This window comes from Vulpes lagopus, chromosome 4 (genome assembly GCF_018345385.1).
Source record: "Vulpes lagopus strain Blue_001 chromosome 4, ASM1834538v1, whole genome shotgun sequence".
Taxonomy (NCBI): domain Eukaryota; kingdom Metazoa; phylum Chordata; class Mammalia; order Carnivora; family Canidae; genus Vulpes; species Vulpes lagopus.
In genome coordinates, this window is record NC_054827.1 from 42,550,637 (window position 1) to 42,622,725 (window position 72,089).

General features: G+C 44.5%; 1 long non-coding RNA gene across 2 annotated transcripts; it reads right to left on the minus strand.

Annotated features, from left to right (window-relative positions):
* Nucleotides 1-10,374: 10,374 nt before the first annotated feature.
* LOC121489018 lies at nt 10,375-53,079 on the minus strand. Of its 2 annotated transcripts, XR_005987239.1 has the most exons (6): nt 52,846-53,079; nt 40,566-40,663; nt 39,231-39,338; nt 20,153-20,230; nt 11,535-11,690; nt 10,375-10,601 (listed from the first exon to the last, which is right to left on the minus strand). It is a non-coding gene; the product is annotated as an uncharacterized LOC121489018 (long non-coding RNA). The 2 variants fall into 2 exon arrangements; XR_005987240.1 differs by lacking the exon at nt 39,231-39,338.
* Between the last annotated feature and the right edge of the window lie 19,010 nt (nt 53,080-72,089).

Here is a 72,089-nt window from a genome sequence, read left to right on the forward strand (position 1 = left end):
CTTCTTCTTTTTTTTTTTTTTTAACGTTTTATTTATGTATTTGAGAGAGGCAGAGACATAGGCAGAGGGAGAAGCAGGCTTCCATGTGGGACTCGATCCCAGGACCCCAGGACCCCAGGACCCCAGGATCACAACCTGAGCCAAAGGCAGATGCTCAACCACTGAGCCACCCAAGTGCCTCAGGAAGTGTTTTTTCTAAAACTGAAACTAACTACTTATTACAGAGATATGAAATGTTTCAGGATATCATAAAATGTTATAGCTCAATCGGGGTGCCTGGGTGGCTCAGTCAGTTAGGCACCAGACTCTTGATTTTGGCTCAGATCATGACCTCATGGTCAAGAGGTGGAGCCCCATGTCAAGACTCCATGCCAAGCGTAGATCCTGCTTAAGATTCTTTCTCTGTCCCTCCCTCTGCTCCTCTCCACCCTCTATCTCCCTCTCTAAAAAAAATTAAAAAGAAGAAAGAAAAAGAAAAAAGTTATAGCTCAAATCAAAATAGTGCTTGAATCTGTTTGCATTTTATTTGTTGCTATACCATGAGGAATGAGTTCTCTAACTTCTGTATCCACTGCCTAAAGAAGTTTTTTCCCCTCATTATTCATCCTAAATCTAATATTTCAACTATCCAATAGGGTCTCTTGTTCTACTATTTTTAGATTTTGAAATGTTCATGTTCAGCATTTCCACTTACTTCATGACTTTGTAGACTTTGATAGGCTTTATTTTTCAGCCTTCTTCTTCTAGCTTGAAGAATTTTGTTCTTTTTAGTTTATTCTCATAAGACAGCTTCCTTATCCTCTTGATCACTTAAAATGTTCTTCTTTGGATCATCTTCAGCACCATTATGTCTTTCTTAAGAAGCCCTGACTGTCAGCTTAGAAACAGAGGATGGGAAGGAGGCAAAACAGAGGAGTCAATGAGATGTGAAGTTGATGTTCTGAAAATATGAATACCGTGTTAATTGCCAATTAAGTGGTAGAAACACTGATGTACCCCCACCAACACTGGATATTCTGATAGAATATTAGAATGGGTAGCTTCCATAGAGGTCATCTAGTCTACTGTTTGCCACATGTGCTCATTCATGAGAATCACCTGGACAACTTGTTAAATTACAGATTCCAAGGCTCTGTGAGCCCCTGTGCTGTCCAATATCGTGGCCACTGGCCACAGGCGTTATTCAGCTCTGGCAACATGGGTACTCCCAATGACTTGTGTTGTCTCTGTAAAATGTACACTAGACTTTGAAGACTTAGTACAAAGAAAGAATGCAAAATATCTATTTTTATATCGATTATATTTTTAAATTATATAATTTTAAATATATTGGTTTAAAGAAAAGATACTAGAATTAATTTCACTTATTTATTTATACCTTTTCTTGTGGTATGCTAGAAAATTTGAAAGTACCTATGTGGCTCATATTACTTTTTTTTTTTAAAGATTTTATTTATTTATTCATGAGAGAGAGAGGCAGAGACACAGGCAGAGGGAGAAGCAGGCTCCATGCAGGGAGCCCGAAGTGGGACTCGATCCCGAGTCTCCAGGATCAGCCCCACGCTGAAGGTGGAGCTAAACCACTGGGCCACCCAGGCTGCCCACATACTACATTTCTTTTTTTTTTTTTTAATTTTTTTTTATTTATTTATGATAGGCACACAGTGAGAGAGAGAGAGAGAGAGAGGCAGAGACACAGGCAGAGGGAGAAGCAGGCTCCATGCACCAGGAGCCCGACGTGGGATTCGATCCCGGATCTCCAGGATCGCGCCCTGGGCCAAAGGCAGGCGCCAAACTGCTGCGCCACCCAGGCTGCCCACATACTACATTTCTATTGGGCAAAGCTGGTCCAGACATACTGACTCAGAGTCTCCATGGGTGGTGTTAGGTTTTTTCCAAAAATGAACAGTGGAGAAATTAAAAAACAAAACAGCGGAGCCAGGCAGTAGGTTCCATCCAGAGTGCTTTAATGGGGAGCGCTCCCGGGCCAGGTTCCGTGACTCGGAGAGGTGGCCCGAGTCAGGGAAGTCCCCGGGGGTTGCGGAGTGTGGGGGTTTTTAAGCCTTATTGGATCCGGGTCCGGATCCGGGTGGGTCCCTTGCCAAATGGGGCAAGGGAACACTGTGTCCCCAGGTGATTGGCTGGACCAGGGTGGTCCCTGGCTGGAAAGTCCTGGATGGAAAGTTTTGGTTTCCTGTCTAGGCTTCAATTTACTGGAGATGATGTGGTCATGGCTGCTTTGGCGGGAAGATCAGACATTTTGACCCAATTTGAGACGTCTGCCATTTTGGGTGCCCGTCTCTCAGCCAGCCCAACAGGTGGGTGGAGTTTATGCCTATTAAGCGTTTCTAGTGACTCTTACTGATGAAGTTCTGGAATATAGGTGAGGTCCAGAGCCGACAACCAAGGAGGAATTCTTGAGATGTCTTTGGTGCAAAATGGTGGTTTTATTAAAGCCCGAGGCCAGGCCCTGTGGGCAGGAAGAGCGGCTGCCCAGGGCCCCTGAGGGGTGGCTCACTATATACCTGGGAGTCTGGAGGGGTTTGGGGACAGCGTGCTCTCTAAGGAATTTTGGAAGCAGGGTTTCCAGGGCTGTGAGGGGGTAGCTATTGTTGGGGAAAGGTCACTGATTCCTGTCTAATTAGGCCTGAGTCATGAGACCCGTCAGATGTGTAGGGGTGGGCCATGTGCTTGGGGGGTGATCATGTGCCTTGGGGGGTTTAGAGACAAAGGAGATTTCTAAAGGAGTTTTTATACCTTAAAGTACACCTACAGGCTCCTGGGGGTCGGGCTAAGATGGCCTTTCATCCTCAGCACAGTATGAACATGGAGGCAGTTGAGTCCCTAGAGGAATGTCCCTCTGCCTGTCTCAAGGGCTTGTCAATGTGCTGCCCCAGCTAGTCATGTGTTCCCCATCATCATGACCAAGAACATTGGAGAAGCATTAATAGCACAGTAAGGTCATTGCCCAGATGCAGAAATTCAGATTCAGAGAGTTTCATCAGCTTTTCCAGAGTCAGATTGAAACCAGTTTAGTAAGGGCCCAGGAGTCAGAGTGAAATTCCATCAGAATGTAAGCTGCTCAAGGGTAGACATGTGGGCTGTTTTGTTCAGGGATGTGTCACCAGTGCTCAAACTGATATGTGGCATAGAGGTCCCTGTAAGAATACATCGAGTAAATGAATGGATGAACATGAACAGGGCCACAATGCTCATGAAGCTAGACGCATCATTTCAACTTCCCAGCAGGCAGGGCAGCTTCCTTGTGTTCTCGAGGCCATAGTAACAAGAGCACTGACCTACAAGGGAAAGCAAAACACACATCACAGGACATGTAGCAACTCTCCATTGCTTAGAAGAACACAACACAAAGCTCATTAGCATCCTTGTGCACAAATTCGGCGTTAGGGTCATCCTTTTCAGTAAGTGTCCTAAGATTAATTTGTACCTCTAAGAAACATAATCACCATCACAGGCTCCCCCCCCCCCCCCAAATTCCACCTGTTGGAAATACTGCCTCCTCTCCCTGAAATGAAGAGTTAGAATGGATTTTTTGTTTTTCTAAACTACCTAAGCGGCTCAGCAAGCAGGGGATCCACTCACAGCTCTTCTGGGGCTAATGGTTTCTATTTTTAATCACTCCTGTGTGCACAAAGGAAAAGCTTTGAAGTAAGTTGTTTCGCAGAACTGTAAACATCCTCTGGTTCCTGCATATGAATGTGACAGGGCAGGGTACTTTTCAGAAATCAGGAATGACAAGGAAACAATTGCATTTGAATCACCCAGCAATAACAAAAAAAAAAAAGAGAGAGAGAGAGAGAAACCTAATTACTTTCCTGATCCTATAAATTACCCAGTAGGCAGTTCCAAGTACAAAGCACCGCTTCATAGCATCATTACCAAGTGATGGAGGGACTCTTCCGTGTGGGCAAACATTTAGCAAGATGGGAGGGTGACTCATAGGCCATTCTGCCCATCGTTAGAATCAGTCCCCCTGCCTCTGTGCAAGCCAAATAATCCGATGTCACACCACTGCAGAAAAACCTAATTGCAACCTTGTTCCCCCAGCCCCTCTGGAATTGCTCACCTGCAGACTCAGCTTTAATTATACAACACTTGGAGAGACAAACAGAACCGACAAAGCCTGCGTTCAGCTTTTAGCAAAATGGAAATTTGTCACTTTGGCCACATGCCCCTATTATAGGTCTGGGGACCGCATATTCCCAGGGCTCACCCCAGAGTGTCCAATTACACTGAATGGGGGGCCCGAGAATCTGTATAGGTTAGTCAGCTCCCACAAGTGATGCCTCTGCCCACGAAGCTTTGAAAAAGCTTTGAAAACCTTTGAAAAGCTTCTAGACCGGTCGGTCTAGAATCATGTCAGCAACACTGAATTCTGTGAGGGCAAAGCTCAACTATATGCATGTACAAAGAAAAGTGTCCTGTTCTTTACCTGTTCCAATACGGGGCTTTTTCCTCTGCTTCTGAAGTAGCAGGGATAGTTCTGGTACCAGGAGTCTCTGAAAGCAGGGCTCCAGCGGACACTAACTGAGGAGACCTTCCCCAGATTCGCAGATGGGGGGACCAAAGCTCTGCAACTTTCCCTTGGGCATTCTGCTCTTAAACACTGTATGAATCAAGTAGAGCTGGTCATGCCACTTGGACTCTATGCCCTACTCACCCTGTAGAGCCTCCACTGATAACCATTTGGTGTTCTGGTCTACCACAGGCAAGCTTCCCCATTCTGTTGCCCCATGCGCTATGGGGCCTCTGTGGCTTGTGTCCCATTCCTAGACCAGTTGATCAGTGGTCACCACAGGTGAGGAATCTCAGCCATGGGAATTGTCCAAGAGAGGCTGGGGTTGACCAGGGTGGGGAAAGGAGGGGGCACTCAGGTGTAAGCTATAAAACAGTGACACAAGAGCCAAGGGGTCCTTGCTGCAGTGTCACCAGGCAAAATGAGGCCAAGAGAAAACACAGTTAGTGCTTGTGTTTTCTTCACGCCATCCCAACCCCAGCCTCCTATTTCTCACCCTTCCAAGACTGGGTGCAGGGGGAAGAGCATCAGAAGCAAATGCACATTTCACATTTGCAGGGCAGGTACAGTTGGGGGTTTGGCATCAATCCCCCGGGCTGTATAAACAACCAAATAATTCATCAGTATCCTGTTCCTCATATATAATTATAATTCAAGGTGATATTTATTCTCATGGAAACGTATTTATTGCAATAGAATTATCAGGTAATCTAGGAGCAGTCATAGGAGGGAGTGTCTCACCTTGTCTGGGACAATTAAGGGAATCTTCGCAGAAGGAGTGATATCTGAGCTGAGTCTGAAGGTTGAACAGGAGAACCTCAGGCTCCGGAGGGGGGGGGGTGTAGACAGGGTACTATTTTAGGTCTGACACAGCCAAATCCGTCCCTGCCGGTGACAGCTCATGTGTTTGAGAGGAATTCAAAAATGATTTCTAGAGCCTGCCACACACTGGCTGTCAGGTCACATGCAGGGAGAGGAGAAGGGGAATGGGGCTCATCAGGAATGGGTTTCAACAGATCAGATAGAGAGAAGCAACCCCTCAGCATACAAACATGCATCCCTGACATGTGAGATGTAGGACTTTAAGCCAACAAAAATCCTCGCATGTTGGCGTGTGTACCTGTACACATGTGTATGTATATAGTGCCGTGGGTTTAGAGTCTGGTGCTTTGTTTTTTGTTGTTGTTGTTTGTTTTTTTTTTTTTTTTGGCCTCTCTATCCAAAACCAAATCGCTTCAGAAGTATAGATCATCTTAGAAGAAGGAAGAGAACGTCAATACAAATCCCAGTAATTTCCATATAACTGAAGGCGAAAGCTTCCAGAAGGTGCCAAAGGGGAGAAAAATGTTTGTTTAATTCTAGAGAGAGAAGCACACTGCCCATGAGACATTCTGTGGAGTCAAGCTGCCTACGGGCCCCGAGGAGGCGAACATCTCCCCCATCCAGCCCTCTCCAGGGACACAGGTACAGAGTGTGGGCTCCAGGAGCCAGGGGCTGATCCAGTTCTGGGGTCCTGAGCGTTGGTGGCTTCTGTGAGTTTCACTGAAACCCAAATAATAGCACTTTGAAGCTGGATGGGGGCACCTAGAGACAAATTCTCATTTTACAGACAAGGAAACTGAGCCTCAGAGGCATCCTGGGGTTGGGGTCCTGCCCAAACTCATCGTTCATTCCCAGTAACACAGAAGTAGAGCTCAGGTCCTGCTCCCCTTATGCTTCAGGAAGCAGGCACAAGGCCCAGTTCCCAGCTGAGTGCGGTGCCCATGGGAGCCCCGCTCCAGAGAGGTCTACTGCATGCGATACATTCCAAGTCTACAAGGACAAAGAGAACCACTGAGGGGATGATGCCAGATGCGAGATGTCCACGGACTTGTAGAAGAGGCCAAGCAGACGCATAGGTGGTAAATAATAGATCAGGGTGGAAAGGGCTAAGCCTAATCTCCTGCCTAGAAGGAAAGCAATAAAAAGCAAGGCGATTCGCACCACTGAGCTGTGAAAAAGCCTCAGGCATAGAACACTCTGGGCTGCATTGCAATCGGGACGGTGGGGGAGGGGGGGCGGCTGCATAGCCTAGGTGAAGTTTGCACAAGGAATGCTTAGAAGCCCCGGTCCCTCTGTCCCATCAGAAACATGGACCTCTTCACACATGCACTTCCTAAGGCCCAGAGGACACAAGGGCTCCCTTAGTGACAGGAACCCAAGGGGCTGGTATTTAGAGAAAGCAGAAGGGGCCTGGGAAGGAGGAAGGAGGGAGAGCCTCAGGCAGGAGGCATGCTGACCAGTGCTATGGCCACTGGCTGCTCCCTGCCCTCGGGCTTCCTGTGGAGGTTAGTCCCTGACCCTGGGGACCCTCTGCCCTGGGAGGGCCAGGAGGGACCAACCTTCTGTCCCTTCACCTGCCCCTCCAGGTCGCTGGTGGGCAGGTTCCTGCGGAGTTTCCATTCCGAGGCACCTGAGAAGCGTGCAGTCAGAGCCAAGCGTTGCTGGCCAGGTGCTGTCAGCAGTGTACCTGCATGACACCTGGTCGGTCACCCCTGCATGGAAACTGTCCCCACAACAGTGACGGGAAGAAAGGTGAATGGAGAGGATTTAAATCTCTGTAAAATCTCTAACACAATTACTGAGCTGGAGGCTCTGGGCCTGGGAGTTCCAGATGCAGTAGAGGGTTTCAGCAAGCGGCTGAAAAGGAGCTTTAAATTGAAAACCCAATCACTAAAGACATTTCCGCAGCCCACTTCCCTTGATTGGGTCTCTGGAAACCCAGGCCCATATTTATGCCCTTAGGCAGGAGACAGGAGGATCTTCCCAAGAGCTTCAGTCTAGCATTAGATAAAAGGCCTGCAAATACTGGTATTTCCAGGTCCCTGAAACCAAATGACCAGATCCCGGCCCAATAACCCTAAAAGGAAATCCCACCACTGAACAAGCTTCAACCATGCACATGGAGCTTCCAGTTTTCTCTGCCCGTCGCTCTCCAGGAAATTGAAGCAAGCCCGTAAAAAAGAGACAGCCTTTGTTTTTACATTTTTCTCTTACATCCATTGACTCTCATGTGCATTTTAATGTTTGGCTGTGGCTGACCACAACAGCCTCAGGACAAAAGCATCTAGGGATTCAAGGGGCAGCATTAAGATTATGAGTGTGCAGATGCCAGAGTCAGATTATTGATAGTACCATGAAATTGGGAAGTCACTGGATGTAGCTGTTGCTGTTTCCTCACTGGTGACATGGGAAATCATGATGAACCCCACACTTCCTGGTGCCATAGATCTCTGAAGAAAGAGCTTGCGCTGGTACAGGGCACCATTCACATCAAATGTGCAACAGGCATAACTACACGAGGATGTCTGATTTGGCCAAGAGACCCGAGAACATCACGGAGCTCTGCATGCCACCGTCACAGTGACAGGACCAGAGAAACACCAGCCATGCTTGCTTCTGGAGAAACCTTCTCCTCCCGGCTCCTGGTTTATGCATAGCCTCACCACCCAAGTCTGCAAAATACTCCCCCCACACCCTTCACCCTTCTGCAGTGACGCCACTGATGTAACAAGTTGTCCCTTATCAGCCAGAAATGCACCCCACTGAGCTTTGTGCATCTCTGAGCCCTCATACCTCCACATAGCCTGGATCCTTCCATGGTGCCTTCTAGAGCTCAAGGTCATCCACATAATCTTCTAGACCTCAACATCCTATATGGACATCTCTGTTCTCCTCCTGTTGAATCCCGGCTCCCTATGGAAGACTCTGCATTGTCTTCTTCAGCTGATTCTTTCAGACCTTGAGCCAGCAGGCTGAGATCCAGAGCAGGTGTATCTACCTCCTCATTGTAGCTTCTAGACCATCATACCTCCTTACTTGTGAAATAAATCTCTTTCTTTGAAGCCCTTGCCAGTAGTTACTAGTCATCGTGACCATCATCTATGGACCACTGGGCCAATCCCCTCTTTCCTGAAGACCCCTGTCTGTCTGCTCATATCAACAGAGCCTCCCTCCACTTGTTCCCTGATTCAGTCCCCTCTACTTTACTGAAACATCACTGTGGCAATCTTTCCCTTTCTATGGATTACTTCCAAGATCATACAAAGAGGCTCCCATCTTCAAAAACAGGAATAAAAGTATAGAAACTCCCTTGACTCTAGCTGCTTCTTCACATGTTCACTTCCCTTTACATCAAGACTCAGCCAAAGAGGATCTGTAATCCCTGAATCCACATCTTGCTCCACCATCATCTTCTGAAGCTACTCAGGTTAGACTGTTATCTCCACAATAGCACCAAAACCACCTTCAGCAAAGTCAATTCCATGTCATTAAATTGAATGGTCATTTCACCAAGATTCTCCATGTAGCCTTTGACACCAAAGGCCCTCTTTTTCAGGAAGCACTTGCCTTCATCTGGTCTCTGGGAAGCCACACTCTCAGCCCTCCTCCCATCACACTGGTTGCTCCTCCTCTGTCTCTCCACATTCACTTCCCCACCAATAATTTGGGGTTGCATGATGACTAAGTCCTCAAATCTCTCCGCTCTTCATTTATGCCAACTTGCTAGGTCATCTCATCCATTCTGGCTTTAAATTGCATCCATATGCAGAGCTGGCGAAACATATATGTTCTCTCCCTGAGTTCTACGTAAACATCTTCTCCCAGGAAGATGGCGTCTCAAACATAACAATCTCAAAATGTAAATCTTGACTTTCCCTCCCAAATCTGCCTCTCCCACCCAAATCTGCCTCTCCCACAGTGTTCTACAAATTAATTAATGGTTAAGTCCATTCTCTCATTTAATCAGGCCAAAAACAACTCAATTCTTCTCTCTCTTTAAGAGTAACTCCAATATGCCATATCTATTTATCATGTTTCATCTATCATGTATCTATCATCTATCCAGATCTAAGAAGATCCTCAGGGAAAGTAGAAAACTTTTTTATGTTTTTACTCAGCAAATGTCTCTGAAACTCCTCTATGAATCCAAAATTAGCTCTTGGTATTATTTCTTTCAGCACAAACTTCTCACTGGTTTCTACAGAGATACTTGTGTCTCTATAAGTGAGATGAGGGGAAATGATCTAATCAAACAGGCCTCGAGCTACCATCTGATCTAGCAATCCCACATCTGGGTATTTCCAAAGGAATTGATATCAGGATCTCAAAGAGCATTTGCACTCCCGTGAGCATTGCAGCATTATTCACAATAGCCAAGACATGGAAGCAACCTAAATGTCCATTGATGGATGAATAGATAAAGAAAATGTGATAGATATAAAATGGAATATTATCTAGCCTTAAAAAGAAGGAATTCCTGCCAGTTGTGACAGGACACAAACCTAGAGGACATTATGTTAAATCACAGAGAAAGACAAACACCATATGATCTCACTTATACGTAAAATCTAAAATAGTCACACATGAAGAAGCAGAGTAGAATGGTGACTGCCAGGGGCTGGGGTGGGGGGCAGGTGGGACAAGGAGGTGTTGGCCAAAGGATGCAAAGTTGCAGTTATGCAAGATGAACATGTTCTGGAGATCCACTATATAGCATAGATCCTATAGCTAACAATAATGTATACTTAAAATTTGCTATGAAGGTAAATCTTATGTAAAATGTTCTTATAATAATAATAGTAATAATGGCAGGAGGAAACTTTAAGGGGTGAGAGACATGTTTATGACCTTCATGGTGGTGATGGTTTCACAGGTGAATACTCATCCCCAAACACATTGAGTTGTATTCATTAAATATATACAACTTTTTACATGTCAGTTATACCTCAATACTTAACAACAACGACAACAATAAAAAAGAATCTGAGTACCCAAACAAAGGACTTGAATCAACATGTGCTTTATTAGACAGGCAGAAGAGGGCAAGTGACCAAGTCAAGCTTCTCCCCTCCTTTCATCCACTGCCAGCTTCAGAAGCCAGCAGTTTCCGAAGTTGGGTTGTCCAGTTGATGAAGACCACAGCATTCCCCTGGCTGGGATTTCTTCCAGGACATTCTGAAGTTCCAGAGTCTTTAGAGGAGCCATGGAAAGAGCCAGCACAAGAATCCACTTGTCTTGGTTTCTGTCATTTGGGATCAATTTTAGGATTAAAATAGGCAAAGTATATGTTGGGGCCTCTTCTACATCCTACATTCAATAGCTATTTCCTAAACACACCACTGTGCTGTGCTGATAACTATGTGGATGCAGGGATGAAGACTGTCACCTTGCCTTTTCGGGGCTCACGATCCAGAATGGAGGCATTCTCACTTGTTGAGAAAAAACAAAAACAAAAATCAGAGATGCCTGGGTGGCTCAGCGGTTGAGCATCTGCCCTTGGCTCAGGGTGTGATCCCAGGGTCCTGGGATCGAGTTCTGCATTGAGCTCCTTGCGGGGGACCTGCTTCTCCCTCTGCCTGTGTCTCTGCCCCTCTCTCTGTGTCTCTCATGAATGTATAAATAAAACCTTAAACAAACAAAACCTCATATTATTCTATTCTCTTAACCCCTCCTGCCTAAACCTATTTCTGCTGACTAGCCTCTGACCACCCAGTGTGTCTGTTACCAATATCCAAAGCCCTGTCTCCTCTGCCTACATCAAGCAGAGCTCAGCTGCAATGAGGAATTAAAATTGCAGATCAAATGCCCTCATTCTTAGGCAAAATGATTGGGAGTCCACTTTAAACTACAGTTTTTGAATACAATAATGCTTTTTATATTAAAATAAGAATCAGTATTTTACAGCTTAAGGAACTTTATATACGTATAAGATGTATTCATTGAGATGGTATTAAAGCAAATAATAGGCTTTTCATTATAAATTAGTTTTTCTTCGAAGACTTAAATTCTTTCTCGTTGCAGTCACTTGCAACAGACAGCATGACCCAACACTTGCAGGGAGTTTCACGAGCGGTTTTATGTTTCCCTTGCATTTCTTTTTTCCACATTAGAGCACCCCACACTGTTTCTGTAAATTGTATTTGCTAAGTGTACAAGGTATCAACAGTTTTCTAACCGAGAAATAGTTCAGAAGCAGGAACCACTGTGTTGGAGAAACAACTGATTACATTCTGGGCCTTTCAATGCTGTCATTTCCAGAATCTGAATTCCGAGAAGCCACGGGAAATGTATCTATGCAGCGAATGTGTATCAGTAACTGCTGGAGTTTCATCTGAAAAAAATACCACAAACAAACAAAATTCCCTTAAAGCTTCACAAAAGATCAAAACTGTTTTTGAAAACACTAATAGGGCCCAGAATTCTTATTTTCTAAGACATTTTTTGCATATAAAAGCATGGACACATCAATCACTGTCTAACGTTCTCATTCTCAGGGCACCTGAGTGTAAGCCTTCGACTCTTGGTTTCAGCTCAGGTCATGATCTCAGGGTCGTGAGATCGAACCCCTTGTCCAGCTCTTGAACTTCTCTCTCTCCCTCTCTCTGCCCCTCTCCCTGCACACTCTCTCTCTCTCTAAAATAAATAATCTTTCAAATACCAAGTTCTTCTCATTTTCCTTAGCTCCCACGTATTCATCACTCGATCTAACATGTTTATCTTAAAAAGGCGATTGCCAGCAGATCCCATTTCAGGTTTAGGGTCCAGTTAAAGTGGGCGAATTCCTTGGGCTTGCAGTCGCACCAGGTGGACCTGTTCCTCCTCCAGGCTCTGTCAACTCTACAGACATGCAAGCCCAGACCTGGGACTCCTCTCTGTCTTACACTGTTATTCACGGTCTCACCCACCATCGCCGGGTCTCATCACCTCTGCACCCACACAGGTGCATCTGGATCCAGCCAGCTTATCTCCTTCCCTTTCCTTCCTTATCTCCTTCTCCTTCCCTATCAGCTCCCTACTGGCATAGCCACAGCCCTTCACCTGAATGGAAAAGACAGGCTCCTGGCTGGTATCTGCGGCAGCCAAAGTGCTCATCTTAAAGTATTTGTGTATCACTCTCTGTTCAAAACGTACAAGGACTTATGTTCACAAACAGGGTATCACACAGAATCTTCTTGGAGGGCCAGAGACCCTGTGTGACCTGGTCCCCAAGCTCCCCCTTCTCTCGGTTCGCTATGCCCTGGTGACACCAGCCTTCTTTTAGTTCCAGCAAAGATCATCTCCAAGCCAGGCCCTTTGCACGTGCTACTGCCTCCGCCAGATATGAAGCTAGAGGAGCCTCTGCAAATTACGATGTAGACTGTAGAGTCAGAGAAGTACTTCTTGAGACCTAAGGAGGGAATAGACCAACCTGTTCTACTGCCTCATAATATGTGCCCTTGAATATATTAAAGTCACACGAATTGTATAATTACAACTATTTTTAGACTGCCTCCCTGATCCATTATAAGCTCCATTATAAACAGACATATGCCTGTTTCCCCATTAAGGATATCTCCTTTGCTTGGAACCCCCACAAGATAAATAGATACCTACTCAATAAAGATTTGTCAAAAAAATAATGTTTTCTCCTTCTAAAAGCCAACCTGCCCCAGAATATGTCACTTTTTTTGTAATAACGATTTTTTTAATAGAAAAGACTGTTTCGGAAGAACAGAGAGCTCACTCTCTCCCTCTCTCTCAACATCCTTTGTTGCAAAATAAATCTTTGTGTTTGAGCTGTTTCGTGTTTTAGGTTTATTCCTCACTCACATAAAACTCAATGTTAGCATTCTGGACCGGGGGGGGGGGGGGCTTCCTTTCTCTAGAAGAAAACCCAAGCTGCTTTCACCTGGGAAGCAACCATGTTCAGGTCAGAGCTGGGAAGACCTGCTGTGGGCTTGTGTCAGGACAGAGGAGGGGGAAGAGCCACGGAGGATGATGGGGTGTATAGGTGAGCACCTGACTTCCACTCGCCTACACCCCATCAGGACTCTGGGGCTTGGCTATGCCCAGCTGCAGGAGAGACCAGCAGCTAGGTTCTGGACCGAAAACAAGAGGAAATGTCTTCCTGGTCAGCTCAAGGGCAATTCCAGACTCAAGGAAGAATTGTGTTTCAAGTGTTCCTCTCCTTTAAGTAGGCTTGTTGTGGTGATCATTTTGCAAGAATACATCAAATCATGATGCTGTACACCTGAAACTAATATAATGGCAGACATAAATAAATAGATGATGGATAGATGATAGATAGATGATATATAGATTGATAGATGATAGATAGATAGAGGCAGTGTGAAATGTACAAGAATAAAATTAGGGTCCAAGTCCCAAGGGGAACGGAGGTGGCACTGGGTGAGGAGGAAACATCACAGGAGGCTTCCTTCCTCAGAGGGTCAGGGGGCAAAGACACAGTGGACGGGTTCACAAACAGTTTGTTTACGGGGTAACTGGGACTGTGATTGGCAGCACGTGCACTTAATTTCTGAACTGCCCCAACAGACCCATTTCTCTGCCTTCCAGGTGAATATATAAGAACGCCATTACCTGTGTTACAACAATGGCAGGAAAAAAAACTTTTTTTTTTCTTTCTTACTGAAATATACTCGATAGGTAACCCAGTGTAGTCATGAGGTTTAAAATACGCTGCTCCGACATACACGTTGTACTACGACTGCCCTCATAGGGACAGGGAGCCCCCCTAGCAGGTCACCCAAGTGCCATTTCTCTTCTACGGCGGGAGTAAGTGGCTCTGCTCTGAGCAGCTGTGATAATTGTCGTATCACCCCAGCCAGGTCCACCACACTGTGCGTCAGCTCTCTGGGACTCTGCCACGGGTTGCAGGTTGGTGCCTTTCAACATCTCTGCTCCACCCTTCTACTCTCGATGTTTCGACCTTGGCTTTTTTAGATGCACATTTGGGCACGACCACATAGTGTCCCAGTGCCCGGCACTCACTCTGCCCTTGTCTCTACCTTGTCTCTCTACTATTCTAGCTCTTTTAGCCTCTTTTTTTTTTTCCCATTTCATTTTTGCCATGTCCCATCTCTCATTTCTGGATCCTTCCATCCCCCTATCTCCTCTCATGGCGTCGGATGCGGGGCCTCGATCATCTCGGAGGAGTGCGTCCAGCTAATTTCCTTCTCACGCTGGGCTGCAGATGCTACACTTCCACCCTCATTTCACTTGTGATGAATCAATCCAAAAATAAGTACTGAGAGCAGGGTATGTGCCAAGCACACGTGGGAACCATGGGGCAGAGGATTTTGTTCCCAGGATGTCAGAGACATGACCAAGTTAGCAAAATTCTTGGGTCAATGTAGGCTGTGGTGTGACCCTGGAGCTATCATTTATTAGCTCCGTGACTTAAAGTGTTGAGCATCTACCTTCAGCTCAGGTCATGATCTTAGGGTCCTGGGATCAAGTCCCACTTCTGGCTCTCTGCTCAGCAAGGAGCCTGCTTCTCCCTCTCCCTCTGCTCCTCACCCAGCTTGTGCACTCTCAAATGAATAAATAAAATATTTTTTAAAAGGTGTTTACTTTCTCCACACCTGTGCTTTCCTATCCATAAAATGGGCCATAAAGAGGGCCTGCACTGGAAGGTGCTAGCAGAGGCTACACGAGATAATTTACAGGAAACGTTCGCTCCACAGCGAGTCGCATCACACTAAGGTGTACTGAGATTTTATCACCTCCTCAATTCACGCTCCATTAGTGAAACGACCATACCGATCATCCTGACATCTGTGGGACACGTCATGGTTCTTCAACACATCTGTCATTTAAACCTACTACTCGCCGTGCTCGGTCCCTCCTCTCCCGCTGGCATCTGAGAAATGCAGGGCTTGTACATACCAAGGAGCAGCAGGATGGTCTAGGGGCCCCAAGTCCCAAGTGGGTCTGCCTGGCTGAGAACCATGGGGCCAAGGAGGCCACTGGTTCCCTCAGCCACAATTTGGGGCTGGAAGCCTAAGCACAGTGGGGGCTTGATCCTCCCTGGTGTGGATGTTTACTGTGGCTGGTGGGGTCCTGAGGATAATGCTCATGCACCACCTATGGTTATGCCTCAGTTGCAACCTGGATGAGAATTGTGTCTTCTGGAGGCAAGCTCTTCGGGAGAGGTTGCTCATTTTCATTGTTTTGCCTGGAAATAGGAAATTCCCTTCCCGGAGTGATGCAAAGCAGCCTTTTGATCGTCCTCCAGAAGCGCCCATATGCCAGCGCCGCGGCCCCCTCCAGATCCCCGGCACTGGGCCCTGCTTACAAAATTCAGGAGTTGTGGGATTCCGGGGGTGCAAGGATGTATTCGTGGTGATGCTGCTTTGAATGATTGCTAACTTTTTAAAATGTTTTCTTCTCGGTGCTTATTTCATTCTCCAGCAAACGTGAGAAGCCAGACCTGAGGTTACCGGGCCTTATGTCACCTGTGATGACACGGTGGCCCACAGAGCCCATGGTGGGAGACACCCCAACCCAGCCCGCTGGTCCCCCCCACTCCTGGGCTGGTTTCCTCTCTGTCCTCTCACCCCATCGCCCCCCACCCCTGCCTCATTACTGAATTGCCATTCCTCTCTCTATAGTCAGTGAGAAGCCACCTTCTCCGAGCTTTCTGGTTGTCTGTACACAATTGACAGTGGATACTTTGGGTTTATTGAGCTAAAGGAGGGTTCTAGAGCACGTAGGAGAGGACAGGCAAAGGGATACAAAAACACAGCACAGAATTTGCAGGGTGGACCCCCCCTCAATATCCACAGCAGCAGCACAGAGAAGGCTCCCATCATGGATGTAAATAATTTAGTCTCCCAACAAGTGAGTTTTTGACACGAGTAAAGAAAAAGCCGTGGAGCACCCTGAAACATCAGGATAATAGAATAAAGTTCCCTGAGGCCCCTTCAAGGACAGTTTTCAAAGGCACTCGGTGTGGCTACCAGCTGGAGAGAAAGCCAGGGGTGTTTATGTCAAGAATTATGGGGTTTTTAAAAGGATTTTATTTGTTTATTCATGAGGGACACACAGAGAGAGGCAGAGACACAGGCAGAGGGAGCAGCAGGCTTCCTGCGGGGAGCCGGATGGGGGACTCTGTCCCAGGACCCCGGGATCACACCCTGAGCTGAAGGCAGACGCCCAACCACTGAGCCACCCAGGAGTCCCAAAATGACACCCATTTTACAGATGAACAAACACATCATCTCTCCTTCTCCCACACTTGCTCCTAAATGCCCACACTCCACATTTCTCTACTACACTGCCCCTTTCAAAAGGATTTCATTCTGCCACAGAAGACATGTTAATAAGGCACTGCTTTAGTGGTGGGGAATTTGGAGTTTGAGAGGGTCTTCACCACCTAGAATCCAAATATTCTTAAAGAATGAAGCAGCATCTGAATTCTAAACCTGACTCAGCCATCAATCAAGGCCATCTGGGGATGTCCTCTAGTGCATGGGTAAAAGGCGAGTGTGGCCGTCACTGATGAAGACACTTACATCCTGTAGGCCCAGCGTATTCTAGCTCCAGACATGGTATCGTGGAGAATCCAAAGTAGCACTGCACATCAGCCCTGCTCCCAAGAAGCTTAGAACACAGACACGGAGGCAAAATTCACAGGTGGAATGATCACAGAAAGATTACGTGAGAATGACCAGGAACTCAGAGCTCCTGCAGTGCTTGGAGAGGCTCGAGTTGGAGCAGAACTGTGGGGACTTGGAGGGGAGGCCAGGGTGGTGGGAACAAGAGAAGGATGCACCTTCCCAGCAGGACAAGGGGCGGGGAGGATGAGGGACACAGCATTTGAGGGGTGATGGAGACACAGTGTCACAGCCCTGTACCATCATAGGAGAGGAGGGGCAGGCTGTGGGCACCATGGGAGGGGGCTCTGACCTCCCAGGCTTCCTGACCGTTCCTTCCCTGGTGCCTCAAACCTCTCCAAGCAAGGACTAGGGTTCCTTCTGTGTGACTCATTACACTGATTAGTCCTCAGTCACAGCTGTGACCATCAAAAGCACCAGCCCAGGACCCCCTGGATCCCCTCGGCATCCCAGGCCCCCAGCATTAAAGGAAGGCGAGGAGTCTGCCCTGCTGTGTTCTCAGCTTTGTCTCCGAGGTCTTTACCACGTTCACTCCCTGCCCCTCATTTCATGACTTGTCCTTTCTGTCCTCTGACTCCTACTCACCGACACGTTTTTTTCTATTGTCAGGAAAAGAGAAGACCTATGACTCTTCCACCCATCAGCATATATTCCACGTCCCTCCTCTCATGTTCCCTGGCTCCCCCACCAGGACCCTTCCCATCTCTGAAACTCAAAGCACCTGAGGCTTGGTGCCTCTCCCTGGCCTGCAGCCACCTGCCCACCCTGTGCAGGGAGAACCTGTCTAGATATGTCTGTCTCCACTGTCCACACTCCCCCCGGAGACCTGGCATGAGCCTCCTCTGTGCTTCCTGTCGATGGAAACAGCAAACTCTAAGCAGAGGTCAGATCTTCCCACCACCTCATTTCTATGCAGCCTTCTGGAAGGAGGAGCCAAGCCAATGTTGAAATTCCTCCCCTACTTAACACTCAGCAGGAGACCAGGGCCTCCTGGATCCAGCTGCCTGCAGATTTCATGGAGAAGCCAACTTTCCAGGCGGTTCACATAGCAGCCCAGAGAAGGAGCCCAGGCATCTCCTGGGAAGCCTGCTTATCTTCCAAATCAGGCATTTACCGAAGGAGAATCCCCTAGAAGGGACAAAGGAGGTTAAACTGGGCCACGCTCTGGCCCATGGGGGCTCTCAGGGGCACGAGTCTCCCAAGGCAGGTGGATCCCATAGTTCTTTCCCTGAGTCACAAGGACCTTCTCTCTGGGGTGATCCTTTCCTGCAACAATCCTTCCTTTGTCCCTGTTTCACTGGGTCTCTTGTCCCCTGATGACCTGATTTCTGCACTACCTGTGGTCCTGGAGACAACAGGTACTTTTGTGTCATTGCTCCCTTGAGTTTTCTCCCCACAGGTCTTGCTGCACCCACCTGTGTCCACGGAGTGGCCCGTTGTGCCTGGCCATGGGGTGGTCCCTGGGAGCATCTCCAAAATTCAGAAAAACTGGGCATTCAGGCTGGAGGGATACTAGCAGGCACCTAATTGAAGCCCTCTGCTTATAGGTGAGGAGCCCAACATCCAGTCTGCTGGAATTATTTGCTCAAGTTCACATAGGCTGCTAATGACGAAACTGAGAAAAGTACCTCAGTTCTCCATAAATCTCGGAGATTGTGAAACCAGATAAGGAGGTTTATTAGAATTGTGGGATTTTTAAAAGATTTTGTATTTATTTATTCATGAAAGACACAAAGAGAGAAGCAGAGGCACAGGCAGAAGGAGAAGCAGACTCCCTGCGGGGAAACCGATGCGGGACTGGATCCCAGGACCCCGGGATCTTGCCCTGAGACAAAGGCAGACACTCAACCACTGAGCCACCCAGGTGCCCCTATAAGAATTGTGTTAACTGGGCCTAAGTAAGTCGTTTGGTGAAGGTCTGAGAAACTGGGGTGATGAAGCACATGGATTTGGGGCAGCTGGAGGAGATCTCTCGCACCCCGTTGAATTCCTCAGGGTCACTCATTTTCACCAGGTACAGGACACGTGGACCTGTACGATGATGGTCCTGCCCACCTGCCGATCCCTAGATTTCTGCTCACCGCCAGAAACCCTTGATAGAATTCACAGTCTCTCTCTAGGGCATGTTGAGTGGCACATGATCGCAGGGAGAGTGAATATTTTAGACCTCTCTAGGGCAAGGCCAAGATAAGCCAGAGAGCAGTGGGAAGTGTCAACGGCAGCTTCTCCCGTCCCCGACATTGGAGAAGAGGGAAAAGATGAGCAATATTTCACAAACGCCAAAGCCTGCTCTCATTACTAATTTGTCTGGCTCTGCTCTCATTACTAACCCCTAACAGCATGACAGAGACCCGGGGGCTGCATTAAAATTCTCCAGCAGAGGTGTTCATCAATAAGCACTGAGGATGGGAATACAGAGAGGGAAAATGATCCCTGGAAGATCATAACGAGGCTAAACAAAATCCCCAACAAATAACAAAGCGGAATCACTGGGTGAATAAGCGACAAACTGATAATATTAATTGAATGTGAAATTTGTATGCCTTAGGATATATTGTGGCCCAGAGGGATGCCCAAGTTCTCAGCTATGGGAACAGGGTGCTTCCAGATGGTAACAGAGAGAGCATGCAGCCCACTGGGAAGCTGTAACAAGAGGGTGGTGAGCTTACTACACTCGGATCCCCCACAGGTCAATGTAGGAAGGTCCAGATTCTCATAGTTTTGAAAGAACCCACAAGGGTTTTTTTCCATTTCAACTTTTCAGTTAAAGAATGCAGTGCAGTGTTGGTTTTTAGTGACTGCTGATTATTTTCTAAATACTAACAAGTTATTAATTTGGAAATTCTTATATTTCCTAATACTCTTTCTTTCAATCCTGTTTTACTGGCGTGGCTACCCTGCTACTGAATGTGCACATATGACATGGGTGTGGGGGTGGTCATCATGCAGACATGTTTATGCCATTGCCATCAAGAGCTTACAATAAAACAAGGAACATAATAACATCCTTTGAAATACTTGAAGAGTTAGTTTATCATTTCCTCATGAATGACTTTTGTTGGTTGAAAAGCCCCTCCCTCTATAGAAAAACTCAGGAGAAATTATAATTATGTTTTCTCATGTCAATTCACCACTAACATTCCCAAGGTCATGTGGCTTCAAAACAGAATCCTACCTGGTCTGGGAGCAGAGAAGATCCCCTAGAAACATCATCATGGGTTCTGAGATGAGTCATATGTTTTCATCACACCTCCTGCATAGAAGAAACAGAGAACATGTAGGGAGAGGCTGGACAAGAAAACAAGGAACCTATTTTTTGGGGGGAGGAAAGGAAAGTAATGACTTATGACCAGAAAAACACAATAAAGGAATTTCCAAGAAGCAATATTCCTGAGCATGAACAAAGAACAACCACACACACTGTAGAGACAAAGTGAAAGCTCTCATGAGAAGCGTTTTCAAATACATTAAGAGTGAGATATAACAAGGCACACAGAAAAGGACAAAGGGGCAAAAACAAACATAAAATGAGATGCAGATGGAAATGATAAAGGCTTAGAAATTATAATCTAAAAATAATCTTGACAGAGACAGAAGAAGACGATAGATTTAGAAAAGACAAAGAATATTTGTAGATTTTAAAATAAAGGGAAAGTCCCATAGGTTAGGGATTCTGCAACTGCTTTGTGGTATAGGGTTGAACAAATAAATATATTGTAGATAATGAGAACTAAGGGTATCGCTGTCAGAGAAAGAATTTACAAATAAGGAAAAGGGAGAAGATCAGAAAAATTCTGTGGTGCTGAACTGGAGTTGAAGGTATCAATGTGGATTTATAATTTTAATATGCACTGAAAAATAGGGCATAAATACAGATGTATTTATGCATCTGTATTCAGCCAGAAACAGCAATGATGGTCCAGTATCAATAAGCACAATTATCATCCATGACTTAGCTTTTAAATGCTATTCTAAAAAAAAAATAAAAAGACAAAGAAAAAACACCCCAAACAAAACAGAACCAAGGCTCTTTAGTTGAAGTGGTTGATTCCAGAACTGAAACAAAGAAAATGCAAGATGAGCCTGGAGCAACAAACAAAATGCACACACTAAAAGGGGACAGAAACCAGCTTGAAAGGGCTCACAAAGGCCAAAGTCAGAACAACTTGAACACATAATAAGCAAAATAAAGAACAAGTATTGGATTATCATGTCAAGAATAAAAGGAACATCCGTGAGCTCACACTGATAGAAATAAATGAATAAAGAAAGGGATGAATGCAGTGGCAATTCTTCCCAACAGCAGAACTCTAATTAATAAAAACAGAAAGAAAGAAACAGACAAAAAGTCACCTGTAGAACGACAGAGTGATACAGGCGAGATGCACTGGTAAAGGCTAAAATTCGTGCGTGAAAGTTTAAGCAGAGATAGGATATCTAGAGAATCCCAAAGTATCTTCCTCAAAATATGTAGGATAAAAGATTAACTTCACTGCAGAGAATCATGGCAGATGCCACTTTGGCCAAGGGACCAAGGCCGACATCACCAGTAACCCGTACTGTGCCATCTGGTAAGGTGCCCTGCAAAGGACATGTCGCATCGCTGGTGTCCTTCCTACTAAAGCATGGTCTTCATCTAGTCATGAGAAACAACAGAAAATGACGCATCAGATAAAGGGCTAGCTTCCAAGATCTATAAAGAACTTATTAAACTCAACACCAAAGAAACAAACAATCCAATCATGAAATGGGCAAAAGACATGAACAGAAATTTCAGAGGAAGACATAGACATGGCCAACAAGCACATGAGAAAATGCTCCGCATCACTTGCCATCAGGGAAATACAAATCAAAACCACAATGAGATACCACCTCACACCAGTGAGAATGGGGAAAATTAACAAGGCAGGAAACCACAAATGTTGGAGAGGATGTGAAGAAAGGGGAACCCTCTTGCACTGTTGGTGGGAATGTGACCTGGTGCAGCCCCTCTGGAAACTGTGTGGAGGTTCCTCAGAGTTAAAAATAGACCTGCCCTACGACCCAGCAATTGCACTGCTGGGGATTTACCCCAACGATACAAATGCAGTGAAATGCCGGGACACCTGCACCCCGATGTTTCTAGCAGCAATGTCCACAATAGCCAAACTGTGGAAGGAGCCTTGGTGTCCATCGAAAGATGAATGGATAAAGGAGATGTGGTCTATGTATACAATGGAATATTACTCAGCCCTTAGAAACCATTTGCTTCGACGTGGATGGAACTGAAGGGTATTATGCTGAGTGAAATAAATCAATTGGAGAAGGACAAACATTATATGGTCTCATTCATTTGGGGAATATAAATAATAGTGAAAGGGAATAAAGGGGAAAGGAGAAAAAAATAAGTGGGAAATATCAGAAAGGGAGACAGAACATGGAAAGACTCCTAACTCTGGGAAACAAACTAGGGGTGGTGGAAGGGGAGGAGGGCGGAGGGTGGGGTGACTGGGTGGCGGGCACTGAGGTGGGCACTTGATGGGATGAGCACTGGGTGTTATTCTGTATGTTGGCAAATTGAACACCAATAAAAAATAAATTTATTATTAAAAAAAAAGAAACAACAGAAAAATGCAAACAGCTCACCAGTATTCTTCAAAAGTACCAAGGGCACGGAAGTCAAAGGAAAGACCAAGGGTCACGGTCTGTAAGGACCAAAACAAAGGACACCTGCAAAAAAACCTGGTGAAATCCATGTAAGTTCTGTACTGCACTCAATGGCCTCCTATAAAGGTTAATTTCTGAGTTTTGAGAACTCTTCTATGATTATCTAAGATGTTGACCAAAGGAGAAGCTGGATGAAGAGCATATGGACACTCTGTACTATTTTTGGAACTCTTCTGCAAGTCTAAAGTTATTTCAGAATAAAAAGGTTAAAAGACAGGAAAGCCCCACTGACAAAAATAAATTTTAGGGAAGCCTGGGTGGCTCAGCGGTTAAGCACCTGCCTTTAGCTCAGGGTGAGTCCCACGTCGGGCTCCCTGCATGGAGCCTGCTTCTCCCTCTGCCTGTGCCTCTGGCACTCTCTCTGTGTCTGTGTCTCTCATTAATAAATAAATAAAATCTTTTAAAAAATAATTTTTAAAAAATGACAATAGACAGTAAATGAATGGCATCAGGCAGCCCATTCTACACAGACCTCTTACCATTGCCTGGTAGAGACCAGCTGTCCAACCAAATGTCTTTATGAAAGAAAATGAGAAAGGCCCTGTTTTATTGGCTGGACAGCTTCTTATGCTCAGAAGAGCATTGCTGCATGTGGGTCAGCTCTCGACTTCTCTATGAGGCTCTTGCCCACCCTTCATCCACGCCCCTGGCTCCACGTAGGGTGAGTTTAGAACTCATGTCAAATCCTTCCTCTGAGTTATTTCCCAAAAGGCAAGAAGCAGAACATGATCCAGTCCGAGGGGCTTCCCTGATCCTTCCGAGGAGAAACCCCCAATGCATGTGGGGTGTGCTCAGAGAGCAGGGGATGAGGGACCTGGTTGGATCCTGAAACGATGGACAAAAACGGAGGATGGGGTTTCTCCCTCAAGCCGGGAGGCCAGCTAGGAGACGGCTGTTCCAACCTCCCGAGTCTAGCTCCGGGCTGAGCAACAGCACCAGGTTCTCACTCTCAGAGGACCAAAGCCCCGCTCCTCAGGGCCTTATGGAGAGATGGACAAGTGGAGGGACACCTTCTGTCCTTTTGCCCTCCGTGCCTTTGTTCTCTGCTGAGGAGTCACAAAGGACATTGAGGATAAGCAAAAGTCAAGGAGCAAGGAAGCTCTCCATGGCGTGAATTCCTGAGCGTCTGGGAATGTGAATATTGCTTGACATGCTACTGCACCTGTAATACTTAAAAGGATTTTATATCTGCCCTCTGATTATAGCCTCACTGCAACCTACTCCTATCATAAATAAATACAAATAAATCTTTAAAAAAAATAAAATAAAAAAATAAAAGTCTTCTGGTTAAAAGAAAAATACCTGTGGTGGGCAGAAAATTACCCCAGAGGTGTGCAGGCTCTGACCTCCAGAACCTGTGACCGGGTTGTCTTTTGTGCCACATGTGGGATTAGGTTAAGGGTTTGGAGATGGGAGGTGGGCCCAGCAGGCCCAGTGTCATCACCAGGGTCCTTAAAAGCAAAGAAACCTTCCTGGCTGTGGTCCAGGGGATGCAACACTGGAGCTGTGAGGGTGAAGGAAGGGGCCATGAGCCCAGGAGTGTGGGTGCCTCTAGAAGCTGGAGAGGGCAAGGAAAGCGATCCCACCATGGGACCCCCAGGAAGAACCAGTGCTGCTGACATCTACATGGGACACTGGGCTGCGCAACTGTAAGATAATAAACCTGTGCTTGTTTAAGCCATCAAATCTCTGATAACTTGTTACAGCAGGACTAATAATAGAAATTATAAAAAGAATAGTAATTACTATTAGTGTAATAAAAAAAATTTTACCAAAACATGGCAAACAGTATGGAAGTCACTTTGGGGAGTAACTGGTTGAAAGAAATGGGCTCTGGGCTATGACAGTCAGAACTCTGTTCTTTGTCAGCAAGGTTGCCTGTCTGGTGTCTTGTCTCTCTGCCACTGGGATAAAAAATGTCCTTTTCTATTCTTTTCAGATAGCACAGTGTTCCCTGTACTACCCTGTAGAATAGCAGGGGCCCGTGTGATCCATGAAAGGGAGAGTTTTGTGACTTCAACCAAAGAAAGAAAGAAAATTAATTTAAACCTTCTCCCCTCCCTGGGACATTCTCTCTCTTGCTCTCACTCATGCTCTGCCTTTAAACTTGATATTTTGTGCACTATTTGCAATCATATCAAAGATGATATGAAATGCCATGGATGGAATGTCTCCTCCCCGCTGGTAGCATACCTCCGTCACCTTGACTTTCCAGCCTGTGCCTCATCGATGGGGCATCTCCTGGGTCTTCAACACAACAGAGTCACGATGATCTCTTAGCAAATGTGATGACCATCTTATAACCACAAGATAAGCACTCAATAGATTCATGTAAATTATCTATCACTGCATAACAAACTACCCCAAAGCTCAGGCTTAAAGCAGTAGACATTTACCATCCCCCAGTTCAGCAGGTGTTTGTGGCACAAGGATCATCAAGAGTTGCTGTCAGGTGAATCATGTGAAGGCTGTTCTAGGACAGCTCCCTCACATCCCTCGCAAGACAGTGCTGCCTGTTGGTGGGAGGCCCATTCCTCACCATGTGGACCTCTCCACAGAACGACTTACCTGTCCTCACAAGGTTGTGGCTGGTTCTCTCCAAAGCAGTGATCCAGGAGAGTTCACAAAAAAAGACCACGATGCCTTCTATGACCCAGACTTGGATAACCAGCCCATCACTTCTATAATACCCTCTTGGTTACAGGTCATCCCTATTCAATTATGGGAGGTGGGGGATGGATACCGGGAGATGAGAATTGTTGGAATCATTCTGGAAGCAAGTACTCCAATTGGAAGAAAAGAAAAGAAGGGCAAAGCTAGGTTTTAGTGGTTTATGAGCTGCCCATGCTGCATTTTCATGTTGACTTGTCCTGAGGCCTTTATTATCAACCCACTAAGCCAGTCTCATCCTCCGTCCTCCCCACCCTCGATCCTTGCCTTTTGCTTGTGGTCAGAGATAACAATCCATTGACTGGGAGCTGATCTTGATTGACCGTGGGGAGAAGGGATGGATGGCAGTGTTGACAAATGATTTGAGTCATTGCTAAGTAAGTTTCTCTAACCTCCAAATTTCTTCTCATACTCAGGGTGATGGGACCACCCCAGCAGACTTTTTGAGAGATGAGAGTATTGATACGTGATTCACATAAAGCAGACTTCAGCTGATAAGCTGAAGGCCTCCCACAAATTTGATTTGGTGAATCACTTCAACTCTATTGCTGAGTTCAGTCATCTGTTGAACAAGAGTAGAAGAGATCAGTGGTTCCTGAATTTGAGTGATTATCTCATTCTTCTGTGTTAAAACCAGAGTCCCAGGCCCCATCCATGAACATCATGATTCGGTAGGTATTTGATGAGGTCCCAGCATCTACATCTTATATAAAATACTTCAGATGGTCTGATGGTTTAGGGATCATTAAGCTAGCTCAGATTTTCCTGACTAGAGACGAAAGGCCCTTTTACTTTGGGGAGAGGAAATGGTGAGGGCTTTTTGCCTTGAAAAGAGTTTCTATATTATTGAGAATGGACTACATGACCTAACAGGAAGTTTTCCAGCTATAAATACCTAACACTTTATGCTTCCAGGTAGAAAAAAAGTTTGTGTTTGGTGGTGGAATACCTTATTATAGTAGATTTGGTCTAATATTGATTTATCTATAGATTTCTAGTCATTACCACTTTCTTCTAGGGCAGTAGTTCTTGAACTCTAGTGTCAAAAGAATCACCGAATCTAGAATCATCTTCCTGGGCCAAGGTTTCCAAAATTTCCCCAATAAGAGCCACCTGGTAGCACTTGTTAAATGCAATAATACAGAGAAATCTCTTCCCTATCTAGGTCATTTTGTAAACAAATGTCCCAAGCAAGTCTGAGAAAGTCTGCTCTTAGAGGCTACATGTGGAGGGAATCTAGACATAATATACTCCCACCTTGTCCTTGGGCACATGAGGTGAGAGAGGCCACCCACCTGGCTAAAGCTCCATCTGCACTGCATATTGTCTTTTGTTGTTGTTGTTTTGTTTTTTGAGTGATGGAGAGTGCGGGGTGGGGAGAGGGGTGGGTAGACAGAGAGAGAAAGAAAGGATTTTAAGCAGACTCCCTGCTCAGTGCAGAGCATGACTTGGGGCTCAAACTCATGACCCTGAGATCATGACCTGAGCTGAAACCAAGAGCCAGTTGCTTAACTGACTGAGCCACCCAGGCACCCCTGGACTGCATATTGTCTTAAAGGTTTTTTGTATATTAAGTCTCTAGAAGCATTGTGAGCTTGACACATCTGATTGGTCTCGCTGGAGACAAATTAAAGCAATAAGATAATGCAAGTCAGGAAGAGAAAACCAATTAGCAAGTTCATTTTATGCCCTGTCAAATTTTTTTTAAAAAAAGGAGAATGGAAAGCTAATAAAGGCCCTTAAAAATTTTGTTATTTAACCCTGTGAACCAGATATTTCCTGGAGTCCAAGAACTGAGAGTTCCGGTGGTAATTAGGGGAAGACAAATAAGCTATTCAAATTATAAATAGGAAACATGCTTTCTAACCACTGGCTACTTTCTCCAAATCATTTCAGGGGTGACGAATTCCAGTAATAATCACAGGAATACCTAATTTGGTGGAGACCCCAATGGATTATAAATTATGGTTTTATGACAATGGAAACAGGCATTCACTAGATAGCTCCATGGAGACCACAACCACAGAAGAAGAAGAGAGTGGAATTGTTTAAGATGTTCAGTCAGGAAACTGGCTGCATTGATTCCAGAGCCCTTGGGTGGGTGGGGGTGCTTCATGCTGAGAGGGAGTCAAACAGGAGCCCTTGCCCAGCTGTGAGGGGGTGACAAGCTCCTGGACTCTGCATCGGTACTGACCTCCACCCTGATGTATGGACTCTTGACAGGTACTTCTAATCCTAAGGCCCCCTCCACAGACCTAGGAGGAGTAAGGCTGGAGTCTAGGAGACAGTCCAGGCTCCCTAGGAGAGGCCACACAAACACACTGCCTTAGGGTCTCGTCTCCGGTTTCTGCTGGAGGATGTGGGAGCCCAGCTCTGCTGTATTTCTGCTATTCATGCTGTACAAGGAGCTTCTGAGAAAGGAAGATTCCATGCTCTTCCCACTGTCCTGCCTTCTCTCCATTCATTCCCTCATGCCTCCCTAAGGAAGAAAGAGTGGCCGGTGTGATTGGCCAGCACTTGACATTTTTTGGACCATACTTTTAAAACAGGTGATGTCATTGCATTCAAAACTGGGGCACATGCTCCCTTACACTTTCCTCCTTCCTGTTCCACTGCCCACCCCAGGCAGAGGGGCACTCTCCCCCGACTCCCTCCATGGGGTAGGAAGGAGGTACCCTGCTTTGACAACCCTCCACCCGTTTTCTTTCCTTCTGCCTGTCTTCAAATGAGCCAGAGGGTCCTAACTTCTTGTCCTTGCAGCTGATTGAGAAAACAGACTTGGAATCCACTACCCTCAATTCTGTATTACCAGCTATTGTAAGCCTACATTGGGTCATTTCAGGGTTCTGGCTCAGTCGTTCAATTCTCACCTAATTTATAAAATGTCGGTAAATCCACCATTGCTTAGAGCCTGCAGGGCAAAAAAAGCAAGACATAAAATGAGTTCTCAATAAGCAACATTCAAGCGCTGTGGTCTCTGTAGTCAAACCGCCTAGGTCTGAATCCTGATATTGTTCCTTCCAGATTGTGTAACCTTGAACACACATTTAGCTTGCCTGGCCTGTTCCTCATGTGTATGTAAGTCAAAATACCAGTTGTCAACCCAAAAAATTATTGTGAAGATTAAGTGAGTTAACACATGTAAAACATGATGCTTAAAGTGCCTGGAACATAGAAAAGGATAATTGTTAGTTTTGTTATTGTTCCATTATTATTAGCATCAAGATAAGAAGTTATCACTTTAAGAATCAACGTTAAAAAAAAAAAAAAAGAATCAACGTTCAAGTTGAAAAATGCACGGCATCTCTAGAATTATAAGGGCACAAAGAGACCCGTGGGATTCGGCTGACATTTAGCTCAACGCTAATCAACAACCACAAAATCTAATCTGTCCAAAGATGGTATCAGTAGGGGATCCCTGGGTGGCGCAGTGGTTCGGCGCTTGCCTTTGGCCCAGGGCGCGATCCTGGAGACCCGGGATCGAATCCCACATCGGGCTCCCGGTGCATGGAGCCTGCTTCTCCCTCTGCCTATGTCTCTGCCTCTCTCTCCCTCTCTCTGTGACTATCATAAATAAATAAAAAATTTTTAAAAAATTTAAAAAAAAAGATGGTATCAGTAGAAGTATGTATCATCCGGATTGAAGAGGGATCATCCTGGGCTCCTCTCATTAGCTAACAGTGCATCTGAGGCAGTGCCTCTCTGTGAGGCCACAAAATTAAGGAGCATTAGCAAATGGGAGCATAATCAAAGGACGGTGATCAGGATGCTTACCACTGGCAAACAAGACAAAGTGTTGGAAAATCTACCTGTTTTTTTAATCCAAGGAAAGAGCAGAGCACTGACATATGCTCCGGGGCTGGGGCAGCATGATCTGCAGAAAAGCCAGGGAACATCCTGAGCTTTACTCACATCTCCCGCATGGCTGTGCTGTGTGACCTTGGGTAATTGAATTCATCTAGCTGATCTCAGTTTTTATCATCAATATGATGGAATGACTCTCAATTCCTTCCAGCTTTAATATTCCAGGATACTGGAGGTAACATTGGATTTGGATGCCGAATCCTCCCATTGACCACCCGTGCCTGTTTCCCCGCCAGAGCTCTGGCTGCTAAAATAGAAACAAACAACTGAGCCAAATGGGAAAGACGATAGTAGCTAGACTGACTGCAAAGTCATTGGGAGAACACGGCTTGGCACTGATATGGAAACAAGGGGTGCAACCACCTCTTTGGCCCCTGAATTGAAGCCAAGGTCATAGATCACGACTGATCTCCTGACTGAGCCACAAGCTGCCAAGTTTGAACGAGGAAGAGTCCAAGTGTGTACCAGGGCCTAAACAACAGAGCAGGGGCACTGTCACCTCCTTCCCTTAACCGGCTGCGGGAGTCTCTGGAGGGAAGACAATCTCCTTCCGTTCCTTGGAACATCATGATCTCACATTTGTCTGAGTTCCTTTTCTGGGAAAATGTGATGACGTAATGGCATTTTGACTCTTCTTTCTGAGATGGAGCACCACATCGGCCAAAGACCCTATCATTGCTTTATTAACATCTTACTGATTTCTTGTATGCAGCGGCGTCAGTGTGGTCAGATCCAGGCGTTCATCACCCAAGCTGCCTTCATGAATGCAGTGTAGCTTGAAGGGCAATTGGAAGGGAATGATAAGACCAACCCTCTTCTCTACCACAGGAAGGATGTAAGAACAGCCACACAAGTTATTAAACCTTTAAACAGAGACTCTTTTCTCTTCCACCTCCTTTATAGAAACACTTCCTAACTATTTAGAATTCTTCAGCCTAGGTAGATTTATCACAGTTCAGCAAAAGACATAAAAATCTTGGGATGGGAAGTGAAGAATTATTGATGGCCTACTACAGCAAGGTATTTGGATACAAGTTCTCCATCAACCCTTCTAGCAGTCTCAGGATGCAAACAGCATTTGCCACATTTATAAATGAGGGAGCCAAAGCTCTCCCATGGCCAGGAAATCAAAGAGCTGCTTTTGAACATGAATCTTTCTTATTCTAAAACCCACATTCTAGGTGATCACCATTCCCTGGTTCGCTAATGCATATCTCACTGCTCTCAGCAGAGACAGAAAAGAAAAGTTGTAAGTCAGGATCAAACTACCCATGTGCACTAAAATATCTCAAAATGTATGGAACACACACCGCTTTGGAAGCACACCCAGACTGTAAGGTAGCCGTGCAAGTGTGGGCCCTCACTAATGGAGTGGTGAGAGGGAGCTGATGTTCTGGTCCCCAGCACTTCACACACTGCCTGGTACCTTACCCTCCAAAAAAGAGTCAGAAAGGTCAAACTGTTAGACAGCCTTGATCTTAGCAGATGTCACAGTGAGCTTCTCACTCTGCCCACTGTTGTTTCTGGTGATGAACTAAAACAGATCTACCGGCCAGTGGGAGAATGGGATCTGGAGATCCTTTTGTCAAAATACAAGCGAGGTTCTGACTATTTTATATGGCATGATTATCCAGTAAGTTCAGAAGTCATAGTGCACTCTCACACTATGGATATGAAAAACCATCAGCCAGTGTGAACAGCATTGGAGGCACCGATGCACAGACGGTGAGGCCTGTGTCTACCCATGACCCATGCTAGAATGGAAGACATCTTCACGGTCTTCATTTGAGCTCTGTATGCATGCCCCTGCTCTGCTGTAGAAGTGGTAAGAAATTCTGGGCCCCAGGGAAAATGAAAGAGAAAGTGCCAGTGCTTTCCCTTCAAACTCTACAAATATCACTGTCATTGCCACTGCTGATCAGGATTTAGAGTCATTTCCCAGAAGGGTGAGGCTCAGCCCCACTCTTCTCTGCCTCCATTACTTCCTGGCATCCCCCCTTTCCCTTCATAATTGGAATTAAATCTCCCTTGTGCTCTGTCCACCCAGTAGCAAAAGGTTCTCAAATTGCCATGTATTAGTCTCAGCCTCCAAATAAAAGAAACCATTACTCTCTCTTTTAGTTTCTAAAATCTTTAATTCAGCAAAGTCCCTAGTTAGTGGAGGAGGAAATAAAAACTCACTGCCAAAGGTCCTCAGATATAACTGTCAGGATCTACCCTAATGTGCATCACTCGATTCCTAGACCAGTATATTCTGGCTGTGACCAAAAAATATTACTACCTATGATTCCCTGTCTCACTGTCTCTGGGTTTATGTGATCTTCTGAAGGACGTACTGAACTTACAAGGTAAAATCTCCTTGGCATCATATCTAAATTTTTAATAGCCAATCGATTACTCTTAGGTGAACAGCTTCTGGATGACAGACCATTTCACAAGATCATGGGATCCTGTGAGCATCTGCTCATTGTCACTTCTTTTGCTGTAAAGAAAATCCCTTGATAAAAACTGAACAATTTGGGATTTGATAATAAGTATAAGATGTTAGGCCCCTGAATGATGGGAGAGGCCATGTTCCCCTTCTTGTCAGCCTTTCAGAGAGCTACAATGCCAAAGCATCTGATGCCAGTGTGTCATGCAAAGCCTTCCACATGACCTTCTCCCAGGGTGTAGGTGTTTGCTGGGTGGGAGTAGCAGCGAACCAGGACCAGGCACTCTGTTTATTAGACAGGTATTCTTGCAAACTGCTCCCACCTTCAGATCCTGCCGCCACACATGCCACAAATGTCATTTCCATTGGGGGACAGAGAGCCGTTGGACAAGCCCAGGCTACATCCCATTACTGGTTCTTGAAGAGTAGGTCAGGTCACCTGGTGTCCACAGTCACCCTGGTGGCAAGCTGGAAGCCATTCCTCCAAAAAAGGATATCATTGTCTGGAGAGGGTACAGATGTCTTCCATGTGCTCGGACACTCACCGCAGGCTCTGTATAGCACTCCAAACATTTCAGATGTTTTAGGTGCCATTGGATCTGCTGTCTTAATACGAAGGCAGAGCTTCTTGCTAAAGCCAGGGCTAACTGGAGGACTTGCCCTTACTCTGGACTCTACTCAAAGCTAATAGCTTTTCCAGTTACCTGTCAAATTAATTGGCCTAGCACATTTCAATTCAACAAATATTGCCTTTTCTCTAGTGATGGAAGGAGCAGAAGATGTAATAACTCCTTGCCTGTAACTTTTGGGGTTAATCCTAGCGAGCCTCTGTAGAACATCAGAAGCTAAAGGGTCAGGTCTGTATTTTCCTAGAAGTGGTGTCCAACCGTGCAAATACGTACACACACAAACACACACATATGTATATACATGCCATGTGTCAGAAAGATAGCTGTATTTCTAGAGCTATCCACTTGATAATACAAAAAATGTGACTTCATTACATATTCCTGAATTTTTTCCATGTATTTATTTATGTAGAACCACATTCGGGTTTCTCACTCCATCCACAGCTTGGTAGTCAGTAATACATGTATTGGATTGCCCCACTCCCTGTATTTTTTAGCAAATGTCTGATAACTTGTGACCAGTACTACCAGGCAGTGAGGGTTCTTCATGTGAAGTTATTCTACTGTATTCCCAGAACACAGATGAACACTCACTTTGCACACCCAAATCTCAAACTCACGTCTGTGGTTCCAATTTGGAGTCAATGCCTACACCACTAAGAATAGACTTCTTGAATGGTCCTCATTAAAATATGGGTGGCGGGGATCCCTGGGTGGCTCAGCGGTTTGGCCCAGGGCGCGATCCTGAAGTCCCAGGATCGAGTCCCACGTCGGGCTCCCTGAATGGAGCCTGCTTCTTCCTCCTCCTGTGTCCCTGCCTCTCTCTCTCTCCCTATGTCTATCATAAATAAACAAATCTTTAAAAAAAAAATAGTAGGCACTCAATAAAGGTCAGTGGCTCATCATATTATTAAAAAAATAAAATAAAATAAAACATGGGTGGCAATCAGGTAATGAATCATCATCAATCTCATGATTTCATTTATCATAAAGACCAAAAGCCACTTTCCACATCCCCTGTTTCTGACAATAAGCCTCTCAACAAATATTAGGAACACAGTATATGTTTAAAATCACACGTTGTGCTTTCAGACCAGATGTCAAAGCCAGCAGTAGGAAAATAATACTCCCTTTCTTGTGGACCCAACAATTTAGAGAAGGAGGAGAACATGGAGTTATTAAGGAGGGTTTCATAGAGGAAGTAAGATTGGAATTGAACTTGCAGAAGGTGTAGATTTGGGGATAGATCCTCAAAAGCAACCACAAGCTTTCAAAACCCTCAATCTTTCCTCAATGCAGCACCATCTGTAGGCCAGTTAAGTGGAAGAGAAAAAAAAGCAGAAAACAACCTGAAAAAGTCATGAGATCATGCTGGTTCACTCTAGCAAGTGCATTTGGGTATTTTCATTTGAAGGAAATGTTGACTGGGCATTGGGCGCTTCACTCATTCTGTCTCTGGTGTATTACATTCCTTATCTTGTGCCAACCACACACTTTATTTCTCTGAAGCTACAGGGCTTAATGGATCCTGCCTGACCCACACATCATCCTGCATTTCTTTTATCCCAAGGTTCTTGAGCACTGTCCAAAAGATCCAAAGAACACCACCAAGTGTTGACAGGGTCAGTTCGGTCCTGTTCCCAATAATAAAATACACTCACAAGTATGCACATGCACAAATTTTAAAACCATTATAGTTACAAGTTGAAATAAGGGTGCAGTGTTTATTTTGACCAGAAAAGTCCTTCTTTCCCCATTCTATATTTGCAGATCTCAAACCCCTGCCACAGACCTCTGTCAGGATGCTTGCATGAGATCTACCAGGGCAGCATTTTTTAAACTAGAGTTTTAGGCCAAGCATGGAAAAGAATCCTTATTTAGTGGATATGAGGCGATATTCAAGAATCTGGATTTAGGCTGTGATGGTCTTTTGATGTATTACTTTAGTTAGATGACAGTCCTCAGTTCCTCAATCAAACATGAATCTAGGTGCTTTTGTAAAAGTATTTTGTAGATGTGATTAAACACTGTAATCATAATCACTGCATGGCCCATCTGCCAGTGACAGAGACCAACACTGAGCCGCTAATATGGCACCACTCCCTGGATTATCAGCCAGTTAGCTGGTGGCAGTTTGATTGTACTGGACCATTTCCATCCTGGAGAAGGCAGCATTTTGTTCTTATTAGAATAGACGCTGACTCTAGATACAGATTTGCCTTCCTTGCATGCAATGCTTCTGCCAAAACTACCATCTCTGAGCTTCCAGGATGCCTCATCCACATCATGGTATTCCACACAGCATTACTTCTGGTCAAGGAACTCACCAAACAGAAAATTAAAGTGTGGTAATGGGCCCATGCTCATCTACTGGTCTGACCATGTTCCCCACCCTCCTGAAGCAGCTGGCTTGATAGAACAATGAGATGGCCTTCTGAAGACTCAATTAGGGCACCAGCCAGATGGCAATACGTTGCAGGGTGGGGGCAAGGTTCTCCAGAAGACTATGTATGCTCTGAATCGGTGTCTAACATACGGTGTTATTTCTCCCATGGTCAGGATTCATGTGTCCTAGAATAAGACTTGAAAATGGGAGTGGCTCTGTGCATTAACAATAGTGGTCCACCAGCAGAATTTTTGCTTCCCATCCTTGGGACCTTAAGTTCTGCTCACCTAGAGGTCTTAGATCCAAATAAAAGGCTTTTCCCATCAAGGGGAAAAGAAATAATGATTCCATTGAACTAAATGCTGAAATTGCCACCCAGACACTTGGGCTCCTCATCCCTCTGAATCAATGAGCAAAGAAGAAGTCTACTGCATTGCCTGGGGTCAGTGACCCTGATTACATAGGGGAAATGTGGTAGATACTACACAATAGAAGAATAGAAGAGTATATCTGGAATATAAGATACCACTTCGCGCCTCATGTAGTACATCATGCCCTATGATTAAAGTCAATGGAAAACTACAACCAACCAGTTGGGGGGCTGCTCATAGCCCAGATGCTGAAAGTTTGGAACAAAGAACCATGACTAACTGAAGTGCTTGCTGAGGGTAAAGGCTATATGGAATGGGCAGTGGAAGAGGTAGTTGTACCAGCTACAGCCATGTAACCAGTTGTAGCCACCAGGACTATAATAGTTATAAGAACTGCTCCCTTGTTATGAGTGTGTTTGTATATGCCTTAACCAAATATTTTCTTTGTTTTCTTCTCTGTATTTTCTTATCATTTAACATAAGATATATTAATAGCAGTTAACTTTATATCCCAGTATTTATACTAAAAGATATCAAGGGAGGGACTCCTGGGTGGCTCAGCGGTTGAGTGTCTGCCTTCGGCTCAGGGCGTGATCCTGGAGTCCCGGGATTGAGTCCCATGTCAGGCTTCCCACATGGAGCCTGCTTCTCCCTCTGCCTGTGTCTCTGCTTCTCTCTCTGTGTCTCTCATGAATAAATACATAAAATCTTTAAAAAAAAAATCAAGGGAGTAAAGTGGACTTCACCCAAGGACTCTGCATCTTCTTCTAGAGAAGAGTGAGTTTTTTGGTTGTACACACAAGATAGCTATTATCATATTGGGTGAAAGTACAAGTGAATGATCATCTCTCTTTAGAGGCTAATTATGGCTTAAGGTGCCAAGTTCACCAGGGGGTGGATTGGACTGTGATGGTCTGTTAATGTCGGCTTAGCTACAGCTCTGTTATTCAGTGGAATGCTAGTCCATCTAGCTGTTCCCATGAAGGTATTTTGCTCACATTGTTTTAGCTGGTATTTAGATTACCTTCTTCTACTGTAGGAAAACATTTTTCTTTTTTCAAAATATTTTTCAAGGTGCCACCTCAAGATTCACTACCACAATAATCCTATAGCCTAGGCAATTCCTGAGTTATCATCCTTGAGTGACAGCAAAGCAAAGAGGAAGAAAAAGGACTTTCTCAGAACCATACAGACTCAGACTTAAAAACAATAAATACACCTCTAAAAATCTGTTTAGTCTGTTCATCAGTAACTTTGGCTAAACTTGAGGGAAACAGTGACTCTCTTTCCTTCATGACCCTCCTCAAGCCCAACAGTCTCACCACCGTGGGTAGTTTGCCTTGACATTAAGTAACCTCCGGAAACATTTTTGTATAATTAATAACCTTTAGCACTTACTTCTGTTGGCTACAAAACCAAATGACTGCCATTTGTAACATTTAGTCTCATCAATTCTGACATTCTCGAAGGATTTGATTTCTGTTAAGTGCCTGGTGACAAATGGCATTAGATAGAGAAAGTTTGTGTAACAAGGCAGCCAAGGCTGATATCACGTTAAAACTGACAGTTCTGAAGACAAGAGTTCGTAAAAAATAACCCACTGATCAAGAAGCAGAATTAAAGAGAAAGCAAGGGAGTGGAATGCAGGGTGGGAGATGTCTCATGAAGGATGATCGTTGATTCTAATTTGGGGACAGATATTGACACAGAAAATCAGGAGATACCACCAAGCCACTGTAAACAGACAATATTCTTATAAATATGGACGCTTGTGAAGAACAAGAAGGGCAAAGTTCAAGCTGGTGCTCTTTCCACTGAAGAGACTGAACAGTGTGACAGCTGGTCAACCTCATCACTGAGCCTAGGAAAATACAATGAGCAAGGAAATGTTCCCAGCAAGTATCCGTGCGCTTCCAGCCATGATGAACATCAGGTACCTAATTTATCTCCCCACTAAAATTCACTAGAAAACTGGACAAACATATATGAAATAACAATTTCCAGAGACTGAACATTGACAGCACAGGAATATGATTTCTGAGAGAAGGGGAAAAAATATGAGCCTGACAGTTATCCTGGGTGACAGCCTGGAGCATTTTCCAGCTCATAGCCGGGGAGGAGAACTAGAAAGAGCCCTGATGGTGGTGGTGACACTGATCTAAAAATGTGACAAATTTTCAGAGAATTATGTACATCCCCCCTCCCCGAGTGCATGTAAAAACTGGTTAAATCTACATAAAATCTTGAGTTTAGTTAAGAGTATTATTAAAACATTGCTTTTCCAGTTTTGATAACCATGCTGTAGTTCTGTAAGATGTCACCCGGGCAATAGAGTAAAGAGTACACGTGAACTCTCTCTATAAAATGTGCAACTTCTGTGTGAGTGAAAAATTATTTCCAAATATAATTTTTTTAAAAAATAGAGACTAAAGACTTTTTAGAGGAGGAAAGATTAAGAGAGTTCATTGCCACCAGACTTTTACCATAAGAAATATCAAAGGAACGTCTTCAGGTAGAGGAAATATGATGCCCAAGGGGAGTTTTTCTATACAGAAATGGATAAGGCCATTGAAATAAACAATACGTGGTTAAATATGAAATAATAGTTATACTCTTATTAAAAGTTGATTGCTGAAACCAAAAATAAAAATGAAAGTGAGTTTAGATTAGCTATTTGTTGATGCATTAATGATTACACTAAACACGTGGCTTAAAAAAAATTAGTTATCTCACAGTTGTTGAGGGTCAGGAGTTTGGGAGTGGCTTAGTGGAACGATTCTGGCTCAGGATCTCTCCCGAGGTTGTGATCAAGATGTTGGCCGGGCGGGGGGAGGGGAGGGATGCTGTCATCTGGAGGCTCTACAGGCTGGAGGATCTGCCTTCCAGGATGGTACCCTCCCACGGCTACTGTCTGTCACCTCGGGACTCAATGGATGTCGGCAGGAGGCCTCGGATCCTCTCCACATGGGCAGCTCGAGAGAGAGTCCGTCCCATATGGCAGCTGGCTTCTCCCAGAGTGAGTAACCCAAGAGAGAACACAAGGCAGGGGCGTCGATGCTTTTTATGGCCTGATCTCACAAGTCACACACTGTCTGAGATCCCCATTTCTAGAAAAAAGTCACTCAGCCCAGGCCATGCTCAAGGGAAGCGGCTTACATGTCACCCTCTGAGGGGAGGACTTCAAACAATTTGGGGATATGTTTTAGAGCTATCACATGTTAAAAGAAAATATATAATAACAGCAGCACCAGGGACAGGGGAGGAAAGGTAAGTGTGCAATGATAAGGGCCTCATCTTGTGCGTGCGGTGGTACCATATTACGTGAAGGCAGGCCGCGATAAGTTAAAACCACATGCTGCAAGCCCTAGAGACAGCACTAAATTAAAAGTATATTGCTAATAAATCGATAGCAGTGATAAAAATGGATCCATAAAAATGCTCAAGTAATCAAAGAGAAGGCAGCTAAAGGAGCAAAAGGATGAAGGAGCAGACAGGATAGGCAGCAGAGAAACAGCAAGATGGCATGCTGAAACCCAGCCACACCAGGGATTACATTACAGGTGCACGAGTAAACCCTCTAAAGAAAGCCAAATGTAATTAGCCTGGGTTTCAAAAGTAAAAGTAACACTGACACTGGCTAGAAGAAACATACTTTACACTGTAGCTATATTTAAGATATATCGTATGTATATTAAAAATAAATATCATCAGACTAATCAAAAGAGAGCTGGAAAGGCTATAAAAATGTCAGACAAAATAGATTTCAGGACAAGGAACATGTACTGGGAAGACAGAGGAAATTTCAGGATAATGGGGTTAATCCACTTTCTAAAAATCCTAAATGTGTAGACATCTAATATGAACTTACTAACAGATTTAAAACATATTATGCAAATATGGGTAGAACAACAAAAAGACAAAAATGGATATGCCCACAATTATAATCACAGCCAGAGAAAACAACCAGGAAGGGTAGAGAGGGCTTGAATTACACTGTCCCCAAGGTGACCCATGGGCACTCAGGGAACCCCCCCACCCAGTGACAGCAGACTAAGCATTAGTTCCCAAGTGCAATCAAACCTTTATGAAGAGAGACTATATTAATACACTTAAGGGCAGCAGTGTGCAAGCTACTGGCCAAATCAAGTCCAAGGCCTCTTTTCTGTAGATGAAAGTTTGCTAGAACCCAGACATACTTGTTTATGTATGATCGATGGTGGCAGAGTTGTGAAGTAGCCATGGGGGATATATAGGGACCCATAAAGCCTTACATCTGGTCTTCTACAGAAAAGGTTTACTGACCCCTGTTTAGGAAGATTAAAATCATAAAGATCACGTTATCCAATAACAGAAGTAATCTCTATATCAGTTACAGATCCCTGGAAAATTCTCAAGCACTGAAGAGTTAAATAACACATTTCTATATAACGCATAGGTCAAAAAATAAATCACACATTTGAGACGCCTGGGTGGCTCAGTGGTTAAGCATCTGCCTTTGGCTCAGAGTGTGATCCTGGAGTCCCTGGATTGAGTCCCCACATCGGCCACCCTCTGCCTATGTCTCTGCCTCTCTCTCTCCCTCTCTTTCTGTGTGTCTCTCATGAATAAATAAAATCTTAAAAAAAAAAGAAAGAAATCACACATTAAAATAGAAAATAGTTTAAAGTGAATGAAATGAAACCAACATATAAAAGTGTGTAGAATACTGATAAAAATGTTAACTTATGGCACTAAATGCTTTTATTAGAAAAGTAGAAATGATCTCGAATCACTGATTCTACATCAAGAAACTGAAAGAAGACAAAATAAATCCAAAATAAACAAAAGGAAGGAAATAATAACCATGAAAATGAACATCAAAGAAAAAAACAGGAAAAACAATAGAGAAAATCAGTGAAACCAAAAGCTAATTTTTTACAACAGAAATACGAATTTGGTAAAACTCTGGTTGGTCAGACCATTCAGGAAAAAGCAAGGCGAAAAAAAATCTGCTGAATTGTTCAGGAATAAAGGAGAAGTTCTCACTATACATCCCACATTCTTTTTGTCTCAAGATTTTTAAAAAAATTTTTTTCATTTATTTTTAATTTATTTATGAGAGAGAGAAGGAGACGCAGACTCCATGCTGAGTTGTGGATACTGAGGTCATGACCTGAGCTAAAACCAAGAGTCAGATGCTTAACTGATGGAGCCACCCAGGTGCCCCTACACCCTACATCCTTTAAAAAGGTTACAAAGGAATATTATAAAAGTTGATAAACTCAAAAACTTAGGTAAAAGAGGCTAATTTGCTGCATGGCCAACCTACCCAAGGTAAGTCAAGAAAACATGGGTGCAGAGTAAATGAAACCCTTGCACACTGTTGATGAGATCACAGAATTATACAGCATCCTACGGAAAACCACCTGGCAACTTCATATAACGTCAAACACACACTTGCTGCTGGTCCACTGACCACACTCCAGGGTGTTACCCAGGGGAAATGAAAACCCATCACTACGTAAAGACTCGTATGCCAATACTCCTCTTACCTTTGTTCGTTATGGGCAAATCTTGACAATGCTCCAGCATTCGTGAACTGATGAATGAACAAAGAGTGGGTTGCGTCATCACAAAATGGAACACTATTCTGTGAGGAAAAGGAATTAACAGTAGATACAATTTCACCATTAGAACATGCTAGATAATGTTTCAACTGTGGTGACAAAAAGAAAAGCAGGGGCTGCCAGGAACCCACCTGGTGGTCAGCAGAGGGAGCTGACTGCGTAATAAAGGACATTTCTGGAGTATAAGAATGTTCTATGTGATGATTGTGGGGCCAGTGACAGCAGCAGACATGCTTGTCAAGCTTCATCAAATCATACATGAAAGTTGATAAACTCTACCACACAATAAAAAATGACTTTTAAGAATGAGAAATTCCAGTGGACGGGGGACAGAAGCCTGGGGTGACACAGGGTGACCCCAGCACAATGTGAGTCAGTGTATCAGCCCTGAGGGGACCCTGGCCCTGGCAGGGATGTTGGGTGGGCAGAGCAAGCTGCCAGGTCACTGAGGCTTCATAGGAGCCTGGTGAACATCTTTGAAGCGTCAGATTTTAAATCCTGCTAGAAAAAGGCAACACAATCCAGTTATTGATCAACAAATAAAAATTACAAATAACGGGGCGCCTGGGTGGCTCAGCTGGTTAAGTGCCTGCCTTTGGCTCAGGTCATGATCCGGAGGTCCTGGGATCGAGCCCCACGTCAGGCTCCCTGCTCCGTGGGGAACCTACTTCTCCCTCTCCTCCCTGCTCATGCTCTCTCTCGTTCTGCCTCTCTCGCTCTCTCCAATAAAATAAATAAATCTTTTTTAAAAATTACAAATAGTACTATTTCACTGTATTATGAATATTTCTCCCTTGCAAAGACAAATTATACGGTGTCCTGTATCCGAGACAAAAGAAGCCACTTAACCACTTTCCAGTGCTGCCAAACATGCAGCATCTACTCTGAATGCAGATGCTGTTCCTAGAAAACACTGAATGGAAATTCTCAAAGGAGGAAGGGGTCCGTGCAGAATTTCCTGATTCTGGTAAGTCCCTTTCAAGGCCTTGTTATTTTCAGTTTCCTGAGAATTGCTGCTGTAAGAAAGTGCTGGCACTTCTAGGAAGCAATCTTATCCCTCATGTATGCAGAGAAAGGCAGCCTTGAGGACCCCTGTCCTGTGGTTTGAACAACACAACCCTAAATGCTGTGGTATATTCAGTGGGTCAGATGTCCAGGCGTGTGTCACCAGGTGGCCTGGTGGTCATGCGCTGTCTCGGTCTGCTCGGCTCTACAACAGAAGCCACAGGCATCTATTGGCTCGAGGTTCTGGAGGCTGGAAGGTCAAGATCAAGGTGCCTGCAAATTCAGTGTCCACTGAGAGCTGGCTTCCTGGCTTGTAAACAGTTTCCTCCCATGGAACCAGCAGGGAGAGAGAAGGAGGGAAAGACAGAGAGAGATGGTGGGGGGGAGAGGGACCAGAGCAAGGGAGACAGAGACAGAGAGAAAGAACCATTTTCTCCTCTTCCTCTGCACATGAAGGCCCCAATCCCAACACGGAGTCTCATCTAAACTAATTGTCTCTCGAAGGCCAAGTGCCATCAGGCTGGGGGAGACACATTCAGGCTGTAACAAGTGGTAAACGATGCCCTGACAAGAAGTAGGCTTGTGGGTGAGACAGGAGCAGCCCGAGGGGAGATGGGGAATCAACACCCCTGCTTTCTTGAGGCAACAGGGAGTTGTTGATAAAGATGGAAAAGGAGGGGCACCTGGGTGGCTCAGGGGTTGAGCATCTGCCTTCGGCCCAGGGCATGACCCCTGGGTCCTGGGATCAAGTCCCCCATCGGGCTCCCTGCATGGAGCCTGCTTCTCCCTCTGCCTGTGTCTCTGCCTCTCTCTCTGTCTCTCATGAACAAACAAATAAAATCTTAAAAAAAAAAAAAAAAAGATAGGAAAGGAGGAGGTAAGGCTGGCAGAGGTGTGTGGGGTGCAGCAGGGACAGGTGACAAGGGAGAGGAGGGCAGGTGCACCTACTATGAATATTCTGTCCAGATGAACGGTAGCCCCCACATATTTGGCTCATGTGATAAACACAAACGAGCAGGGTCGGGGAACAGTGGCATTAGCGCTCCCCTTCCATCCTGCAGCTCACAGGCAAGTCCTCCCAGCTCCCTGCTTCCCCGGGTTGATAGATGTGATCCCACTTTTCCTTTAGTGGTGGACCATCGACATACATGGTATCTTGGCATTCGGAGTTCGCGTTTCCAGTGTCAGCATGAATGGGTTTTACAGTTTCTAGAACAAGAATTAACCCCCAAGTCCCCATGCCGTCCACCCCACCACCACGTGAAAGGCAAATGCTCAAGCCATCATTCTCCAGACCAAGGAAGTGCTCCCAGTCACCAATTTCTAATTGAGTGATTGACCCTGAACAACCGAGGTAAAGGCTCCTGCTAAATGCGATGCAGCTGGATGCGGCTTCGCTCTGTGGAGACACCCCCAGAGGGCGGGCACGAGGCTCCGCGACAGGCACCTGGTCTTCCACGCGTCTCCAGGATGCAGCGACCTTCGCTTGGCGGGCAGGCAGAGGCGTTTGGGACTCTGGTCCAGATGCTTCCACAGGGCAAAGCCTCAGGGTGAAGGACCTGGCTTTCCAGGGCCTCTGGCTGGGCTCTCAATGCCGCCCCCTCCAGGCCCAGACCCCCACTCTGTGCTTCACGTCTCCCCAGGCAGGGCCACTGTCACCCGCACAGACCCTGGGGCTGGGCCACCAGCTCTCATGTAAACAGCATGTGTTCTGGCAATAAGTATCGAGGGCTTTCAGAACGTTTATAATTTTTCATTCCGTACTGGCATTTTCCAAGAAACCCTCCTGAGAGTCTGAGAATACTGTCGGGGGCAGGGATGCACAGAGCTGTGTAATTACTAAAAATGTTTTTTAATAATGGGAGACTTGGAGATAATTTAGAAATTCAACAGTAGGGTGCATGTTTTATAAACCGCGATTCATCAATTCTATGGACTATTATGCAGCCATGAAATGATGGGCATAATAATTTTTTGCCATGCGTCACTATTTTCATGTATTTTCTTCCCAATATCTCTTCAGGTTTCTTTCTTTTTTATTAAGTACATATAATGTTAACTGTAATCAACAGTGGTTGCCTTCTCCACTTTTCTGTGTGTTCCTGACTCCAGCTGAAAGGGAATGAGCCCTGTCAGGGGGGCCTCCTGGAGCCCCAAAATGGAACCATTGTGGTTATTACATGTGAGTTTTTCTTTCAAACCCTCCATTTAAGCTAAAGGACACACACACACACACACACACACACACACACACACATACACACGCCTGTAACACACCTGGTCCTGCATCAGTGGCCTGCTGTGGGCTTCAAGGAAGAAGGACAGGCCATGCAGTGGACCACCCCGAGTTATAGCAAAAAAGCATCTCTCCTCACCTCTCTAAGGGGAAAAGGGGACCCACTGCATTCGGAGTTTGGAGGTAGAGAGGCTGGTGAGGATCTGTCCCAGGGCTCCTGGACCCTGCTAGTGAGAACACATCCTTTGCCACAGGTGCTCGCACCTGTGCTCCCATCCCACAGCCTCACGCTCCTGAGGCTCCAGCCACACAGCAGCCTTCTCATTGTCCCCGAACCCAGGCACATCTGTCTCCCAGCAGGCCTGGTGCCGGTGCTCCCCTGGAGAAGCCCAGCCCCAGCCCTTACATGCTGGTCTTCCTTCCAAAGCCACATCCTCGGAAAGGCCTTCCCGAACTATCCTGCAAAACCCACCTGATCCCACCTCCACAGTCTGTCCCCACAATTAATTTGCCCCAGGACATTTACCAGGGTCCTTGTCTAGTTTGTACCCCAAGTTCCACGAGGGCCACTGATCAGGTATGTCCCCTAGTAGGAATGAGCTCCAGCAGCAGACCAACCCCGGAGACCATGTTCCCTCCGGTCCTCCCTTCTCTTGCCTCCTCCTCCTCCTCCTCTCAAGCCCTGGCACCTGCTGAGTGGAGAGAGGCCGTGTTACTCAGAGCAGCTCGACAGTCTTCCTGAAAGCACTCCTTTCCGACATTAGGATGATGCCAGGACACAGAAGCTGGCTAAGAACCAGGACACCAGGGATCTGGCTTCTGTTTTTGCTATTTCTCATAAAAAAATCATGTCATAATTCTGCCTCTGTTTCCACATTTGTCAAACAGAGGGGAGAAGTACCACCTATTTCATGAAGGTCAATAAATGAGAAAAGCCCTTCCAAACCCAAAGCACCTACTGTTTCCTGGGAAGGGGCGCAGGAGGCTGTCTCCGACCCCCCGCTGAAGCCCTCTCCTGTCTGGAGGACTTCCAGTCCAAGTCACAAGGGCATCTCTGGTTTCCGCTCTGCTTCCTCGGTATCGGAGGCACTGCTATTTTTACCCGAACCACTGCCGGGGCTTGGAGTCCTATCGACCCGAGCCACTGCTGGACGGCCCTCCTGGAGGGGGCCACGCTCCCGCCCTCTCTGCCTTTGGCTCATCCTCATCTTCCCCTAACAGGCACGGGCGGATCCTGGTCTCCACGGCAGGGAACCAGAGCGAGCCTAATGGATCCTAGGTCCCAGCGATGCCACTGATGAAGCGTCCCTTGGTCTCTGTCACCACACCCAGCTTGTCTGCAGGGAGTCACCAGGCTGCCCCACACCACTCATGGGTGGTTCCAAATCCAAACTGGTGGAGCATCAGGGAGGTGGGGGGCAGAGGCCTAAATGTGTCAGCCTCCCACTCACCCCTTCCCAGGGGATCCCTGCCCCGGCCCAGGGTCCTCCTAGAGGCTCTGAACACAGCCAGGACTCATGAACCAGCCACGCGGGCACTCAAATTCCCATTCTGACACTCACTACCCCAGAGACTTAGACCAAGTTACTCAGCAGGCTCGGTTTTCTCTCCTGCAAAATGGGACACATAATACAATTCACACGGTATTAGAGAATTCCAGTGCACACCAATTTTCTAGGATAATTTCTGGGACCCAAGTAGATGCTCATCAACTCCTCCCGTCCTCTGTCATGCAGGCTGTGGGTCTCTGTTGGGGACCAGCCCCACTCACACCCCACAGAGCCACGGGATGATGAACATTAACATGACAAAGCCATGGAGCATCCTGCATCAGGATATGAGCACAACCCAAGACTCCAAGAGATATGACCAATCTCTTTCAGGCCAATGTGAAATCCAAGGATTAGGTAAAATGGCTGTGTCGGACTCCCAAGTAACGATGTTCCCTCCAAACAACCCTCCCTCACCTCCCCCTGCATCCCTCCTGCCCACATCATTCTTGCCTCACCTTCCTTGTCAAAGTCACCTCCGCTCTAAGGCTTAACAGTTCAGAGTCAACTCCGACGCTTCCGACTTCACACCGTTTGGTGACCCAGCCCCCACCAACCTTCACTCCTCCCTTCCCATCCTCATCCTCAGTGTTACTAGGACACCGTGAAAACCTTCGAGGACTGGAGACAGACAGGAGGGGAAAAGCCAGGGAAGGCGATGACCCAGAGTGTAAAGGCTGCAATGCGATCACTCTCATGCTTTCCAATATTCTTCATGAACTCTATTCTCACCCTCTAAATGCTAGGATGTGCAGGGGAGCCTCAGTCTGAAATGCAAATAGGGGCTCCCCGTCCTGCGTGGAGTTAGTGCCACAATCATTTGAATCTTGGAATTCACTCAAGCTCTCCATCTTAAAAAGGCAAAGCATTAACACAAGAAAAGGTTAAGATTTCTCTTTTCTAAATTGTATACGTAGAATTGCAGGTGCCCAAATTGTACCATGATGCCTTTTTAAATCAGAAACGTGAAGATCACTTCCCTTCCGGTTACTCTTTCCTTAAGAAGAGGCTCCTGCACAAGCAGGTGGAGGACTTTCTCTGCTCCTGCTCTGTTCCTGAAAGGAGAGTAAAGGGCATTCTCCAAGAGGGAAACAGACCCTTTGGAAGACTGCCTTCCCAGCAGACCATGCGTTCGGGCAACAGAGGAGTGACCTGACCTGCTCCTTCCTGGCACTGTCATCCCTCACACACCCGCCCCTGCTCCGGGTTTCACCAGGACACCCCACGCCCCCAGTACTCGCGTGTGCCTCTTCTCCAGCTGTGGAGGGTGAAGGACATTACATTGAAGACACATACGGCCTCTCACACCCACTTCTACTCATCCTCCCAGAGGATGCTGATACAGCTGGGAGACTGGCAGCAGAGGATGGGGTTACCATTTCCAGATCCAAGGGGCCAAGAAGAAAGTGCATCCTAGTAAAGCTGGGGTCCCCCCAACAGAGCTGAGCCTGTGGAGGGAAGAGCCATTACCAGATCCAGGAGCTAGAGGCTGGGGGAACAGCAGATCAAACCCCCACTCCTCTCTGTCCCAGCCGTGCCTGTGTCTGAACCAACGGGCACAGCTTCAGCGCAAACAAGCACACAACCACCTTTGGTGCATCCAGAGAAGACCAAGAGGGTGAAGAATGGGTGAGTGTGGCAGCAATGAAGGATCATCACCAATATGTCTATTTTTGAGAAAGAACGATGGATAGGAGAGCCTGCTAATTGGCCTTCTGTTCTGTCTCTCTAATTGTCACACTTATCAAAAACCTAAATTCAGACTAAAGGAAAAAGCCAAATGCACCCACGTTTGCCTAATGAGAGGAAATGCCTGTACCGAGAAAACAGAGTCAAGCATTGACTTTTTCAATGGAAACTACAAGGCAGCCTGCAAGGTAGAGATAGAGATAGAGATAGAGATGAGATAGAGATAGAGATAGAGAGAGATAGAGAGAGAGAGAGAGAGAGAGAATGGGAGGAAGAGAAACAGTGCGATGACCAAGTACATCATAACCACAATCTTCTCCTGTCTGACCCTCTGAGCTGTGATTTGTTTAGCAAAGCCCTGAGTTAGCACCAGATCCGTATTTTAACAGCTTCCTATGAAGAAAACCTAAGGTCTATTTGCTGAAAGCTATTTCAATGAAGCAGTTTAGTTTTTCCTTTTCCTTTTTTTTTTAAAGATCTTATTTATTTATTCATGAGTGACACAGAGAGATAGATTGAGACACAGGCAGAGGGAGTAGCAGGTTCCATGCAGGGAGCCCAATGTAGGACTCGATCCTAGGACCCTGGGATCACACCCTGAGCCGAAGGCAGACGCTCAAGCACTGAGGCCCCCCAGGGTGCCCCAGTTTCGTTTCTTCAATCAACAGTTAAATAAATGGAGAGAAAAAAAATAAAAAATAAAATAAAATAAATGGAGAGATTGTGCTGGCTGTAGTCCCAGGAGGCTTAAAGTCAACCACTGCCCCAGAAAGGAACTCCACGGTCCCACACATCCATGTTCCCAGTCCTCGGGAAATGAGCTTTGTCTCAATGGCAAATCTCCATCCATCTCCAGCCACAGGACATCACACGCTTCTGGCCATGTTTACAGTCCACCTCCCCCCAGAGTGTGAGCCCCACCACTTGGGGCTCCAAGTGGGCCGACGTGCTTGTCTCCTCCTCTCCCTGCTGTATTCCCTCACCTAGACCACTGCCAGCACATACACAGCAGGGGTTCAGAAATCATTAACTCAGTGAACGAAGAAATGAATGCAAGATTGGTGAGACTTCCAGGTCTAAACAAGACACCATTTCTACAGAATCCATGTCCCAGACCCCCCAGGGCTGACATTAACCCGAGAATCCCATCTTTGGGTCAACATTACCATTACCGGTGGCTGTTCTCCTCTGCACACAGGTTCAACCTTAGCTTTTCGTCAGACCCAAGAAGCACCCGAAGAAGGAACAGGATCAGGAAGTACTAGCTTTCTCTGGGTGGGACCTCCTACCGCTGCTGGAGGTGGCAAAAACCTCTGTACATGCCCCAAGGTAAATTTCATAAAGTCAACAACGCTGTGAGCACCTTATGATACGAGACCCTTCCTCAATGATTATTGCGCATCCACTCCTGCAAAGCTCTGTGGCCCCCAGTGGACTGGCCATTGGCCTGGCCAGAGAGAATGGGTCGGAAAGTGATTCTAACACCACAGAATCGTGAAACCATAATGAGGATGGTAACTGGTGTGCGAACAGGTTTCCAGAAGTTCTCTTCTAATCTCCAGCCATGCACACGAGCATAGGAGATCCAGGTTTTTACCCTCTTCCTTCTGATTCATCTGATGTATCTCACATCAGCATCCACAGGACAATAAGGAAACACACCAATATGTTCCTCTGCAGATGTAATTATGTAAGCTTACAAATAACTCCTAGCTAATGCAAAACTTGTTTTCAAAATGTCTTTTTTTTCTCCCTCTCTTTTTCTGCCCAAAGCAGGCCTACAAATAAATACTGAGTGTGCCAGGAAGTTGCTCAATTATTCATGCACTAAACTTTTTAAGTGTAGCTGGGAAAGACAATCTCCTTGAATTTACCTACTTGCCCGAAAGCAATGAGTTATTCATTGGCAGAGGGGTTTCTCCGAATTCATCTTGTTTACCTGTCAGTAGTGTGTCTCCAAGTGAAGTACCACAAAATGCATTTTCAACCACTTAATTTCACCCCAGTTAGTGTCTGTCTTTCTCAAGCCCAAATTAAAGGAGTCTACCCCATTCAGCTGTTGAAGCTGGGGTCAGATATACACATTATCAGCATCTACAAGCAGACACCCCTGTCACTCTCCCCACAAGCCACAAGATGCGAGGTACGATGAAGAAAGGGCAGTGCAGTCAACATGAAAGATCCTATTTCTTGCCAAGTACCATCACGTGTCAGCTCCGTGACCTTAGCTGTCGTTCAACCCCCTCTGGGGCTCCATTTTCTCTCATTTTACAACTAACGCCTTAGAAAAGTAATACACACTCTGCCTGCCTCACAAGACTGAGCTTACATATATTTAAATGTTACATGTGTTTAAGAGATGACTTTATGGAAGTATGTGCCTATGAAAATACCTACTTTCCCTAAAGTAGGTGTTTGCATGCATCTCCCAGAGAGCAAAACAAAAACATCCCTGGCTAAGGCAGGTTTCATGGGCTCCAGTCTTATTCCCCGCTGCGGAGCCTATGGGTCACTCCTCTTAATGACTAATTTCACAGACGTTTATGTGGATGTTCTATGTGGCCAACGCAGGGAAGGATACCAGGAATAGAACTATTTCCTGCCCTTGTGAATGGAGAGAATATCCTAAGAACTAGAAAAGTAGGAAGAGAAGCTGGTTAAATGGCAGGTTAATAAGCTATTCCAATATTTCAGACAGAAGAAAGAAGAAAGCAGAAAGAAGAAGAAGAAGAAAGAAGAAGAAGAAGAAATAATGACGTCTCTAAGGCAGTGGGGCAGACAACAGGCTGGAAGGTACAGTGGAGTTGAGAAGGGCCAGTGGCGTCTGGCGATGTTTGGGGCATGGATGGGACGGTCAGATCAATGGCGGCCAGTGGTGGGACCTAAAGAATGGAGCAGACTGAGATGAATGGAAGGTACAAAGCTAAGATTTTGTTGAAAGTGGAGAGGGTACCATGGCGTGCATAGCCAGAGGACACAACTCTGCAGACCCAAGAAAGCCAGGAGCTGGTAGAGGAGTTGGAACAAGAACCCCACCCAGATGGACAAAACATATTAAGAATCTTACCAACTAGAATCCCGGTCACCTGAGGGCTGTCAGGGAGCATTGGGGAGGCTCAACGTGACACCAGCCATGCCTTCCTGCAGAGGGGCTGGCAGGCGAGTCCCCTGACAAAGCATGAAGGCAGCTGTCTCGGGCACGGATTCAGCTGCAGGTTTGCCAGTCACTTTGCATTCAGCCTTGAGCTCATCGGGCAAATCTCTATGAGCTGTCCCACTTCCTTTACCCTGGGAGGCTTAAAATCATAATAGGGGCACCAGGGTGGCCCAGTCAGTTGAGCACTAGATTCTTGATTTCAGCTCAGGTCATGGTCTCAGGGTCGTGAGATCGAGCCTGCATTGAGCTCTGCACCTGATTCTCTCTCTCTCCTCCCACCCACCTCCAAGAGCACTGTGTATAAATGAATGAATGAATGAACGAATGAATGAATGAATGAATGAAGACACTTGTATTTCTCTCTTATGGCCAAAAATATGCATCTATACCTGGGGCCCAGCATTCAGAGGAACTGGATCTCACATCTGTGAGCAATGTTTCATACCCGGGGAGCTGAGGGCCCAAATGAAGAAGTGCCTGGTCAAGGGCACACGGCGAAGGTGGCAGGGCTGGTCTGAAAACCTGGGCTCTGTGCCTCCAAATATAGCATCCTAGCAAGGGTTGGATGCCTTGTTAACGTATTTGTTGGACAACTATTCAGACGCGCTGGATGCTTAAGAGAATGACAAAGAGGCAGTAGCCCTGCCTTCACGGAACTCGCTCCACCAAACCACTCAGTGTCAGATGTTTTCTGGTAAACACCTAAACACTGGCTTCTCCGGGGAGGCTGTGTTCTCCATCTGCCTGACGGGGTCACCATAGGATATCAGAACTCATCAGTGTTAGAAGCAGCCCATTTCATGACATCAGAATGCACAAAGAAAGCCTTGATTTCTTCTGTCCTCAGGTTTCCCACACATCACACAAGGACTTACCGTGTGTCCCGGCTCCCTTGTCCCTTCTTTCCTCTATTATCTGTAATAATCTGGAATCCGAGCCTTGGCTGGCTCTTCACAGATGGGACTTTGAGTCTGAGAAGAGGCAACCTGGCCTCCTTGGTGGCCAATTCTAGGCTCTACAGAGGGGCAAGCCCGGCACCGCCACCCTCTCGGCATCCACCCAGAGAGGGAAAGACGTTCCCCTCAGTTTTTGGCAAATAAAGGGGGAGAGGGGAAGAATGGGGTGTGTGCACACCTGGGATGTTTGCAGAGTTAGGCTGTTGGCCCGGCACCCTGTTGATCGTCACCTGCTCATGGTGCTGCTGTGGTGCCCATCCCCCAGGTGGCATCTCCTTCCCCAGGATAGAACCCGTCTCTCCGGGAGGACGTGGCACCAGCCACTCCTGGCTTGCTACTGAAGCCATAATGCCGTGGTTCACACCAGAACTCTATCACATAAGTATTTATATATACGTATTAGTACAAAGAGGAAGTAAATTAAATCAACTTCCATCCTTCCTGGCAACTCTCAAAGGTTGTTAAAGGTAATCGAGCTTCTAAGACCCAACAACGCTTCTCACATCCCTTTTTACCGCCTCCAAAATCTTCCTTCATCCTGTCCTCTTGATACTGTGTCTTCGTTCCACGCATGTTCGAAAATGGACAAATGACCTTGCCTCCCACTCTACTCATTCTGGCTCCTTCCAGTCTTTACTACTGCTGTCCTTTCTGCCCCTCAGTTCTTCGTTTTGGACACAGCCCCATTTCCTGGGTCCAGTCCATCCACCTGTCTCCTCCTTCACTTCCGCTCACAAATGCCTGACGCACCTGCTGGCCTGGCAGACACCGGCGGTGCAGGGAAGGGCATGAGCCCCCCTGAAGCGTCAGGACTATTGGGTGGGCCAGCAAGAGGCAAAACTGGGAATGTGCTCCCACCGGAAGGCTCCATCGAAGCCGCCCCCGCTCCAGCGTGCTGTGTGCCCTCTCTGGTGCCTGTCCTGGCCTCCTGCATGTCTGTGGTCACCAGAATATACAGGAAATGATCTCTAAAACTCATGAATGAGACTTGAAATCCTTTCACAAGGGTGGATACTTACTGGCCGAAAGGAAGACAGAGAGGTCTCTGGAAGCCATTAGCTTCTGGCTCTGGACAGATTATCAGATAAGCTAACAAATGTTCCCCCAGGAGGGTTAGTGAAGATCCAGCAATACCTGTTCTCAGTTTGACTCTTTATCATAGGGAGTCCAGTGGAGTAATGGACACAATGAGAGTAAGGATGCCTCCTCCTCTTTGGTAGAATCCCCACAGATTCCCTGACCTGTAAAGTGAGGAATATCAGAGTAGGGAAAGCCAGCAGAAGGCTCTGGGAACTGCCTTTCCTTAACCAAAATCGTAAACCAAAAGCAATACCACGTGCCTTAAACATCAGTGGTACCAGAGCCTGCCAGGGAAAGAGAACTACGCATCCCCCCCTGCTTTTCCTGTTTGAATGGTGAGAAACCAGACGAGTCATATGAAGGGACATGGCCACTGCAGCCTTAATCGGGGGGCGATGTCCACCCTCTTCACCGAGGCAAGGCAAGAGTGCCGCATCACCCAGGATGTCGACCTGGCATGTAACTCCCTCCATTTCTACCAGAAACAAGGGCCTCACATGGATCGAGCATCAGCACACCACAATGCTCTTACCTCGTGGCTGGGCCAGCTCTCCTGCTTTTTCATAAGATAAACCAGAAGGAACTTGACTGTCTTGACAACTCATCAAGTATCATGCTACTTGATGGCACTGTACTCACTGGATCTGACGAGAGGAAGCAGCGAGGATGAGAGAAGGTGGGTGATACACCGCACAACGGTTTGAAGATCTACTCACTGACAAAGTTTCTAGAGGCAGTAGCTGAGAATGTCAGAACAGCCCCTGAAGTGAGAGAGACGGTGTTTCCCTTTGTAGCACCTGTTTCAAAGACATAGACACAACCCTCCATGGACTTTGTACATTTTGGAGGCTGCAAATAGGATCTGAGGGCATGCTCCTAAATACAATTATTGAGCAACCTTGAAGATGGCTGGTTTCAGGGCAGAGGGTAAAGAGCAAGAAGGCCTACCACCCAGACCTCTCTGTGTGTGTCAGGTCCAGGCAGTCGTTCTAGCTGTCTTGTCCCTTAGGGCTGGGTGTCAACATATGCAGGGATGCTTCCTGTGGTGATAGACGAGGTACTTTATAGAGATTCTGACAAATCCCAATGCAAGAACCACCACACAGTCTCCTGGGCTTGGAATGAAGCCATGACATTTTCTGCAACAACTATCCTCAATTTGGTAGGCGGTTCCTGGCCTTCTATTGACCCTGGTAGAAACCTAATGCTTAACCATGAGGCACCAATTAATTGTGCAACCCAAACTGTCTGTCATAACTGTGTTTTTTTCTGATCTACCAAATCATAAGATTGGGGATTGATAGTCATATTCATTCATTCACTGGAAATGGTGTATCTCAGAATGGGCACAAGCTCCCCGCCTAAGTAGCGAGGTTGTACACTCACCTGGTACCTGTACGTATTGCTATGTGTACTGTTTTGCCCTTAAAAAAACACCTGAGGCCTCGTGGGGGTTCCCTGTGAAAAGCTCACAGAAAGGGTAACCCTGGTTTACAGATGGGTTTGCATAACACACATATAACCTGCCAAATGTACTACAGCCCCAAACAGGGATGTCTGTAAAACACAACAGTGAAGGGAAATCCTCCCAGTGGGCAGAATCCAGAAAGTAAATTTGCTTTATAAGAACATTTAGGGAGAAAGATCAAGGAGAGAGAAGAAATAGAACAAAAATTCCTCAGTAGGTATCAAGACATTATAAAGCAGTTGTGATTAAAACATTATGATACCAACACCAGCATAGCTAACCGAAAAGAATAGAATATACACAGTTGCCTGCTAATACACAGAACATTGATGAACGACATTACAAGCCAAAGAAATGCTATTCAATAAATAGTGCTGGGAAAATTGATCATGCATATGTAAAAATGCTAATATCTATGTCACACCACCAATAAAAATAATTGTGTGATGAGATAACTACCATATGTAAAAAGCAAACCCTGAAACCTTACCCCAAAATGAAAGGCAATGACTTGCAGTAACCAAGGGAAGTATTAAGACGCAAAAATCAATAAAGTAAAAGATGGATGTGTCTGCGGAACTGTGCATGGATTATATAATCATAAAAACATGTTTGTTCATTCAACAACTGAGCAACGTCTCCAATATGTTCCTTCCAGTTTCTGCAGGGGCACAACAAAGGACACCACATCACCTCTGCCCCTACAGGGTCCTGGCAGATAAGCAAGTGGGCTGATCAATGCCGCACTTAGTAGCACAATGAAAATATTACTTCTAATACCACCGACTCCATCATAAAGGATCTTTACTTCCAGACAAATTATTAATCAATATATCAATGCCAGTGTGGTGATATGGCAGACCAGGAGGTGACAGTTTCCCCGAAGGCATCTGCCCTGCTTGTTTAGTCATTCCGTGAGTATGTCTCAAGTGCCAGACACTATAATAAGCCTGGGATACAAGATGAATAAGAAATCATCTCTCCTTTACCCACAAGCGGGAAAGCTCTGAGACTAATGATGGATGGAGGCAGAGGGAGAAACAGAAAGTTCAGTGCTGGGCAACGAATGTCACCCAAGCTTCCATGGGGGCACAGTGAAGCCCCTACCCCAGATCCTGCTGCGTGCTGGTGCTCCAAAACCCCACAATGAAGGCAAAGGAGATATTTTCATTCAGGTAATTGGGTGAGTCTTGATTAAGTCAGAATTCCAAATGCATGCATGCTATAAAATTACAACTGTGTGTTAAAGGCTGTGATTCCAATTATAAGCCAATGATGTTGAGGGTCAGGACAAAACAAAGATTCCAGAGGTCTCGGCAGCAGGTGCTACGACAGGGTTTCCTGAGATAAGCGAGGATAGTGCACCAGCAAAGGATTCCTTTCGAGAAAAGCAAACACTAAGAGGCCAAAAAAAAAAAAAAAAACACCCTGAGTTCCCGTCCTGATTTTGCCACACACACTACCTGTCTAAACCCTGTAGTAAGCCACTTACCCTCTCAGAGTTTGGGAATCTCATCACAAATGCACAGTGATACATTCACTGTGACCACTAACGTGACGGTGGTCAATAAACCAATACACACAGGATTACCAAGTGACGTGTGTTCATGAAGCATTTCTCATTGTTGAAAACTGTATCCTGTCCATAATTGCTTCGCTTTGTTTTTATTGAAGTATAATTTGGAAATAATAAAATGCACACATTTTAAGTGTATTGTTCGCTGAGTCTGACAATGGTATAGGTCCATTTAACTGTCAAGAAAATCAAAATGTAGAACCTTACCATATATATCCAGGAAAGATCCTCTTTTCAGAAATTAATCTCATCAACACACACACATACACACACAAAACCAAAAGATCACCACTGCCCTTGCTCATATCAGCATATCTGTGGAGGACTGTAGTCTGTGATTTTTCTAGTAACATCCTGGTCAGATTTCTGGCCTCGTGCTTGTGCTGGCTTCATAAAAATAGTGGGAATCCCTTCCTCCTTCTGCCTTTTCTGGAAGAACAATGTACAACAATGGTAACACTTCTCTGTAAGTCTTAGAATCCACTAGTGAAGCCTTGGCCAGACTGACTTTGTCGATAGATTTTCTTATTTTCAAATTTAAATATATATATGTATATCTATGTTTTCAGATTTTTCTCTCTCTGCTGGTGATCGTCTTAGTCAAAGAAACTTGCCCGTTCCAACTTTTATCGTTGACTCTGTCGGTATGTGTTGTTCCTAATATTTCATCTCTATATTGTCTGTAATAGATTTATTGATAGTCCTTTAAATTTTTCCCACATTGATTACTTGTGCCTTACCTCTTTTCTCTTTTTTGTTGATTAATCTAGCTCAAGTTTGTAAATGTTTTCCACGTGTCCACTTTTGGTGTTGATTCTATTATCTGTCTTTATTTCATTGACTTCTGCTCTTACCTTAATTAGTTTCCCCCTTCTACGTATTTTGGGTTCCTGATGCTCTTTTTTTCCTAGCTTCTGGACATGGAAGTTTGCACAAAAAAGGAAAAAGAGATCAATTCTCTGGGCGTACAGAATCATACATTTCCTTCTTAGCACTGCTTCAGCTGCGTTGGCACTTTGATACATTGTGTTTTTTGTTGACATTCAGGCTCTAAATATTCTCTAATTTCCTTTGTAATACCCCCCTGACTCAAGGATTTTTTTTTTTTTTGCTGCATAATATCCCATTTGAACTTTTTTCAGATATCATATTATCGATGATTTTTAACATTTGTAGTCAGAGTGTTGCAGAACCCAAAAATCAAAGGCACAGTCAAGGCTTTCCTGGGGGCACAGCTGAGCTGAAGGAAGACATGGCACTGACACAGAGCAGTCAGGCTGGCCTCCCTGGACACAGAGGAGACCCTACCTTATATAGAGAGAGTTCCTGCTCTGATCCAGTATGCTAATGGGGGAAGAGGAAAGGAGCGCCTCACCCTGATTGGTTGGAAGGGTCTCATCTTTTCTTTATTTAAAAATTTTTATTTAAATTCAATTTAGTTAACATATGGTGTATTATTAGTTTCAGGGGTAGAATTCAGTGATTTATCCATTGCATATAACACCCAGTGCTCATCCCATCACATGCCCTCCTTCATGCTCATCCCCCAGTTACCCCATCCCCCACCCACCTCCCCTCAGGCCACCTCCAGTTTGTTCCCTAGAGTTAAGAGTCTTTTCTGGTTTGCCTCCCTCTCTGATTTCATCTTATCTTATTTTTCCTTCCCTTCCCCATGGTCCTCTGTTTTTTTTAATTCCACATAATGAGTGAAATCATATGTTATTCTGTCTTTCTCTGACTTATTTCACTTAGCATAATACCCTCTAGTTCTATCCAAAAATTCATTCTTTTTGATAGCTGAATAATATTCCATTGTATATTATTGTGGAACATATGTGTGTGTGTGTGTGTGTGTGTGTGTGTGTATCACATCTTCCTTATATATATATATATACACACATATATATATCACATCTTCCTTATCCATTCATCTGTTGGTGGACACCTGGGCTCTTTCCATAGTTTGCCTATTGTGGACATTGCTGCTACAAATATTGGGGAGCAGTTTGCATTCCCACCAACAGTGTATGAGGGTTCCCCTTTCTCTGCATCCTCATCAACATCTGTCATTTCCTGACTTGTTAATTTAGCCATTCTTACTGGTGTGAGATGGTGTCTCATTGTGGTTTTGATCTGTATTTCCCTGATGCAAAGGTCTCATCCTGATTGGTTGGAAGGGCCTCATTCTGATTGGTTGATATTAGCAGGCAACCCAGGCAGCTTACTGGTGCTTTTTTGGAGCTGAGCTCGTGTTCTATGTCGGGCTTGTATACTGGTTGCATCTTGGCCACATCCTGGTTTAGCTCTGTGAGAGAAGCAGTTTAGCAAGAACAGCCAATGGGAATCACCCCACATGTACAGTGTTTGGGGGCTCATTCTCCTGGCCTCTAACAGTCTGAATAGAATACACTTCCTAAGACATCATTCTTTTAAAACTAACTGGGACTTATCTGATGGCTCCACATGCAGCTGGTGTTGGTAAATGTTTATGAAGATATTTGTATTTTGTGCACAGTGCTGGTGTTCGTGAGGGTTAGGTGGTTGACAGTTATGTCCAGGTCTCCTGGATCTTTATGACTTTGCCTAGTTGTTTTTTCAATTATGGAGAGGGATGTTGAAAATCTCTTGCTCTGATTATGGATTTATATATTTCTCTGTTCTCCGACAAAGACAGACTTCTGCCAGTGTTTGTTTCATATACTTTGGAGCTCTGTTACTAATATACAAATGAAAACTGCTTGTATTTCACGGTTAGAATTTCCATCATTTCTTTGGATGGCTTTCACCTCTCTGCTGAGATTCTCCGTCTGTTTCTCCATGTTGTTCATCTTTCCTTTTAAATCCTCTAACACGTTTACTGGGATTATTTTACAGTACATGCCTGCTAATTTTATAATCTATGTTTTTGGGTCTGATTGTATGACAATTTTTTTCTCCTGATAATGGATATTTTCTTGCCTCTTTGTTTCTCTCTTTAGTTCTTAAAATTTCATTCTATACATGTCACGCAAAAGAATAATTGAGAAGTAAATAGATAACATTTGCTCCTTGGAAAGGGTTAGAAGCTGGATCAAATTTATCTATAATCAGGCTGTCTGGGCTTTGTTGCAGCTTTAATTGGTTTTAGTTCACCACTGACTTCAAATACTTTGAGGGCAGGACCTAGACTTTCCCTTCAGCAAGGCTTAGGATCTGAAAATCAGTAAGATTCAGAGCATCTCTCTAGGATTTACAAACCAGCAGCTGGCTTCCTGAGCCTCAGGAGACTTTGCTCCCTGCTGCTACAATAGGACTTTGACTTGTTGCTGCCTTGCATTTGGCAGAGGCCTGTGCTGCCTTGGGGGAATCTCTCTGAGTCCTGTTCTCCCCAAAGCCTTCAGTAGGGTCCTGCTATGTACTCGGGAAAGGTTCTGTGGACCCTGGGGGACTTATTCTACCCTCCTCAGTCCTTGGGGCTGCTTCTATGCTCTCAGTGAAGGGCTCATGAGATGGGGGTGAGTATGGATTCACTCTGAGACCAAGAATCCTCAGGATTCCTCAGAACCATCATGTCAGCCCCACATGGCAGCTGAAAGTTTAAAAGACATTTAGGGGGCACCTGGGTTGGCTCAATCGGTTAAGCGTCTGTGTTAGGCTTGGTCATGATCTCAGGGTCCTGGGATCCAGCCCCACGTCAGGCTCCCTGTTCAGCAGGCTCCCTGTACAGGGAGCCTGATTCTCCCTCTCCCGCTGCCCCTCCCCCTGGTCGTGCTCTCTCTCTCAAATGAAAACAAACTTTTTTTTTTTTCAAAAAAAGGACGTTTGGGTACAACATCCTACCATTTCTTAGGTCAAGAGAAATGTGTAAAGGATAAAAGTAGCCACCGCTTCTTTTTTTCCAGGAAGGGCTTGTCTTTTACTGGAATGGAGTTCCGTTCTTACTGGGATCCAGTTCACTTAGGTTTTCTCTGTTTTCAGGCCTACATTGCTTTTTAAAATAACTGATTATAGAAAAAAACCACAAAAATCAAACCCTATGATTTGTAACTTACCCAACTGTTCTCACTCTAAGGGTGGGAGCAGTGGTTTCCTGCAGCCTCCTACATCCCAACTGATGATGCTTGGCTCAGTGTCTCAGACATGGGTGTGAATAAATCATCCCTGTGGTGACAAAGGACTAGATGCAGATTTAAATTGCCACCAGGGTAAATCTGAATTTCAATCAGTTTTACGCACCACCATAAATAAAATTCTTTGCTACCTAAACATGAGTCCGTTTCTAAGGGCTTCCACATGAAAAAATGGAGATGGTGTGCTGCCCAAAGTTTCCAAGCAAAGGGGACAAATGGGGGTTGAAACAGCTTTAGCTTTTTTCCAGTCTATCCTCTCAGAGGAGAATCTGTTCTTAATTCACACAAAGGTTCCACTTACGAAGGCTAGCCTGGCACCCGTATTTACTATCCTCTGTGGCTGAACAAACTCCCATCTCTAAATAATAAACATGTGCCACCCTTCTCTTGCCTGCTCTGTTTATTAATATAAAGAATATAAATTGCAGTGCACATATTAACAACAGTGTCCTCCACCTTTATCATGCCAGATCGTGAGCCAATGTAGACTTCTTTTTTTTTTTTTTTTAAGATTTATTTATTTATTCATTCAGAGAGAGCGAGAGAGAGGCAGAGACACAGGCAAAGGGAGAAGCAGGCCCCATGCAGGAAGCCCGATGTGGGACTCGATCCCGGGTCTCCAGGATCACACCCCAGGCTGCAGGCGGCACTAAACAGGGGCTTTTAGAACTGAATAAAAAAAAAAATATATATATATATATATGGAAGATGTGATACACACACACACACACACACACACATATGTTCCACAATAATATACAATGAAATATTATTCAGCTATCAAAAAGAATGATTTTTTGGATAGAACTAGAGGGTATTATGCTAAGTGAAATAAGTCAGTGAAAGACAGAATAACATATGATTTCACTCATTATGTGGAATTAAAAAAAAACAGAGGACCATGGGGAAGGGAAGGAAAAAGTAAGATAAGATGAAATCAGAGAGGGAGGCAAACCAGAAAAGACTCTTAACTTACCCTCATGTGAATCTATAACTGGCTTCTGTCACTGTGACCCTCTACAGATAATACAGATAAGGAAATGTAAGGACACTTTGAGGGGGGTGGGGATAAGACTTAGAATCTGGGCTGATACCAAAGGCTGAACTCTCTCTCAACCACTACATGATGGAGCCTCATGTAGGAGGAGGTACAGCTGAGGATGGAAATTCTGTTGACTAGAACAGCTGCCAAGAGCTTCCCGGGATGCCAGTGAGAGCCCATAGCGAACCCAAGCACCCAGGTGTCTTCATCTGCCATTGCGATATCTCCACTGTAAGGCCAAAGGGATTTTTAAATAATTCTGTTTCTCACTTAGTAGGCAAATCACAATGATTTCCCAGGAGAGAAGCCCTCATGGGTTTGGAAGCCGGTAGACACTAGCTAGGATTTAACTCAATCACAACGGTCCTTAGGCAACTGTGCAGGCCAGCTGAAAGCATAGATATCTCATATATCTGATAACTTACCTATCAAACCTAGTTTTTAAGAAGATAAAAGCTTTATCCTTAATAATATGGTCTTGGCTGGATTTTATTTATTTATTTATTTTTTTAAAGTTTTATTTATTTATGATAGTCACACAGAGAGCGAGAGAGAGAGGCAGAGACACAGGCAGAGGGAGAAGCAGGCTCCATGCACCGGGAGCCCGACGTGGGATTCGATCCTGGGTCTCCAGGATCGCGCCCTGGGCCAAAGGCAGGCGCCAAACCGCTGCGCCACCCAGGGATCCCTTGGCTGGATTTTAAACAAACGTCAAAAATATATATAAACTTCCACTTCCAAGATTAATAAATTCGGGAAGTCTAATGGCCAGCATAGTGATGCTAGCTGATAACACTGTATCAGACAATCTTAAGTTGCCAAGAGAGTAGATTTTAAATGTTCTCAGCACAAAAAAGAAATGGTAATTATGTGACATGATGAAGGAATTAGCTACATACTATGGTGATAATCATTTTGCAATCATAAATGTATCACATCAACACATCGTATACCGTGACCTCACACGGTGTTATGAGTCAATTATATTTCAATAAAGCTGGGGAAGATAAATAAAAATTTAAAAATGAATTAAATATATAAATACAATAAAAATAAATATAAATGCATATATTATATATATATATAGAGAGAGAGAGAGAGAGAAGTCTGCAAGAAGTTATACCCAAAAAGATGTTTGACAGGTGCAAATTATGAAAAGTTACAAAAAGGATAAACATTCCATATTCTGAGGCAATGATTAAGCATTAAAAATGGTAGCTTAGGTGGAAAGCATGTGTTTTCTCTGAATGACTGAAAGGGTGTCTCCTGTTCTAAATGCTCTTGGAGGACCTGGCTGCTCCTACAGGTAGAGCTAGAGCCACTTCTTCTCCATGTGAACCAGAGCAGGCTTGTGACTCAGCTGAAACCAGTAGACTCACTTATAGCTAAAGGAAGCCATGGAAGCTGGGAGGTGATATTTTAAGCAGTGATGGATAACTAGAATGATGGGTGTTACACTCTTTCCACAGATATTTTTTTTTTTCTTTCCACAGATATTCCAGAGAAAAAGAATGCCTCTGCCAGGGACACACAGTTTTATCAGATGCCAGATTAGAGGCCAGATCTCTTAACACTTAATCCAACATTATTTCCACCGCAGCCTCGACTGCCATCAGAAAGTATCATGCTTGACTCCCCTGATGTTTACCACTAAGTTAACTGGATTCTACATTAAGCCTCTTGGTTGTTTTGGCAATACATTCTCTGGTCACAGTTTGCTGGTCATATGTAAATTTTGTGAAATGAGAGCCCATTATAAAAAGTAGGATTTAAAAAAAAACACATCATTGCCTTAGTTCTTCCGTACAGTTTCCCCAAAAGAGATCCGTGTCAACAATTCATCATAACAGGGATCCCTGGGTGGCTCATTGGTTTGGCGCTTGCCTTTGGCCCAGAGCGTGATCCTGGAGTCCCGGGATCAAGTCCCACATCAGGCTCCTGGCATGGAGCCTGCTTCTCCCTCCTCCTGTGTCTCTGCCTCTCTCTCTCTCTCTCTCTATCTCTCTCTCTCTCTATCATAAATAAATAAACAAACAAATCTTTAAAAAAAATTCATCATAACTTAACTCTGTTTTGCCTTTATCATAGATCCAATTAACTGCTATTAATTTTTAAAAAGCGAGAAATTAACCTCTCTCTTTTTGAAATGAAAGAAATGGGAAGGAACTCCAGGACTGAACGTGAGCCCACTGGAGTTCATTAACCAGGTCGTGAAAAGGCTGGGCTTTCACAATCGTGATTTACAGAGAACTGCTGACCAACACCTGTCATCTCCCTCTGTAGGTGTCTTCCTTCCTTCCTTTCTTAGGAAAAGGAGGAAACACTGGAAAGGGAGAATTAGCGGCTTACAAGGAGAGCTGACCGTAGGCAAAGTTGCCCAATGGTTCGTCATGACCATCAACGGAGAAAACCACTCCCAGGGCAGCAGCAGCAGGAGAAGCCCTGGTTCTCAGACCTGTGTCCTATCTGCTCAAGCAGGGTCCCTGCCTCCCATGTTGGGGATGCCCTGGGTGCGGACTCCCTTATCCTGCCTGAGGCCTGTTCACGACCTACTGTTGCTCCTGCCCACATCAGTGAGGGTTCTGTTGGTGTGTTTCTGGTTCTGCACCAGATCGAGCACCATGCCCTGCCTGGCAGGAGCTGGGTAAACCTTTGCTCACTGACCTAAGAAAAGTAAGATGTGTCCGTGCTCTGTCTCCTGTTTGGCGGCACAGCAGGCCACTAAGTAAGGGTGGAGGACTACAGTGAGGTCACACCGAGCCTCCTCACTTGCAGCCCATAAACACTGCCTCCTCCCCTCCCACCCTCGCTGCTTCTCTAGCTCTGAGCCTTTCTGTGCTCACTTTGAGAGGAGGACTGAAGCTTCGCGATCTTAGAAATGAGGATGTTAGGGTGCTGCTGCTCCAGCAGCACCATGCAAACCCTGTGCTGAACAACTGCTTAAGGAATTTACCGTTTCCTGACGATGTGTAAACATAATGAGAACGTATATAGAGTATATAGGGAAAAAATAAGAACACAGATAATCCTATTTCCTCCAGCTGGTTATGTGTCAAAGAGATGAAAATAAGGCTAAAACCCTAATCCCTTATGTTCCTTATCTGTAGCTCCATTATGTACCCAAATGGACACCTCGGAGGAGTTCTTAATCACCTAAAGGAGATATCACAGAAATTCCACAGGGAGGAGAAAACAGGCCCAAATAGATTCTGAATTTTCTCTTTAAAGTCATTGCATTTTTTTAATCCCTTGGCATTATAGGTACACTTGTAATTAACATGTTATAATGTCCAATTAGCTAGAGAAGGCGGAAAATGGTTTTTCTAAACCCAGTATATCAAATTTAACATTTTCTACCTACTTATTTGCAGAAAGAAATATTATTTATAACAACCTGCATCATATCAAATTAATGGATCCTCCAACATCTCCGAGTAAGAGAAAAAAAAAATCCTTTAGGGAGAAAGTGGAAGTATAAAAGTGTGATGGAACAGCCACCATGATTACATTTCCAGGAGAAAACAATTCACTTTCATTAGGTCGACAGAAGTAAGATCAGGCATTTCTGGGAGTAATGAATCTCTTTTCCATCTGCCAGATGCTTGCCTAAAAGGGTAAGTTTTCTTTCTTACCTTAAGCTCCTGGTGACACAGCAGCATAATTAGGCCAGGAGAACCGTCCCAATGGATCAGAGGCACCGCAGAGTGGGAGGCGAGGCAGTATTAGCACATCCCCTGTCTCCCAAATGCCAGCTGGCTTGGGTGCTCTGCTTTGCCCGCACTCTGATTTTTACAATTGTCTTCTTATCTTTTCCACCATTCTTACTTTCACCTTTATTTTCCAAGTTCAGTGTTATTCCTTATTGCTTTGGTCACGAGCCCATGGCTGCCTCCCCCATGCCATGCTTGAACGTGGCTACGAGAGACCACTTGTACAAGACATCTTTTTTTTTAAAATAATTTTTATTTATTTATGAGAGGCACACAGTGAGAGAGAGAGAGGCAGAGACACAGGCAGAGGGAGAAGCAGGTTCCATGCACCGGGAGCCCGACGTGGGACTCGATCCCGGGTCTCCAGGATCGCGCCCTGGGCCAAAGGCAGGCGCCAAACCGCTGCACCACCCAGGGATCCCCCCAAGACATCTTTTAATTCCATAATATTCCATGATATCAACATCATTCCTTAGCCTCAGCCATTCTCAGTTTCCCTTAAGGAAAGTTAGCAAATCCTTTCCTCTATTGAGGCAAACTTGATCCCTGTGAACTTGTGGCAACTTCAGCCATAGTTGCTGAGATAGCCAGCAAGGGTGGAACTCCCTGGAACAGAAGATTCAGGTTGAGACTAAATTGCCATCTTTCAGGGGTGCCTCAGAAAGCTTCTAAGAATGGAAGATACTCTTCAGTATACATCTCCAGAGGTGGCCTACTTCTCATGCTACAGTCCTAATGGTCTGTTATGAATCCAGGGTTTTATTTAAATTCTATTTCTATGTTTACTGCATAGCTACACTCAGGAAGCATAATATCCACAACATTTTGTGGTCTGAGACAAAAAAAAAAAAAAACAAAACAAAACAAAGCAAAAAAAAAAAGTGACTCTTTAAGCTGACAAAGGAATTAAGTATTTGGGGACACATGGTTTTCCCCTCAGAGAAGCTGACTCATGACCTCCCCACCACATCCCACAGACCACCCTCATCTCTAAGCTAAGAGCCAGGAGAAGTTCAGCAAAGTGACATCATTGAACAGTGAGATGTCTAGCTTCAAGCAAGCAGCAGCTCTTCTCTGGACTCAGAGACCTTTCTTGCATCAGATTATAGATGAGGACATTAATTCCCCCTTGAGCTCCCATTGCTTTGACCATAGGATGGGGTGTTGCCCTGGCTGGGACTATTCAAACTTATCTGAGTGGTTTTACTAAAGGTGTACCTCTGGGAGACTCTGGGCACCATTACCCTGAGTCATTAATCTCTGCAATGTTGTGTTGCTTCAAGTTTCTCTTGATTGACATTATCCTTCTTTAACGCATAATTTCATTTGACATGTGAATGGTAGCTAATTCTGACCTGCTTCCAGCTATTGATGCACAAACCTTCAGCAGACACAAGGACTCGCCACCCTGGGTAACCTGCAGGCACCCACCCTTCCACACCTGTGCTCCCTCTTAAAGGTGCCATTTGTGGTGCCATAACATAGAACATTGTGAACGAGTCTTGGTCTCCACTTCCCAGGACCTCACAGCATGTGGGCAGGAAACAAGTCACTCAGAAAGGGCAAGATAATAAATATTAAACACCACGGTTGTGGGACCAAGAAAAATTAACAACCTGATCACTCATATGAAACCAAGATCTAGGGATGCCTGGGTGGCTCAGTGGTTGAGCACTTGCCTTTGGCCCAGGGCGTGATCTTGAGGAGTCCCAAGATCGAGTCCCACATTGGGCTCCTTGCATGGAGCCTGCTTCTCTCTCTCCCTGTGTCTCTGCTTCTCTGTGTGTGTGTCTCTCATGAATAAATAAATAAAATCTTAAAAAAAAAAAAAAACAAGATCTACTTGTTAGGACTATAAAGCTCTAGATGGAATTATTTTTTTACTTCCAAATAAGAATTTTAGCTTCACTCTTCTCTCTAGCTTCATTCCCTGGTGATGGACTATTCCCATCAGTCAATACACTTCATTTCTCTTACTCGGTTTCCTAGAAACACCTGGAGTACTCTCCCCCATCCCATCAAGTAGACTCTAATCTTTGGAAACCTAATCCAATATATCCTATAAATAACTTCTATAAATTTGGTCTTTATTTAGTTCAGCATATAGTGTTTTTCCCTCCCTTTAAGATACATAGCACTTAGTAAATATAATAAAAGTACATTATATTACACATTGTATACATATGAAATTTGGATCAAAGATCCTGGGATAAGGTCCCTTTTGATTATTAAGCCAAATTGTTTAATATCTGAACTTTAGTTTTCCTATTTTTAAAACAGAAGGCAACATTTAAACAGAAGCCATTTCAAATGTGCAAAGAGGTCAAAAGGCATAAACTTCCAATTAGAAAATAATGAAGACCTGGGAATATGATATACAACATGGTAACTGTATTAATAATACCATATTGAATATTTGAAAACTGCTAAGAAAGTAGATCTTAAAAGTCCTCATCACAAGAAAACAAATTTTGTGACTGTATGATGACAGATGTTAACTAGATTTACTGTGGTGATCATTTCACAGCATATACCAATATAGAAAAATAAATTAGTTTTAAAGAAGCAGGGGGAAAAGGTACTTGGCAGAGGGGAGTAAGAAAACATGACCCCCTCAAAAAAAAAAAGAAAAGAAAACATGATCCAACCTTATGCTGCCTGCAAAAATCTCACTTCAAATATCAATATATAGACAAACTGAAAGTAAAAGATGGGAAAAGAAATACTATGCAAGCATTAATCAGAAGAAATCAAAAACGGCAGTGCTCCTGGGTGGCTTAGTCCACTAAGCGTCCATCTCTGGATTTTGGCTCAGGTCATGATCTCAGGGTCCTAGGGAGCTCTGTGTTGGGCTCCACAGTCAGCACAGAGTCTGCTTGAGATTCTTTCTCTCCCCACTCTGTACCCCCTTGCTGCCCCCCAAATAAATACACCTTTTTTTTAAAAAAAGGAAAATAGTGAGTGGCTATATTAATATCAGACATTAGTGGACTAAAGAGAAAATAGAATTAATAGAGACATAGAAAGACATTATGCAATGATAAAAGGCTCACCCCATCAAGAAGACATAGCAATTCCACATATGTATGCAACAAACAACAGCTGAAAATATGTGAAGCAAAAACTGATAGAACTTAAAAGGAGAAACAGACAAATTCATAATGGCAGCTGGAGACTCAACATCCATCTTTCAACAAATGGCATAACTAGATGGAGTCAGAAAGGACTTAGAACCCAGTAACACCATCAACCAAGACCTAATCAACATTCCATCCAATAACAGCAAAATACACATTCCTTTCAAGTGTCCACGAGAAACATAAGCCACTATAGACCTTAGCCTGAGGCATAAAACAAACCTCAACAAAATTAAAAGAAGTGAAATAATAGAGTGTATTCTTAACCACAATGAAATCAAACAAAAATAACAGATAAAAGGAAAATCTCCAAATACTTGGAAACTAAACAACACACTTGTAAATAATCCACAGGTAAAAAGGAAGTCTCAAGGAAATTCTTTAATGAAAATGGGACAAATCAAAATTTGTGGGACACAGCCAAAGCAGCACTGAAGAGGACACTCATGGCACGACCAGCTACATCAGAAAAGAGGTAAACAAAGTCACAAATCAATAATATAACCTCCTACTTCAAAAGACTGGGAAAAGAAGAGTTAAATAAACCCAAAGCAAACAAAAAAGTGTATCACAACTACAGAAGCAAAAATCTACGCAACTTAAGATAGGAAAGCAATAAGGAAAATAATGGAAATAAAAAGCCAGTGTGGATATGAGCAACAGTAGCTTCTCAGTTGCTGCTGAGAATACCAAGCTGTACAGCCACCTTGGAAGACCATTTGGCAGCCTCAAATGAAGCTAAATATAGTCCTGCCATATGATTCAGCAGCGGCTCCAAGGCATTTACCCAGCTGACTTGAAAACTTATGTCCATACAAAAACCTGCACATGATGTTTATAGTAAATGTTTATACATAATTACTGAAGTGGAAGCAACCAAGAAGCCCTTCGATACATGAATTGATAAACAAACATTGACACCTCTGCACTATGGAATATTACTCACTGACAAAAAGAAGGGAGCTAGCAAGGGAGCTAGTAAGCTAGGAAGACACATGGATGATTCTTAAATGTATATTGCGCAGCAAGAAAAGCCAGTCTGAAAAGGCTTCATCATATAAGACTCTGTTTATACAACATTTTGAAAAAGACAAAGACACTGACAATGTCCATCAGTGACTGTCAGGGGCTCAGAGAGGGGGTGAAAAAGCGAGACACAGGAGGCTGTTGACGGAGTGAAACTGCTCTGAATGTTGCCATAAAAGTGTGTTTAATAGGCAGTCATCAAAACAGAGTGAATTAATGTACACAGATTTTTAAAAATATTTTAAGAGGTGTCCTCAGATGGAATGAAAAATATGACAAAGTAATCTGTTTTACAAATGTATGAATCAACTTCACGAAGGAGTGGGGGAAAACATAGTCTTGAGTAACTCTGGAAGTGAACAGGATCTGTAAGACTAAAGGCAAAATGAACCAGCCATGAGCACCATTCTGTAGTGGATATAGGTCTTTCCCACGGCATTACAGGTCAGCAACTCTGAAGTCGCCATACATGTATGTATACTTGAATGGAATGCGTATGGAAACAGATGGTGGGTGGTGGGAATCAGCTTTCCGACAGCAGTGGTGGGAGGTACTGATTACAGAGGAAGGTAGGTTTACCTTCCTACCATGGATCGGTTATCTATGTGGTGATGGATCAGAAGAGGAGACCTCTGTATGAACTCACGCTTAGCTTAGTACAGATGCAGAATGGTTATGTGCAGAAATACGTACAGGTATGCGTACATGCAGGGCTTAGCATAAACACTGTATTTTTTGCTCTGTCAAATAAAAGGGTCTATAGAAATGACACCCTGGTAGGAATGAGCACAGCTACCACCCAGATCTTGGTTCCTGACACCATTCTTCAATAAAAGAAGCCAGAGCTTTTGGCACCTGGGCAGCTCAGTGGGTTAAGTATCTGCCTTCGGTTCAGGTCAGGATCTCAGGATCCTGGGATCAAGCCCCACATTGGGCTCCCTGCTCAGTGGGGAGCCTGCTTCTCTCTCTGCCTTTCCCCCAGCTTGTACACGCTCTCCCTCTCTCTTTCTCTCTCTCTCTCTCTGTGAAAGAGAGAGAGGGAAAAGAAGAAGAAAAGAAGAAAGAAAAGAAAAGAAAAGAAAAGAAAAGAAAGAAAGAAAGAAAGAAAGAAAGAGAAAGAAAGAAAGAAAGAAAGAAAGAAAGAAAGAAAGAAAGAAAGAAAGAAAGAAATGGAGCGAAATCAGAGCTCCATGGAGAAATGGCTAATTCTAGCATTGGGACAGAAAATATACTAGACGAGCCCAGAGTATCCTGGAGTACCAGAAAGTAATAAAGTGCTCAAAAAAATTTTTAAATCCACCTTGATAGGGGTATATCAAAGGGACACAAGAATCAACTAAAAGAACCCCCAATGCCCAAGCTGGGAAATTCTGAACCAGAGAAATAAAGCAGTGTTGTGTTATAACCCAAAATACAAAATAAACATCCAGAGGTTCATACTGATATAAATATTTGAGTAAATAAATAATGGGAGAGAAGAGACATCTCCCATACTGAAAACTATTCTAAATCATTTATATAGCCATGCCACCTCCAAGAGTGAGATCAGAGTTATTCTGAAAATAAAGGTATAGAGTACATATGGGCCCAAGAGAACCAGGATGGGCTTACCAGAATTTAGGCTTAGGCTTTCATGAACTTAGGAATCTAACTACTACATTTTCAAAATTAGAACGTCCTGTTTAAATGAAGGGACTAAAAAGGACACTTGTGTAATCCCCAACTCTGAATCACAGATTGCTCACAGATCATTCTGCATTGGTTTCTTTAAGTGTGCATAATGTCAATAGCTCAATGAGCAAATGCTTAACATCCCTTCATGGTGGGCCCTATCCCTTCAGGAAATTCAGACATCGGCATAGAAACCAGGAACCTACATCCTACTGCATTAAAAATACAATTCACATACATGGAAAACCTCCTACCAGCTTCCTAAGAGATAACTAAAACTAAAACACAAATACAAAAGTAATAAATATAATAACAATATATGGTTGTAATATAATATATAATATATTGTATACAACAATATACAATATACTGTATATACAGTATATTATAATATAATAAGCTTTCAAGTTAAGAGATAAAATACTAAAAAAATGCTGTGTTGTAATCACTAACATGATTATTAACAGTGATTTTCAACGCAGGGAAGGTGTTAGCAGAGGAACATGGGAGACCCATGATGCCTTTCTCCACACTGACCATACTTACACAGCATCCACCGGTGTTCCTCACATTCTACCTATTACATCTGGAACATAATCTGAAACTCTGCCGGCACATCATTTTGCAAAAATATACTATTGAGCTTTGGGGGCAATAAATATTTTTTTCTATATAAACATTGTCAATGACAGCAACAAAATCCTCAGTAGTTAGAGACAGGTGTTCTTTGAAGTTTGGGCAATAAAATCAAAAGTAGTAAATCACACTCACATGCACACACACTCGTTTATCTGATTTATGACAAAGGTGACAGCACAGTTGGGGAAAGGATGACATTTTCAGTGAGCAGTGTTGGGACAACTTTATACTTACATGGAAAAAATAAACTGACCTCATCACACAATAGGGGAAAAAATCAATACTAGATGGATTGCATATGTAAACATAAATGGTGTAACATAAAGCTTTTCAGAGGAAATAGTGAACATCTTCTTAATCTTGCAGTAGGCAAGCTTTCTTTAAAAGGTCAAAAGAAGAAATAATCATAAAAGAAAAAAAGGCATAAATTAGACCATGTTAAAATTAAGAATTTCTATTCATTAAAAGACACCATCAAGAGCGGAAAAATACCCCCCAGAGTGGTAGAAGAAAATCATAATAAAACATATTCAACCGGGGAATTATATCCAAAATAAAGATCCCCTACAAATCAAGAAGAAAAAAAGAGAGAATCTAATTTTAAAAGGGGCAAATGACTTGAGCAGACACTATATAAAAGAAGAGATCTGAATAACCAATGAACATACTGAAAAAGGTGCCCAACTTCACTAGTCAGCCATATTCAAGACCACATTCTTGCTAGGACTAAAATTTAAAAGCCAAATACATGCATACTTTATGACCCTGTAGGTCCACTCTCAGGTTTATACCCAATGGGGATGCATGCATATGTTAACCAGGACACTTACTAGAATGTACATAGTGGCACTATTCATAACAGCCCCAACCTAGAAGCCCCCCGAATGCCTATCAGCTATAGAATGTACAAGTAAATCATTGCTCTGTTCGCCCAATGGAATGGCAACAGCTGATCCTCAAATACAGGTAATCACAGGACTGGAATCTCAAGAGCTTAATACTGAGCAAAACTCCCAACATGAAAGAGAACATAAATATGGCACCATTTATATAAACTACAAAGAGAGATAAAATAATTTATCCTATTAGAAGTGAGAAAGGCAGTTATCTTTGGAGAAGGTAGTTTCTGGAAGTTCGCCTCCAGGGCAGGGGATTTCCAGGCAGTCAGGAATGTGTGCTGCTTCATCGGAGCGCTGGTTATACGTGTGGTTGCGTCCCATTGGTGAGAATTCACCCAGCTGGTCATTTATGATATGTGTACCTAGACACATGCATGTACACATACACATATAATGTTTCCATAAAAATTAAAGGGAACTATTTTAAAGTCTATCGAGCAAATTATTCAAAATACATTGGGATTCTTCAGTGAAAACAAGAAAGTCTATATGTTAAAGA